This window comes from Ursus maritimus, unplaced genomic scaffold (assembly GCF_017311325.1).
Source record: "Ursus maritimus isolate PB19 unplaced genomic scaffold, ASM1731132v1 scaffold_33, whole genome shotgun sequence".
NCBI classification, from domain to species: Eukaryota; Metazoa; Chordata; class Mammalia; order Carnivora; family Ursidae; genus Ursus; species Ursus maritimus.
The window spans coordinates 8,948,256-9,019,256 of NW_024425897.1; the positions used below are offsets into that span (position 1 = coordinate 8,948,256).

The 71,001-nt window shown below is 44.6% G+C and overlaps 3 protein-coding genes and 1 non-coding gene across 5 annotated transcripts in view; 3 read left to right on the forward strand and 1 right to left on the reverse strand.

Moving 5' to 3' along the window:
- The window catches only part of HSCB (HscB mitochondrial iron-sulfur cluster cochaperone), a 34,138-nt gene extending 27,070 nt beyond the window's left edge, over positions 1–7,068 (forward strand). Inside the window, exon 6 of the mRNA XM_040619674.1 lies at positions 6,782–7,068. Within this exon, the coding sequence (XP_040475608.1) occupies positions 6,782–6,819 (38 nt within the window). The 3' untranslated portion in view covers positions 6,820–7,068. The remainder of the gene's footprint in view (positions 1–6,781) is intronic.
- Positions 7,069–15,281: 8,213 nt separating this feature from the next.
- Positions 15,282–27,838, forward strand: CCDC117 (coiled-coil domain containing 117). 2 transcript variants are annotated; one of them, XM_040619678.1, is made up of 5 exons: positions 15,282–15,463; positions 16,130–16,183; positions 21,785–22,009; positions 22,461–22,598; positions 24,863–27,838. In XM_040619678.1, the coding sequence occupies exons 1-5, from the start codon at positions 15,282–15,284 to the stop codon at positions 25,101–25,103; spliced, it is 840 nt and encodes a 279-aa protein (XP_040475612.1). In that variant the 3' UTR covers positions 25,104–27,838. The 2 variants fall into 2 exon arrangements, with proteins under 2 accessions (XP_040475612.1, XP_040475613.1); XM_040619679.1 differs by having other exon boundaries at positions 16,133–16,183.
- On the forward strand, positions 19,463–19,569 carry LOC121100063. The gene has a single exon (XR_005831796.1). It is a non-coding gene; the product is annotated as a U6 spliceosomal RNA (small nuclear RNA).
- A 2,919-nt stretch (positions 27,839–30,757) lies between the features above and the next one.
- XBP1 (X-box binding protein 1) lies at positions 30,758–35,936 on the reverse strand. The gene is given in 6 exon segments (XM_040619680.1): positions 30,758–31,903; positions 32,210–32,293; positions 32,296–32,355; positions 33,664–33,798; positions 34,639–34,735; positions 35,672–35,936. Coding segments are annotated over 6 exon segments (1,167 nt in total). The 5' UTR covers positions 35,905–35,936; the 3' UTR covers positions 30,758–31,345.
- Between the last annotated feature and the right edge of the window lie 35,065 nt (positions 35,937–71,001).

A 71,001-nucleotide genomic window follows, 5' to 3' on the forward strand; every position in this document is an offset into this window, starting at 1 on the left:
AGTCTCATAACCCAGAGATAATGACCTGTGCCCAAATCAAGAGTCCAGTGCTTAATCTACTGAGCCACCCAGGAACGCCCTCACTGTAGTTTTGATTTGCATTTCTGACTAATGATGTTAAGTATATAATCCCATATTTACTAGCCATTTATAAATCTTTTTGAAGTAATGCCTGTTCTCATCCTTTGCCCTTTTAAAAACTGGGTTGTCTTTTTACCATTGAGTTAATTTTTCACATATTGTGATACAATTCCCTTTTTGGATATATGATTTGCAAATATTTTCTCCTATTTTGTGAGTTATGTTTTCACCTTGTTGATGATGTCCTTTGAACCACAAAAGTGTTTAATGTTGATGAGGTCAACTGACCAGTCTTCTCTTTTGTTACTCATGCTTTTGGTGTTGCAGCTAAGAAACCGTTACCTAACCCAAGTTTACAAATACCTACCCCTGCAATTTCTTCTAAGAGTTTTATATTTTTAGCTCCTACATTTATGTCAATAATCCATTTTGAGTTCATTTTTGTACACGGTGTTAGGCAGGGACCTAACCTCATTCTTTTGCATGTGGCTATCCAATTATTCCAACATCATTATTGAAAAGTCTGTTCTTTCCCCCATTGAATTGTTTAGTCATCCTTGTTGAGAATCAGTTGATCATAAGTGTAAGGGTATATTTCTGAATTCTTAATTCTATTCCATTGATCTATACATCTATCCCCATGTCAGTATGACACTGTTTTGGAATCAGAAAGTGTGTTGAGAAGCTGGAGCCAGCGTATTGAATTAAGAATATGCAGATTGTGACCTGGTGAATGAGGGGACACAAGCCACCACAGAGGATCAGCAGGTAGCTTTCTCAACATCTGAGCTCCCACTTTGGGGAAGTGAAAACCACAGGGTTGTTGTGATTGAAGGTACAGTTTCAACACACACACACAAAGGAAGTAAAGTCACAGGATTTATTACTTACAGATCCCAGAAGTGGGGTGGCAGGTGAGAAGGGGATGGGATGTAGGAAGAGGTGGCCAACACAATGAGCTGGAGGAAGGGCAGGTTTTGTCCCAGGCCGTGAGTGAGCAGGAGATAGAGAACAGGGTAGCAAGCATCTATTACTTATAAGGTGGGTGACGTAGAGGTCACTGACTTTTCATGGGCTTAACTCTACATAGTTATTTTAAAAAGGTGCCCTGGGAAAAGCAAAGTCCTAAATTTGAATCCTTATTTAAAAGCCCAGACTCTGGATATGAGCAGGATTATCATGCTGTAAAATGCCTATGTGGCAACTCAGAAACTCATCACAGCAAGTTTGAGTCTATCAACTTCATTCTTCTTCCTCCTCCTCCTTCTCCTCCTCCTCCTCCTCCTCCTCCTCCTTCTTCTTCTTCTTCTTCTTTTGTTAAGCTGGTCATGGAGCCCAGTCTGGGGCTTGAACTCACAACAGTGCGATCAGGACCTGAGCCAAGGTCAAGAGTCAGACACTTAACCAACTGAGCACCCAGGTGCCCCTCATTCCTCTTTTTTAAGACTCTGTGGCTATTCTGGGTTGCTTGCTTTTCTGACACCAGTGTAATACTATAGCGTAATTCTGACACTAATCACCCACAGTTAGTGTGAGACTTTGTAGATTTAAAGGTGCAGGTTTAATTCCAACAAGATTGCCCTTATTTCAGATGTCAGCCTCAAGGGGGGGTCCTCAGGCCATCCATACTTACGACAGACAGGCTATGAATTCAAGAGGTTCCCATGACCCCTCTTAGAATCAGCAATTCACTAGAATGATTCATATAACTCAAAACAAAGTTATATTTGTGACTACAGTTGTAAGAAGGATACAAATGAAGGGACACATAGTGCAAGATCTGGCAAGGTCCTGAAGAGAGAGCGTCCGAGACCTCTCCCCATGGAATCAGGGCATGTCACCCTCCCAGGCACATCAGTGTGTTCACCAACCAGGAAGCTCTACTGAGCTTTGGTGTCCAGAGTTTTTATTGGGGTTTTATTATGTAAATATCATTGACTGAATATTGGCCATGTAGTTGAATTCCATCTTCAGCCTCCCTCCCATTGCTGGACGCTGAGCTGGCTCCAAGTCCCCATCTTCTAATCACATAGTTGGTCTCTCTAGTGACCAGCCCCCATCTGGAGTCATCTCATTCATTAACATAAACTCAGGAGTGACGAAAGATGCCCAGGAATAACAAGGACACACTTATTGTTCAGGAGATTTCCAAGGATTTAGAGTATCCCTCCAGGGGCACCTGGGTGGCTCTGTCCATTAAGCTTCTGATTTTGACTTGGGTCATGATTGCGCGGTCCTGGGATGGAGCCAGCCCTGCATCGGGAATCCCCACTCAGCAGGGAGTCTGCTTCTCCCTCTCCCTCTGCCCCTCCCCACCTTGTACGCGCTCTCTCTCTCTCTTTCTCAAATAAATAAATTAAATCTTTAAAAAATAAAATAGATTATCCCTCTAGGAACCAGAAACAAAGGCCAAATTATTATACAACACTTGCATCTCTGTATGAATTTTACAATCAGTTTGTCAATATATGCAAAAAGAAGTCAACTGGAATTTTCATAAGGATTGCATTGAGTTTGTAGATCAATGTGGGGAGTGTTCAGTATTTAAGCAACAGTGTTGGGGCGCCTGGGTGGCTCAGTCGGTTAAGCATCTGCCTTTGGCTCAGGTCATGATCCTGGAGTCGTGGGATCAAGCCCCACATCAGGCTCCCTACTCAGCAGGGAGTCTACTTCTCCCTCTGCCCCTCACTTCACTCTCGTGCTCTCTCTCACTCTCAAATAAAAAAATAAAATTTTTAAAAAGAAAAACAACTGTGTAAATCTTCTGACCCATGAACACAGGCTTTTTATTTATTTAGATCATCTTTAATTTCTTTCAACAGGATTTTGTAATTTCAGTGTAAAAGTCATGTGCTTATTTTATTATTTATTCCTAAGTATTTTATTCTTTGTTTTTTTTTTTAATTTTTTTTTTTAAAGATTTTGTTTTTAAGTAATCTCCACACCCAACATGGGGCTTGAACTCACAGCCCCAAGATCAAGAGTTGCATGCTCTACCAAGTGAGCCAGTCAGGGGGCCCTTATTCTTTCGATGCTCTTTTCTTTTTCTTTTTTAAAGATTTTATTTTTTTATTTGAGAGAGAAAGCGTGCACAAGCCGGGGGAGGGGCAGAGGGAAAGGGAGAAGCAGGCTCATCGCTGAGCAGGGAACCCAACGCGAGCTTGATGCCAGGACCCTGGGATCGTCCAGACTTGAGCCAAAGGCAGGCACTCAACAGAATGAGCCACCCAGGTGCCCCTATTGCTCTTACAAATGGAATTATTCTCTCTCTCTTTTCTTTAAGATTTTAGTTATTTATTTTGAGAGAGGGAGAGAAAGAGCACAAGCCAGGGAGAGGGGCAGAGGCAGAGGGAGAGAGAGAATCTCAAGCAGCCTCCATACTGGGCTTGGACTCTGAGGCAGAGCCTGATTGTGGGGCTCCCTCTTGGGACCGTGAGAGCATGACCTGAGCTGAAATCAAGAGTCTGACACTTAACTGACTGAGCCACCCAGGCACCCCAGTGGAATTATTTTCTTAATTTCATTTTCAGATTATTTATTGCTAGTTTACAGAAATACAACTGATTTTTTAATTTTTAAACTTAAATATTTTAATATTCTTAAAATATTGAATATGTGTCCTATAACCTCGCTGAACTCAATTATTAGTTATGATAGTTTTACAATTTCCTGGAACTTTCTGTTGTTGTTGTTGTTGTTGTTGTTGTTGTTGTTGTTGTTGTTGTTTTTAACAAGCTCTACACCCAACATGGGGCTTGAACTCACGACCCTGAGATCAAGAGTGGCGTACCCTACAGACTGAGCCAGCCAGGCACCCCTGTAGGAAGATTGTTAATTATTAATTCAATCTCATATTAAAGGTCTATTCAGAATTTCTATGTCTTCTCAAATCAGCTTTGTCAATTTGTGTCTTTCTGGGAATTTACCCATTTCATCTAAATTATCGAATTTGTTGGCATACGTTTGTTCATGGTATTCCTTTGTAATTACCACTCTTTTCCTTTTTTTTTTTTTTTCTTTTTCATTTAAGTAGGCTTCATGCCCAGCACTGAGCCCAACATGGGGCTTGAACTCACAACCCTGAGATCAAGACCTGAGCTGAAATCAAGAGCCATATACTCAACTGCCTGAGCCACCCAGGCCCCCTCTTTCATTCTTAATTTTAGTAGTTTGAGTCTGCTTCTTATTTTTTGGTCAGTCTAAGTGTTTATCAATTGTGTTGCTCTCTTCATAGAACCAACTTTCGGTTTCATCGATTTTTCTTTATTTTTTTCTACTATTTCATTAATTTCTGCTCTAATCTTTGTTATTTCCTTCCTTCTGCTTGCTTTGGATTTAGGTTGCTCTTCTTTTTCTAATTGCATAAGGTGGAAATGTAAGCTATTGATCTGAGATTTTTCTTCTTTTCTAAAATAGTTGTGTGTAGCTATAAATTTCCCTCTAGGCATTGCTCTTGCTGAATCCCATAAGCTTTGGTTTGTTGTATTTTCATTTTCATTCATCTCAAAGCATTTCCTAATTTCCCCAGTGATTTCTTCTTTCTTCCTCTAGTTCTACTAGGTTCTTAGGAAAGCAAGTTTCACACAAAATTCTGCCTCTGGTAAGGACATTTAGCAAGCAGGCATGAAACAGCCGTATGACTTATGGCAAGTGCAACCCACGCCCTGATCTGTTCCTCTTGGCTGTTCTAAAAACTCCTTGCACAAAAGCTTCATCTGAGGCAAAAGAAAAAAGTATTCCAGTGTCAGAATATAACTAAGAACCCTCCCCACCACTATGCGGCACAGGACCCTTTAAGAATCAAATCTGGGATGCTGGGTCACCTGGGTGACTCCATCATTAAGCATCTGTCTTCTGCTCAGGCCATGATCCGGGGGTCCTGGGATCGAGCCCTTCTCCCTCTCCCTCTGCCTGCTGCTACCCCTACTTGTGCTTGCTCTCTCTCTGTCAGATAAATAAATAAAATCTTTGAGGGAAAAAAAAAATCTGGGATGCTATCTTGAGTATGGAAGGGTGAAGTGCTCACTAGATTTTTATACTTTATTAATGCCAGGATGAAGACACTTCTAAACTAATTCTGGGTAATCCACACATTTTATTTTATTTTATTTTATTTTATTTTATTTTATTTATTTTTTTAATCCACACATTTTCTAATCCACACATTTTAAACACGACTCATCATTGAAAAACTCATTCTAATGTCAATTATGTTAATGAGCAGAAACCTCTAGGGTTCAGAAGAGTGAAAGATAGCTGAAGTACTTGTAGGAGCTGCCTTTTTTTTTTTTTTAAGTAGGCTCAACACCCAACATGGGGCTTGAACTCATGACCATGAGATCAAGATCACAAATCACATGGTCTACCCACAGAGCCAGCCAGGCACCCCAAGGAGTTGCCTTTGATGAAATCTCCTTGCTACCCCAGGAGTGGGTATTGTGGTTAGGGAGGAGCATACCGCCCGGGGGTGGACCAATGCCAACACACGCGTTCTCTCAAACTGTCTATGCAGAAATAATATAAGGAAAATTGTAGACCACATCACAGTGTTACGCAGGCAAAACATCTCTGGGCAAAACTTTATTAATAAACCCAAGGGTTTTTTGTTTTTTTAAGATTTATTTATTTATTTATTTGACAAAGGGAGAGAGAGCAGAAGTAGGCAGAGCAGCAGGCAGAGGGAGAGGGAGAAGCAGATTCCCTGCTGAGCAGGGAGCCTGATGCGGGGCTCGATTCCAGGACCCCGGGGTCATGACCCAAGCTGAAGGTAGATGCTTAACCAACTGAGCCACCCAGGCACCCCTGTTTGTTTTTAAACACATGTGAGAACTGTGAAAACTAAGTTTAATGACTAGCTAAGAATGTGTACAGGAGCCCCTCCCCTGTTCCTCAGGACAATGTGGAAACAAGGGAGGTGCTTCACTGCTCGGGCCAATTGCCCATTTCTTCTGCCCCACTCATGGGCACCAAGGAAATCAAAGAAATTTGTGGGTGTTCTCATTGACATTAACCCCGAAGAGCTGTGTGAAAATCCCTAATTTCATGTCTTCAAGCCTACTCTTGGCAGAATGCGTTCCATAAGGTACTGCAAGAGTTTGACATAAGAGCACTTGTCATTACCTCCCCTCTTCTGGCTCCAAAAGCACCACAAATATTTACTATACTAGAAACATATGTTTGGGTGCAAAAGATGGCAATTGTTACCAGAGAGAAGGACATATGTACACAAGAATTTGGAGGTGAGTGAGAGAGGCTGACAGAAATTCAATAGGAAACAGAAGAAAATCCAAACTGCTGGATGCAGACATCAGGTGGGGAGCTGGAAGAGATGAAGCAGGGAGGGAGGAAGGGGAGGGATCCCGAGGGAATTAGAGTCTGGTAAGGAGGCTAAACCTCCACCTAAGAGTAATAGGGAGTTATGGAAGGACTTAAAGCAGGGGAGGAACCCAACAGGATGGCATGTTGGACAAACATCTCTGTCTACACCATAGTTAACAGGCTGGAGGAGCAAGAGTTGAGTAGGGAGACTAGCTAGGAGATTCCAGCAAGCAAGAGATCACGGAGCCTACGGGGTCATAGTGATACTGATACCGCCAGTTTTCGGCCAAGTCCTACTTGCTTACGTGAGGAAGCTGCCACACACTGGGACTGTGCTTATCACACAGGTAGTATCTCCCATGTCCCTTGCCTTCTGCTGTAGGATCCCTTGTTGGTGTTGACCTGAGAAGCCACGTGTAGATGCCTCATCACCACTCTCCGTGATCACCGTGACCGTGCCAATGTCCAGAGGAACCAGTTAGTCAAGTAAAAATTAACAAGAGAAAAAGCAGACAGGGGACCGAGACTAAAGGAGACTCAAGAGACAAGAAAACCTAATGCACCATTGAATTATTATGATGCCATCAAACCAACTATAAAAAAACATTTAGGGACACTTGGGAAAATGTGATTACTGATTAGGTGATTTTAAAAAATTATTAATTTGGGGGACACCTGGGCAGCTTAGTGGTTAAGTATCTGCCTTCGGCTCAGGTCATGATCCCAGGGTCCTGGGATTGAGCCACGCATCGGGCTCCCTGCTCAGTGGGGAGTCTGCTTCTCCCTCTGCTTGCTGCTCCCCCTGCTTGTGCTCTCTCTCTTTCTCCCCCTCTGACAAATAAATAAATAAAATCTTTTAAAAACTTTTAAATTTTGTTAGGTGTGATAATAGCATTATGGTATAGGTTGTTTTTTTAAGTATTTGTTAGAGATAAACACTAAAACATTCACAGATAAAATATGACTCTGGGATTTGCTTTAAAATGATCGTGAAAGACTCCCATGACCTAACACAATATTTCCTATTTACATATTATAGCCCTTTATTTTTTTTTTAAAGATTTTATTTATTTATTCAACAGAGATAGAGATAGCCAGCGAGAGAGGGAACACAAGCAGGGGGAGTGGGAGAGGAAGAAGCAGGCTCATAGCGGAGGAGCCTGATGTGGGGCTCGATCCCACAACGCCGGGATCACGCCCTGAGCCGAAGGCAGACGCTTAACTGCTGTGCCACCCAGGCGCCCCTATTATAGCCCTTTATTATCTTCATACGCACAGTTTTTTCATACCTGTCGCCGAAATATCCCGATACTTATATGATATAAACATTTATGAACAAATGCTGCTTTTGAGAAGGTGCCACATGTTGGGATGTTAGTGGCAACATCTGACGTGCAGTTTTTACTCCACCCTTGATAAGAGAGGGCACCGCCATTTTTAAGTAGGAGCATTAATTCCTTAGGGATGGTGCTGGTTAATTTTATGTATCAACCGGATTAGGCTAAATGATGCCCAAATCTCTGGTAAAACATTGTTTCTGCATATGTCTGTGAAGGTGTTTCTAGGAGAGATTAGCATTTGAATAGGTGACCTGAGTAAAGCAGAGGGCCCTCCAAAGTGAGTGGGCATCAAGCAATCCATGGAGGACCCAAAGTGAACAAAAAGGCAGAGGAAGGGTGAATTGGCTCTTTCTCTCTGCTCCAGCTGTGACATCCATCTTCTTCTGCCCTTGAACAAAAAGGTGTGCCTGGTTCTCAGGCTTTCAGACTCAGCGGAGACTTAAACCATCAACCCCCTAATTCACAGCCTTCGGACCCTGCTGAGTTACATCACCAGCTTTCAGGGTTCTCCCGCTCACCACAGAAGTGGTTTGGGAGTTCTCAGCCTCCATAACCGTGTGACTCAGTTCCCATAATAGATTTCCTCTTATGTATATATCTTACTGGTTCTGTTTTTCCGGAGAGCCCTAATAGAGGGATCTTCCCTCGAATATGCACTCCGTTGGGTGCTCAGCTGCAAAGAATGTTTCCATTTGCTTGTGGAAAGCAGTGACTGTGATCCCGGCTTTGGAATCAGCCAAATCTAAAGCCATCAGTACTACCTTGGAGACCTTGAGACATTTTCCTCACCTCTCTGAATCTTAGCCTCTTATTCTGCAAAGTGGTGCTATTGACACCATAGTACAGAGTTGTGGTGAAGCTGACGAAAAGCACACTTAGCACAGTGTCTGATCCAGTAAGTGCTCACTAAACGCTTGCTGCTAGTGTTCATTGTTTCTCTTGGTCTTTTGTCTTCTTTAACCTTGTGTCTTAGTCTGGTCAGGCTTTATGTAACAAATACTTATAAATAACCAAAACTTGTTTCTCATGGTTCTGGAGACTGAGAAATCTGAGATTAAGGTGCCAGGAGATTCTGTGTCTGGTGACAACTTTCAAAATAAAAAGTGCCAAGTGCACCCCAAGTCCCTCTTTTCCTGTTGGGTCTACAGTTGACTGTGAATAGTAGGGCACGAGGGCTCTCCCTGCCCAAACCTCCCAACACCATTTTTTATGATTTCCCGTTACTGGTGTTCACAAACCCATTTCCTAGTTCAAAGATAGCCATCTTTTCGCAGGGTCCTCACTTGGTGTAAGGGGCAAGGCAGTTGTCTTGAGTCTTTCATAAAGGCATTAATCCCATTCATGACGGCTCCACCCTCCCATAGACCCTAATCCCTATCCCAGAGGCCCCACCTTCTAATACCATTACAATAGGGATTAGGATTTCAACATATGAATTCGGTGCGGGGTGGGGGTAGGGGGAATACCACAAATAGTCCTTTGCACTCATCATATTGAACATGTTTACTTCAAAAGCACTTATCTCGGGTACTTGGCTGCTCCATCAGTAAAGTGTACAACTCTTAAACTCAGGGTTGTGAGTTCAAACCTCACGCTGGGTGGAGAGATTACTTAAAAATAAAAAAAAAAAATCTTAGGAAAAAAACAAAAACAGGGGCACCTGGCTGGCTCAGTTGGAGGAGCCGCTGGCTCTTGATCTCAGGGTTGTGAGTTCAAGCCCCATGTTGGGTGGAGAGATTACTAAAACCATAAAACCTTTATTATTTTTTAAAAGATTGTATGTATGTATGTATGTATTTATTTATTTAAGAAAGAGAAAGCCGGAGCAGGGGGAGGAGCAGAGGGAGAGGAAGAGAGAGACTCCCCACTGAGCAGGGAGCCTGACATGGGGCTCCCAGGACCCCGGGACCATTACCTGAGAAGAAGGCAGATGCTTAACCAGCTGGGCCACCCAGGAGCCCCCCAAAATAAAATCTTTATTTTTCTTTTTAAAGATTTTATTCATCTATTTGGCAGAGAGAGAGACAGTGAGAGAAAGAACGCAAGCAGGGGGAGTGGGAGAGGGAGAAGCAGGCTCCTCACCAAGCAGGGAGCCTAATGCGGGGCTCGAACCCAGGACCCTGGTACCCTGACCTGAGCCGAAGGCAGACACTTAACGACTGAGCCACCCAGGTGCCCCTATAAGTTAACCATTTGTTTTTCCTTTCCCTTAGCTTTAGGGCAGCCAGGAGTGCCTGAGGAAGGTCGCACAGAGCCCACCTGGAGGTGGAAGGGGTTACAGGCTGTTAACCTGCGCTTTGTCCTCAGGTTGACTTCTGCTCGCTCATTATACACTAGCACACATCTGTGTGCGCACATGTTCCCCAGTGATCTGTCATGTCCACTAACTCAGAAAATGAACAGGTGGGCCTTGGTGCGCTGCCCAGCCAACTGCTCCATCCCGGGAAACCCCAGGGGGGCTGGGCAAATCAAAAGCATAGCTCCTGGCTGGGTTTGCCAACACTGTTGCTAAACAAACTCGGATGAACTCACAGCAAGTGAAGCCGATCACTCCAAAGACAAGGGTTGGGAACGGAGAGAGAAATTTATTTTGGGGGAGGTGGCCAATTCCAGCCTTCACAACTGACTTCTCCGCCTGCAAGATGGGTACCTAGAGTTTTATAAGGAGAGCTTCAGGCAGACAGGGAGTGATCGTGGCTGGGGTTTGGGGTGTCCAGCCCACCACCAAGGGCACAGAAGGGGATGTATGCGGTGTGGCCTTCTAGGCATTCAGGAGCTATCGGGGCTTTTCTGGACTGGCAATTGGAATGTTGTAATCGTTAATGCCTCAAGAAAGAGCAATGAGAAATAACTGTTGGGGTCTATAATTGCACAAGACAGCTTGCGTGCACCCACACATGCCCACACAAATAAGAAAAAAGACTAGAAGTGACGAGGGAGCAGAAGGCAATCTGAGAACAAAGCATAAGCCGACACCTCGAAGCTATCCCCCTGCCCCTCCTGGGTGGGATTTGTGTGATGTTCTCCGTGGAAACTCCCAACTATCTTAAGGTTAATGCTTTGCTCCAGAGAAAAACAACCCTACCTTGACAATAGCCAGGCCTTCAGTATCCCAAGGGTCTTCTTTAGCATACGAAAGTCCTTTTGGACACCTCCCTAAATCCTTACCACCACCACCCCACCCCCCACCCCCATCCGTGTATATAATCAGCCATTCCTCACAAGCCCATTGCGGTCGCTCTTTCTCACTTCCCATCTCGTTTTTGTGCTTTAGTAAGATCACCTTTTTTGTACCGAAGCGCTCTCAAGCATTCTTTCTTGGCCCTTGGCTCCAAACCTCACCAACATTCCGAACTACATTAAGAAGGATATTCATATAATGGAGCTTCCTGTGGGATGGTAGGAAGGCTTTTATTTTATTTTATTTTTTTGCTTCTGTGTTTTTATATCACCATCCAATCATTTTCTACTAGATAGTTTTATAGCCAGAAATTATTGTTGTTTATTGTTATTTTAAACGGATAAGATTAGCCACCAGGAAAAGAGTCAGGAGAGTGTTGTCTAAAGGTCTGTATGTCTGGGGGCACTTGGGTGGCTCGGTTAAGCGTCTGTCTTCAGCTCAGGTCACGATCCCAGGGTCCTGGGATGGAGCGACACATCTGGCTCTCTGCGCGCGCAGTGGGGAGCCTGCTTCTCCCTCTCCCTCTGTTTGTCGTTCCCCCCACTTGTGCTCTCTGTCAAATAAATAAAATCTTTAAAAATTAGTTTGTATGTCTGACCCAGCAATTGTCCGAGAGGTGAATTGGAAGTCACCTAGAGTCAGGTCTAGGCTGTTACTGAAAAGAGGAGATTCTCTCAGTGGCTACCATCAAATTCCGTACCTGCTCTTCTCAGGTTTCTGTAGGAGACAATGCACAACAGTCCTCAGTCTTCTGCTTCCAAGGTCGGAAGCCGAAAGGAGTCGGTCTCTCTCAGACCCACTCTAGTGAGGCTTTCCCCTACTCCTCCAAAGCACTTGCTGGCAGGAAATTCAACAGGATGGAGCAAAGCCTAGCGGTTTAGGACAGGGTCTAGGGTCTCAGACCTGGGATTGAACCCCTTCACTTATATAAGGGAATCGGGGACTAAAACTTGCCTCAGTTTTCTTAGGTGTAAAACGGGTACGAAAAGCATCCAATTGACGGCGTTATTGTGAGGAACACTTACTTTGGGTGAAGAGCACCTGCAAATGGGCAGTACTTAATAGATCATTAATTCTAGGGCACCTGGGTGACTTGGTTAAGTGTCTGCCTTTGGCTCAGGTCCTGATCCCAGGGTCCTGGAATAGAGCGCCCCATCGGGTTCCCTGCTCAGTAGGGAGCGTTCTTCTCCCTCTCCATCTGCCCCTCCCCCCTGTTCGTGCTTGCTCTCCCCCCGCCCCAAAATAAGATCTTTTAATAAATAAATAATTCTAATACATTGCCTGATAAGGGATATACAACCTAGTACAGGATTGTGAACTAAAGAATGAATTTGGATAGGCATTCAAGAAATACAATTAGGTCGAAAGGCGTTTCAGAATGGTGTAAAGGATGACAACCGTAAGGGCCGATGGCAGGCTGCCACAAGACAGGCCACTTTTGCATGAACGTTATTTTGAGTTAAAAACAAAACCCAGCAGATTCAAGAAAAGCTCTTTACCGTCCATCCCCTCAACTGCCTGCTTTACCAGGAACAGAGCCATTAACAGAGATTCCTTTTTACTTAAGAAACATTCATAATAAGGCAACCTTTGTTTTCCAAAAACATCTCTCACTTTCCTGCTAATGGTCTTCCTTTTTGTATTCTTGACCCCTGCCCCTCTCCTTAGCTCATGTAAACCTCTTGCTGATTATGTTTGGAATTTCTTTTGTCTATGTGGATTGCCTGTATGCAGAAAATTAAATTTGATTTTCTCTTGTTAATCTGTCTCATGTGAATTTGATTCTCAGTCCAGCTAGGAGGACTTGAAGAGCAGAGGAAAATTATTCCTCCCTGACACTCCCTTTTCATAAATATTTATTTAAATTTATATGTGTCATCTGGAAGGATTTTTTTTTTCCAGGGGAAGAATGAGGTGGTCATTTGTAGAAATGACCCAGGAGACTATCTCTTATACCCAGTTGAAGTAAGTAGGGTGTTACCCTCTGGAGGCAAAACTGGATTGTAAATGCCACTAAGAAAACCTAAATCTGATCCATTACATTACATTACATTACATTACATTAGGCAAAAGAGGTTCATTCATTTTTTTCTTACACCATAACGAGGGCAATGAAATAGGGAGAAAGATAAAGAGAATCTGGAAGTATTTCCCAAGTAAAGCCCATAGGATTTGCTGACTGGTTAAGTGGGGGGGGGGGGGGACAAAAAAGAGGCATCGATGATGCTTAGGTTTTTGGTTAGAAAGAGAAAATCATCTTCTGACAGCTAGCCTGCTACTAGCTATGAGACAGGCTTTGGTGTCTTCTTGTTAAACACTTTCACAGAGTATCAACATCCAACAAGGACTGAGACAGGGACTTCGAAGGATCAAGATAAAAACAAGACTACTTCATAATCATGTTTGAACACAGACAAAAATGTGAACATCGTGCAAACCACAAAATTGTCCAAACACCCCCCTGGCTAATATGAAGGACTTTGCTTCCTTACCAATTACAGGTTTAGCTTCCGTTCTTCCTACCTTCTAGAAAAGATTGACTAAGTTACCCATAGAATGATCCCTGCTTCCTGACAATATTAATTCCAAAACAAAGCCCTGCTTTTCTTGAACATTCCCCCAAATCACCTAAGATATCCCAAGTCCTATAAGAAGCTTTTTCTAACACCTTTTGCTGCGGCACCAACTCAGTGTAAGCAGTCAGTAAATCTTTGTTCAATTACAGGTGTGTTCTTGGTGGGTTTGGCTGAAGGGCGCTGACTTTGGTATAAGCACCCAGACTGGATGATAGTGTCATTCTCTGGGATGGGAAAAATGGTACGACCAGTGGTTGGTGATGTAGGAAAGTATTGGGGTTCGGAGCCAAAGGCCAAGAAAAAATTCTTCAGACATCTTTGGTTCTAAAAGGTGGTTTTATTAAAGCATGGGGACCTGACTCATGGGCAGAAAGAGCTGCACTGCGGTCATGAGGAGTGGCTGATTATATACTTTCAAGTTGGGAGGGGGTTAGGGATCCATAAGTCTCTAAGGAATTTTGGAAGCAAGTTTTCCAGGACCTTGACGGGGCAAGCTATTGCTAGGAAATGTCATTTACCACCCTCTAATAAAATCTTACTCAGAGATCCTCATGCTTGGAGGATGATAGCTAACATGTATCTTGGGGGGTAGAGATAAAAGGAAGTTTCCAAAGGAATTTTTATGTGTTAAAGTGGACTTACAGGATCCTGGAGGCCAGGCTAATGTCAAGCTAAGATTGCCTTTTGCCCTTAGCAAAGTATTAACATTAAGGCAGCTCTGAGTTCCTAGAGGAATGTCACTCTACCTGTTTTGTTTTGTTTTAAGATTTTATTTATTTTTTATGTCAGAGAGAGAGAGCACAGCAGGGGGAACAGCAGGCAGAGGGAGAAGCAGGCTCCCCCCTGAGCAAGGAGCCCCATGTAAGCCTGTCTCAGGACCCTGGAATCATGACCCTAGCTGAATGCATATGTTTAACCGACTGAGGCACCCAGGCGTCCCACCCTTCCTGTTTCAAGGACTTGTCACTGGACTGTAATTAGCAAGGAAATTTAATTTTTTCTTTTGCCTCTGTTTCTCACATCATTTGGGTTCCACCAACTCTGCTAGTCCCTCTAGCAAGACAGTCTCTGGAGCTAAACAGGCTGGAAGGCTTGCCAGTACCTCTCACAGAACTCTGAGGTTTTTACAGAGCCTCCAAGCCGTTCCCTCTAAGGCCACGCCAACTTCATTTATATTAAAACATGGAAAGAACTAATGGCTGATGTTTAATGAGTATGCTATGTGCCAAGCACTGTTCTAAGAGATCTAGTTTTTGTTTGTTTTCTAAAGTAGGATCTATGCCCAACGTGGGGCTTGAACTCATCCCCCCCTCAACTGCCCCCCAGATCAAGAGTCACAAGCTCTACCGAGCCAGCCAGGCAGCTCAGGATCCACATGTTTTAATTCATTTACTTCTCCCATCAACCCTAAGAAGATAGGTATTATTATCAGGTTTTACTGTTGAGAAAACTGAGGTACAGAGGTGTGAGGATTGGAATTTACTTTGCATTCAAACCTCGCCAAAGCCATCCTCCAGCTCCAGCCCGCGAAACCGAGGCAGCCATGTTAGTTGTAGTCCGCTCGGACTGCAACTCCCGGCATCCCTCGCGGTAGCAGCTCTCCACACACAACAAATCCCGGCGTGCCCCTGGGCGGCCCGGGGTGGAGGGTTCTAGAAGGCGTGACGTGGGGTCGAGAGCGGGCTCAGAGGCGGGCGCCTCTCAGCAGTCGCTGTGGCCGCAGCTGCCGGGCCTGGGGACGCGGGCGGCCGGGGCCGCGGGCGCAGCCTCCTCGTCTCCCCGGCCATGGCCGCGCTCGGCCGGCCCTTCAGTGGTCTCCCCCTGAGCGGCGGCCCGGACTTCCTGCAGCCGCCGCCGGCCTTCCCCGGCCGGGCCTTCCCGCCGGGAGCGGACGGCGCCGAGCTGGCTCCACGGCCGGGACCCCGCGCCGCCCCGAGCAGCCCCGCCGGGAGCGCGGCGCGCGGACGGTGAGGAGCCCGGCGGGCGCGGGGCGGGCGGGCGCGCAGCTCGGGCTCGTTAATCCTCCTCACGACCCTCCGTGGGGGGCTTCTGAGCCCGCAGATAGCAGACGAGAAACTGATCCCGGAGACGTTAACTGTAAGTCGCCCGGGGCCGCACAGCCCCGGAGTCCCGGTCGGACTTCGGCCGGTCTGCGCCTCCGAGAAGTGAGGAGACTTTGCCGAGCTTGCCCAGATCGGGCGGGATTGGAACCCGGGCCGACCGGAGCCTGGCCGTCCCCTCGGCGCGGCCGCCGGTGCTAACTTTTCAGTGCCTCGCGGACGCTCGGTTTCTCATCCGCAAAGTGGGACAGAAATGGGTCCTGCTGGTGAGATCGTGGAAGTAAAGTGCTTAGCACAGTGCCTGCCCCAGATAGGTTTTCCCTACGTCGCCCCCCCCCCCAAATTTATTTCCCACTCCCTTGACAAAGTAAGAAGTTGAGATTTCAACTTCTGTTTATGTCGGGACCACCCAACCTGAGCGACCTTGTGATCCGTATATCCAATCCCAGGCGGCAAGGAAGGGGACAGCTGGTACTCGTGGGATGGGCGAGATTTTGGGGGAAAGGGAGAGTGGATGCGTGGATGCCGAAAACAGGCTCAGTGAATTTCTCAATTGATCTTTGTTTGTTTCAGCAGTGTTTCAGTTCGCTGTAAAAAGAAACACAAGCGAGAGGAGGAGGATGATGAGTAAGTTTCAGGTGCCATTTATTCACTTTATTGGTCACTTAGTTTAACCTGTTTTATATGCTCAACTACTAATTTTAAGTGAAAAGGTGAAACATTAAGTTACCTCTGCAAGGAGGCACAAGGAACTGGTAACAGGGTTGCCTTTTAGGGAAAGTAACTGGGTAGCTGGCATGTCAGAGGGAAACTTTTCTCTCTGTAATCCTTAGTAACCTGTGGATTTTCATCCATGTGAATATTATTACATGCACAATGTAAAAGGATTTCAGGTGTGCAAGAGGATACACATTGTAAAGTCTTAGAGGACATACTCCCCTTTTCTCCATTACCTGTTTCCTATTTCTCCTTTGGAAGACAATCTAAAAACTCTTTTTATAACTGTGTATATCTCTGGTTTTCTATATTTGTAAGAAGGTAACTCTTCACATTGTGCAACACATTGATTTTTTTCATTTTACCCTCCTGTAGCTTTTTTACTTGTTTACTCTCCTATGTAGCGTATGGGCACATAGGGTTCTACCAAATTTCTTCTGCAACACTGAGTGGATTACTACTGTAAGGCCTGGGTATAGATCATTAACCAGTCTCCTGTTGATAGATGTCTAAGATGTCTAATTTTTGCTCTTACTGTAGATTAAATCTACCATGCCTGTTCTTTTAAAGTTCCTTGTACAGATTTGCAAGTAGGTTAATGGATTCCTAGATAATGAATTGCATGCATTTTAAATTTTGAAAAATACTTATTGCCAATTTATATTCCTTTTAACAGTAGAAATGCCTGTTTCTCCATCTTCTCACCGGAACTGTATTTTCAAACTTTTTCACTTCACTCATAGATTTAAAAATCACATAGACAGGGAGTCTAACAGAAAAATGAACGAAAGAATCCCTCAAAGAGGATGTCCAAATGACCCACAAATGAAAGGTGTTCGTTCGACCTTGTCAGTCTTCAGGGAAGTGCCTAGTAAAACCTCAAAGTTATGTTACTTTACCACCAGGTACTGGAGCACCAGTAACTCTGCAATACTATGGATGAGAATGTAAATCGGTACAAGCACTTTGGGAAATAGTTTGGCATTATCTAGTAAGTTAAAGACATATATACCCTGTTACCCAACAGTTCCCTCTAGCGTGTGTACACGCTCGCAACAGACACATACGAGAAAGTTCATAGCATCCTTGTTCATAATAGCTCAAAACTAGAAACAACCTGTATGTCCCTCAGTAGTAAAATGGATAAAATAAATTACAAATTCATACAGTGGAGTTCTGTTCAGAGAAAAAGGGGGAAAAAGAATGTATGACACCTGTCAATATGGATATGTGTCAAGCATAATACGAGCAAAGGAAACATCCTAAGAATATATACAGTACCATAACATAGTGTTTACCTGTAGGAAGGAGGAAATAGAGTACCATTTGGGGGTGTTGACAACAGTCGACATCTTGAATGTTACTTTAATGGATGTTTGTTTTCTAATTATTCATTGAATTGTATGAGCACAGGATTTTATAGTTAAAATTAGATCATTGTTGGGTTTTTTTTAAGACCACTATTTTAATTTATATTTTGTAAATTAAGGTTAATTTGAACATATTTTCATTTAATCCATTTGTGTTTGTGTGACTTGTTCCTGTTTCTGCACATTTTCTATTGGCTTATTGATTTTTTATTTTTTGACTTATTGATCTTTTTTATGTTCATCTATAAGAAATCTGTACTAAAGAAATCAGTAGTTTATTATGTGTGTTATGTTTCCCCAAATTTGTCATTTGTCTTTTAACTTTGTATGTGTTTTGCTTGTTTCTTTTTTGGCAAGCAGAAACTTTGGATTTCTAACCTTGCTGATGCATAGGCTAAACAGATTTGAAAGTTGCCTTGGTTTAAAAACCACCAGACCTGGGGCGCCTGGGTGGCTCAGTTGGTTAAGCATCTGCCTTCCACTCAGGTCATGATCCCAGGATCCTGGGACCGAGTCCCACATTGGGCTCCCTGCTCAGCGGGGAGCCTGCTTCTCCCTCTTCCGCTCCTCCTGCTTGTGCTCGCTTGCTTGCCCTCTCTCAAATAAATAAAATAAAATCTTTAAAAACAAACAAAACACCAGACCAGACAGTATTTATATTTTTTATTGCCTTGGGCTTGCTGCAGATACACAAGGATCTCTCTGCCTTTGTCTATTGGGGTACACTATAAGAGATAATTGAATAGGGATGCCTGGTTCTGGCTCAGGTCCTTATCTCAGGGTCATGAGATCGAGTTCAGCATCAGGCTCCACATACAGGGGGGAGTCAGCTTCACTCCCTCTGCCCCTCCCCCTGCTTGCTTGCTGTCTTTCAAAAATAAATAAATAAACCCCCCCCCCCAAAAAAAAGCGAAAGAGAGATAATTGAATAAAGAGTTCCAGTGTGAAAAGTTTGAAAGCATAAAATCTGTCGGCTTAAAAATTTAACCACCTTTGGGGACCCTAGCAGGCTCTGTCTGTAGATCATGGGATCCTTGCTATGGGGTGGGGGCGGTTGTGAATTCAAGCCCCACATTGGGTGTAGAGCTTACTTGAAGGAAGGAAGGAAAAAGAAAAGAAAAAAGAAAGAAAGAAATGGTTAGCTGTCTTTAAGTTACAGATGGAGAGATTGAGGCCCTGAGAATGAGGAAATTGACATTTGAATATCTAACGCCCAGAAGTGTGCTGCCCACCTGCCACTTCCATAGCTCTTACCTATATTTTGAAGCCTTTTATATCACATTTTCTTTGAAACTTAATGATCGTTGATCTCTAATTATTTGCAAAACGGTTACAGGCATGAAATAATATAGTCCAGGTCATGTTGGAGGTCAGAGATCAGAACCAGCTCTTACACTCAGTTGCATTTCATAGTTGAATTGTTGGATGTGCTAGGAAGTTACTTGTCCCCTCTAGGTTTTTTCTGCTTTTTCTTAGTTGGTTTTATGTGTATAGTTTTTCTCCTGCTTTCCAAAACACCACACCATAAAGCTATCCAAATATTACAGAAATATGTATAGCTAGACATTCTTAATTTTTTTTTAAGATTTTATTTATTCATTCGACAGAGATAGAGACAGCCAGCAAGAGAGGGAACACAGCAGGGGAGTGGGAGAGGAAGAAGCAGGCTCATAGCAGAGGAGCCCAATGTGGGGCTCGATCCCATAACGCCGGGATCACGCCCTGAGCCAAAGGCAGACGCCTAACCGCTGTGCCACCCAGGCGCCCCTCTTAATATTTTCTTACCAATTAAAACCAATTATAAACTAAACATATTCTTGTGCTTACTCTGGCAGCACAAAGACTAAAATTGGACCAGTACAGAGAAGATTAGCATGGGCCCTGTGCAAGGGCAATATGCAAATTTGTGAGGGGTTTCATATATTTAGATGGTAGCTACAGTTGCATAGCATAAGATACAGTGTTGTAGAGTCACTATGTTGTACACTGGAAACTAATGTAACTTTGCATGTCAACCATACTCAAAAAAGGGGTGCTTGGGGGCACCTGGGTGGCTCAGTTGTTAAGTGTTTGCCTTTGGCTCAGGGCGTGATCCTGGCATTATGGGATCGAGCCCCACATCAGGCTCCTCCACTGGGAGCCTGCTTCTTCCTCTCCTATTCCCCCTGCTTGTGCTCCCTCTCTCACTGGCGCTCTCTCTCTCTCTCTCTCTGTCAAATAAAATCTTTAAAAAAAAAGGGGGGGGTGCTTGGGTGGTTTAGTTGGTTAAGCATCTCTCTTCGGCTCACATTATGATCCCAGGGTCTTGGGATCAAGTCCTACATCAGGCTCCCTGCTCAGTGGGGAGTCTGCCTCTCCCTCTCCCTTTGTGTGCATTCTCTCTCTGTCTCTCTCAAGTAAAGAAATGAAATCTTTAAAAAACAACAACAACAAAAATAACCCACTATACTCAAGAAAGACCTCAAAAGGGATGCCTAGGTGGCTCAGTCGGTAAGCGGCTGCCTTCAGCGCAGGTCATGATCTCAGCATCCTGGGATCGAGCCCCACATCGGGATTCCTACTCAGCGGGTAGCCTGTTCTCTCTCCCCCTCTCTGCCTGCGGCTCTGCCTACTTGTGCTCCGTCTCTATCTCTCTGTCAAATAAATAAATAAAATCTTTAAAAAAAAAAAAAAAAAGACCTCAAAAAACTAAACATTTAAAAAAATTATTTGTTGATTCCAGTAAAAGTCTAGGTTCAAGAGACCACCATTATTTGTCAGATTTTATATTGCCAGAGACTTTAATGTTGATTTTTGTAGTCTTAATGTGAATAGAAATATCTGTTTGTAAAATACATACTACTTCCTTTGACCTTCAGTTTAGAGACTCGTAAGCTGTGGTAGCCATTCGTGAATTTTCTTTTTCTTTTTTTTTTTTTTTTTTAGTTGCAGAGCTGTGTTCTGTTTTTGAGGCTGCACTTGCTGATGCCCAAGTAATAAAGTACATCTGGTCTAAGTACTTAAATAGAATAGGACCGGTTGTCTGTTTAACCTTCTTCAGACAGTTTTCAGTTAAACTGGGCACATTGCAGTGTATGCAAATACTAGTTCATGGTAAGCGCTTGACTATTTGATCTTCCCCAGGGAGGCCCTAAGTTTCAGTGAAAATGGCCTGGAGCTCGGACTTTGGAGCTCTGGCTTCTGGTACCCAACATGCAGCTCTATCTTATGTGACACTTAGGAGGGGGCCCTTCAGCTTTATAGGTCTTAGTTTCCAAATCTGCAAAACAAAGAAATCGATGAATTCTGAGGGCTCTGTGTAATATAAATTTTTCTAGGAAGTGAAAATGCTTTATGTTACAAGGTGGGAGAAAAATATACACCATTATTAGTAAGGGGCTCAGAGCCAGATGACAGTCTCCTGACGTTTCGGAGAGGACCAAGAAATCAGCAGTATCCTCTGCAACCTGTAGTACTTGGAACAGACCCGAGGAAGCGTTTATCTTTTGCCCTACGGGAAGATAGGGTACCTGTCGACCACCCCCATATGGAGCAAGCAGAATTATGACAAAATACGGCTGGTGCTGAATTGCTGTTTGTGGTTTTGGTTTCTTTACTTCCCACTTCACCTGTCCAGAGCCAAATAAATAGGAGTGACTTTAAGTTCCCACAGTGAACACTACTCTGAAAAAACACAGTCTTGCAGGTGCAGCCTAATTTGGTAGAGAGCAGTAGAAGAAAACGTCCCAAGGAAGCTGTCAGAATGAAAAAAGAAAATGCATGATTTTCCATCTTAAAATCACACACTGTCAAAAATCAGAGGTTTTGGGGCGCCTGGGTAGTGCGGTCATTAAGGTGTCTGCCTTCGGCTCAGGGCGTGATCCTGGCGTGCCGGGATGGAGTCCCACATCGGGCTCCTCGGCTGGGAGCCTGCTTCTTCCTCTTCCACTCCCCCTGCTTGTGTTCCCTCTCTCGCTGGCTGTCTCTCTGTCACGTAAATAATAAAATCTTTAAAAAAAAAAAAAAATCAGAGGTTTTTGTTTTGGTTTGGTTTTTGTTGGGGTTCTTTGGGGTTTTTTTTTACGTAAGTTTGGTTAGAGAAAGGGACGATAAACATTTCATTTATATGACTCTGAATTTTCACTGCATTTTTTTTTTTCAGCTGTCCAGTAAGAAAGAAAAGGCTAACTGAAGCAGGGCTCTGTGCTGGTCCCAATGACTGGATTCGTTGTGCACGTCAGGATCTAGAGAGTCAAGGAGTAAATCCGTGCACTAGTGGCCTCTCTGCACCCGGCATGTTAGATGTTATTTGTGAAGAAATGGACCAGACAACCGGAGAACCGCAGTGTGAAGCTGCCCGAAGGAGGCTTCGAGAAATCGAGGACAGGTAAACGGGTAGTGTGTGTTGTTGGCCTGTTGGCGATCCCCATGTGATGTCTCTACTCTTAAGCTGGTCTAATTCATCATTTGGTGATAATGGTGATCTTCAGCTTCTCAGATTATGGAAAGTCTGAGAACTCGAAGTTGATGCGTTAAATGTCAAACTCTTCTCATAGAACTGTGCTAAATATTTTCACCTACTGTCTGTGAACATAAATTTTTTGGTTTATGGGAGTTTTCAGGGGCACATTCTTGACATGTGATTGCATCTGATGGAAAACTTCTAAGTGAAATGCTGAGTAACACTTCTGCATGTACTTTCTTCACTCAGAGCCTCATATTTTACTTGATCTTTTCTTGTAGCACCTGTTGCTTTTGTTTTTAAATTTCGTCCAATTACTGGAGTATATAATAGCTTGACTGATTTTTCTTTCTCTGCTTCTTTTGTCTTTATTTAGGATAATTGATGAAGATGAAGAAGTGGAAGCTGACAGAAATATTAACCATCTCCCCAGTCTTGTTCTTTCTGACACCATGAAAACAGGTTTGAAGAGGGAATTTGATGAAGTCTTTACAAAGAAAATGATTGAGTCCATGTAAGTGTTGGTTCCTGGTTTCCATTTATTTATTTTTAAAATTATTTCTTTTTTTAGAAGCAGCGTTGGGGGGAGGAGCAGAAGGAGATGGACAAGCAGACTCTGTGCTGAGCCCAGAGCCTGACTCGGGGCTCCTTCCGAGGACCCTGAGATCATGACCTGAGTTGAAATCAAGAGTTGGGTGATTAACCGGCTGAGAAGGCCAGTGTCTCCAGACACAGCCTGTCCTATGCTAGTCATCTCTCCATCCCCTGATCACCAGTGACATGAAAGCACAGTAGGTTTTGTGTTTAGTTTAGGTTGGATACAAACCTTTTACTTAGTTCACTGGGGTTGAGCAAAATGCTGTGCAGGAAGTTCGGAGTGTGCAGGAGTGGCTGCCTTAACTTCTTAACCCCCAAATCTTTTGAAGTCCTGAAAGGCACCATCGTCTAATACTTCGGGTTGGGAGGATTGGCAAAAGAGCCCTTCTCCCAAATTCTTGTCTTAGAATATAGGAACCACATTCCAAAAGCTCTTGTTTACCGGCCTCTCAGTTATCCAGGAACACTGCTGAGACTAAGAAAACAAACCAAAGGAAGTCTCCTAGTAGTCAAAATAGTTACCACAAGGCCACAATCCAAAGCTCCTGTTCTTATCTCAAAGTGGATAGCCCCTCAGGGCTTTAGCTCTAAGCCATTTTGCTCTTAAGTTAGCGGTAGTTTAATGAGCTCAGTTGTCTGGTTTCCTAGATCATCAGAGTAGAAACACAGGAACAGCAAGTGAGAACAAACTCATAGTAGTGAGTAGTGACAGTATAGTGTGAGGACAAGAGAGGAAACTAGAAAGCAAACATTAGAGCCTAAAAAATGAAGTTATCTGGGGCTATTAACGTAAGAACTAATGATAGCGCTGTAACTCTAACAGTCCTTGAGCTTACGTGGTCTGAAGCAGTCATCATCCTCGTGTAAAATAGTAGGTTATAAAGTGCGAGTTCGGTGTTGCCTGGAAAAGACTGTAGGTAGATTTGATACTCAGTGAGGGTAGGTGTCAGGTATCTGAGAAATTTTCAGAGAACACCAGCCCCAGTGATGCCAGGTAGGTGAAGAATTACTGCCTTTGGCCACAGTGGATTCAGCTGATGGTAGATCACAGAAGTTTTGCATTAGCCGCCTAGCTTGGGCTTATAATTAACTCCCCAGCTCTGAGGGTGGGTGAATAGTTTAGCCAGGAGTAAGCGGGCCGTGTTGTCCTACAGCCTAAGAAGTAGCGCTTTCTGCTCTTGGTAATTTTCCAGAAGCTAGCGTTTGTCGGTACTCTTCAGCATGGTTTATTTTGTCTTACTTGCCTTTGGGTCCCAGAAACTATCAAACCATCACTGGATGGAGGAGGACTGAGGGGGCAGGCAGGCGTTGGGGCCATAATCGTTTGGACTTAATGCAAAAAGCATTCTACTTTGTAGCTGTTTGGTCAGTATTTCATTTATAAAGATTAAGTACAAGCCATTAACCACAATTTAAGGAATTTATAAAATTAAATCAAAAGTCTCTCTTTTTTTTTTTTTACATTGGATGTTTATATTGCTTTTATTTTAAAGTTTTTTTTTTTAAGATTTTATTTATTTGACAGAGACACAGCGAGAGAGGGAACACAAGCAGGGGGAGTGGGAGAGGGAGAAGCAGGCTTCCCGCTGAACAGGGAGCCCGATGTGGGGCTCGATCCCAGGACCCTGGGATCATGACCTGAGCCGAAGGCAGACGCTTAACTACTGAGCCACCCAGGCACCCCTTTATTTTAAAGATCTTGAGTAATCTCTACACCCAACATGGGGCTCGAACTTACAACCCCAAGATCAAGAGTTTCATGCTCTACTGACTGAGCCAGTCAGGCACCCGTATGTTACTTTTAATCACGGCATCAGTACAGCTAGTTGGTTTGGCTAAAAATATGTGCAGAACAGGGGCACCTGGGTGGCTCAGTCTATTAAGCATCCAATTCTTGATTTCAGCTTAGGTCATGATCTCAGGGTCCTGGGATCGAGCCCTGTGGCCTGCTCCATGCTCAGCGGGGTCTGCTTGAGATTCTCTCTCTCCAAATAAATCTCTAAAATTGTGTATGTATTTGAGTGGCCTTTCTAAAGATCTGTTTAGATCATCAAAAATCTCCTATTTTGATGCCATCAGTTCTTAACTCTAGGTATTTGGTAGCAAACGTGAGCTTTTCAACATGTATCTTTTATTTCATATCCTAAAACTTTTGATAAAAATCTGTATTGTATGTCTTAGGAGCCGTCCTTCCATGGAACTTGTGCTCTGGAAACCTCTCCCTGAACTCCTTTCTGATAAGCCAAAGCCGTCATCTAATGCTAAGAACTACACAGGAGAGAGCCAAACTAAGCATGCAGCTGCTGGCACTGCCTTCCCTGGGAGAACTGAACTGTTCCTGGAACCTCAGCAAGCAGCAGGGATGCCTGTTTACAATAGTTTGGAGACAGCTGTTTGCACAGAAGAAGAGATGGAACTCTAGAAACCAGTTTCTATGCTAAAGTTGTCAAATTTTAGAAGGCTCATGTATTTAGTCGTGAGCCTACTTGTATTTGTATAGTATAGGGACTTGAAAGTTTTATGAAACGGGTGTAATAATATCTCCACCTGTGATTTGGGGTGGGACTCTCATTTTGGTAGCCATTTTGTGAATCCAACTTTTTGCCAAGGAAGCTTGTCTCAAGGGAAAACAGTTTTCCACAGGGCTTATTAAGGGAATGGAAATTGCAGCCTGCAAAGGCAAGTATAGAAGCTGTTGTGTCTTAAGGGTGACTTACGTCATCTGTCACGTTGTCTAAACCATTCAGATAGTTGGCAAATATTCAGACACTTGAATTTGAAACAATGCATTAAGAAAGAAGGATGCTCCTACTGTGTCCCTGACAGCCGAGTCACAGCTGCGTCTGGATCGGAGCTCCTTTACAGTGGTCACTCTCCATGATTGCGAAGAGGAGGGAGGAAAGCAGTAGCTTAGTCTATTGCTAAGAGATTTAACAGAGGCTCTGAAACTTGTATATTGTCAGTTCTGTGTAGCTACGGTGATTAAGTAGCTGGTAGCGTTGTGGCTCACTTCTTAGCCTCTGAACATGCAATGAAAATACAAGGAAAAGGTTTTTCCTTCGAGGCTTTTTTGCCTTGTGCTACTATTACTCCTTGGTTTCCCTTGCATATTTTATAAGCCCAGTTATTCAGGAATGTTTACAACGTAATTAACTTTGAGCGATCGTTAGAAAGTGATGGTGAGGTAACCCATGTGCGAATTGGCTATGGGAGAAGCCTCCCTTAAGGTCATCCCAGGGAACTGCCGTATCAGCGCAGCCCAGCATTGATAGGTACTTTTAAAAAGGTTGTAACTATATTAGCAAGTTGAGTATTTTTAGTGTTAATGTAGAAAACAATGACAATAATTAACTGAAAACATATGGGTAAGTGACATTGAGAGTTACTGAACTAGCCACTTTGCCTGGTGCTTCAGCTGTTGTGCAGTAAACCTCCGAGTTGGTAGAGAATAGCTTTCTGTTAGCAGGACATCTTCATCATAAGGAACTAAACCAGGCTCAAGGTACCCTTTGGGGATAACCAGGATTGAAGTTTTTTTATTTCTCAGGAAGGGCTCTTCTGTGTGGCAAGGACTCAGTAGTGCCGAGTAAAATAACACTTCCTAAAGTGCTACGGAATATCCACTATAACTTATTAAATGAGTGTAATAGTGTAATACTGGCCCTTATATCACACAACAGGAGACCACCCCAGTTCTTTTTGTTTTGTTTTCTGCGTTTCTTCCCCCTTTGTAGGAATCAGATACCTTGTGTAGAAAAAAAATGGCTCATGCCAAGTAGAGGTGACTTTTTAGAAACCAGCTCCCAGGCATTTTCGAAACCCGTGCTGAAATCCCTCCCCTTGTTACAGATGGCGTAGAAGTAACAAGTCTGTTAATTGGACTGTTTCTTCCCCTGCCTGTTGTTCCTGCTTTCTCTTTCTGTCTGGATAGTCAGGAAAAGATTTAATGTTTAATATTTAAACAATATTTAATGTCTACACAGTAAAATTATTCGAACTTCAAACCAGTATTAAAACCAGTTGGAAACCAGCTAATAGTTTCTTAATCTCAGATTTAGAGATGAATGTAAACTGTATTCTGTTGAAATGTGCAAGTGTTTGATTCATGCCGTTTGAAAAACTCCTGCCTTTAGGTCATTGTTTAATGGGACCAACTTAAAAAGTTTGTAGCCTTAAAGAAATCGCCGTGCTAAAAAAGTTTGTTCTGGTATAACTCAAAAACATGAAGTGAATGCCCAGAATTTGGAGTTAGTCCCAGTGTTAGGGCAGAAGGGGAGGTGACAACTTTCCGAAGAAGGACCCAAAACACACTAAGATGGTCTTCGGTAGGAATTGTGGGCCAGGCCTCTGATCAAAGGTCTGTATGATGAAAAGGAGGAAGAGCTCCAAAACAGGCTCTGATACCACTGGTAAAATATAGGAGAGAATGAAGAGTGTTAATTAAAATCCAAACAACTTGTTTCAGGAGTCAGATTATCTGACGCAATTAACTATTTCTGCAGGAAAATGGATGTTTAATTCTCCTTTTTAAACTTTATCCTTTTGCATATGTTTGTACAAAAGTTTTCTTCGTCCTTGTGGTGCTTATTCATCTGAGCCGTCTCCACAGTCTCCATGCCTCTGCTTTGTTTTTCTTCTGTAGTGTAAGGCTTTTGCTTTTGCCTTAAGGTTTCCCTAGGGAATCAACAGGTCTTTTCATTTTGTACAGCATTTGAAGCATGGATCAAACATTGGCTTACTATGCTAATGTGTGAAGAGAAAAATTATCTAAAGCAGGTGAGCTTTAATGAACAAATGTATATTTTCTCTGAGTTTGAGTAGGGTGTGTGTGGGTTTTTTTTTTTTTTTAATATAAAGTCCAGTTCTCACAAACATTAATCAGTCATAAAAAAAGCAGAAACAAAAAACCTGCCACTCATTTTGAAAAGGTGCAAATGTAAAATTTAGGAAAATAGGATAGGGGCTAGAACCATGAGAAAAATGCTTATTATAAGCAGGTTTGTTAATTATTTTGGATTTGAAACTTGGTTTTTCATTAATAGTGACCAGAATGGTGCAGTACTAGGAAAGTTCTGGAAGATGCTGTCAATTTTACTTTAAGGTGAGAATCTGGTGTTTCTGTATTTTATTGTTTAAAATAAAACTTAAGTGTTTTGACTTTTTGAGGTATTTGTATTCCTGACCTAAGTAAACAAAATCGGCTACCTCTGCTCCCCTGTAAATTGTGTTTGAAGCAGCATTCGTGGGCGCCTGGGTGGCTCAGTCGGTTGAGCATCTGCCTTTGGCTCAGGTCGTGATCCGGGAGTCCAGGGATCAAACCCTACATCAGGTTCCCTGCTCAGCGGGGAGTCTGCTTGTCCCTCTGCCCCTCTCTCTCCTCCCTCTTTCTCAAAAAAATTAAAAATCTTAAAGCATTCATATCAGTGAGGGACTTAAATTTATCTTGGGAAGATGATTATGTTGGGTTAAAGTTAAGCTGTGTAAATGAATCCACTGTTGCCAAACTAGGCAGACCGGTTTGCTGTTCTGAACCCACAGAATGCTCACCACTCTGCTTACCAATTCCCCGCTGTCAGCCAACAGCATCGATTGGCAGTGGTCATCGATGGCCAATGTTCAGGTGACAGTAGTGACAGTCTCCAAAAATGTTTAAATATAGAGTTGAAAATGGTATGTAAACTTCAGTTTTTTTTCTTAACAGGATTAGGACGTTTAAAAACGGAATAGGGAAATCCATAATGTTCAGTTATATGCTCTTTAAGAGTTGACAGGTCACTGGGTGGCAGTATTGCCTGCCTATCTATAACCTTGGCTTGATGATGTGGGTCCTTGATTTGTGGGTGGGCGGGGTTAAGTTTGGGTTTCAGTTACAGAAAATTCAGGATATTGTTTTTCACCAAAATTTGGAAATCAGCTAAAAGCTGTATTTTACAGATTTGGAAACTAAAGCCTAAGTAGATAGTGACAATTTCGTATTATAATCGAACTTAACCAGCTTCAGTGTTCTTCCTACTTGACCAGTGGTTTTACAGTGTTTTCATAGAATACCTTGAATGTTGTTTAGATTTCACTGAGATATAATCCACAACAAAGTGTGGTTCAGTCAGTGTAACATTACCTTGAGAAAATACAGTTTTGTGTATGTCCATTTGGTCTAAATATTGTCAGTGGCGTTTTAGAGATGAATTGCATGCATTTAGACTACAGCTCCAGCAAGACAAGGGTGTTGTCTTTCAACAACTGACGAGTGGGTAAACAAGCCAGTTTTCCTGTCCTTTAATTTGAGAAGTCACGAGGTAAAGATTTCATTCTTAGGATATTAGGATTTAACTGATACCATAAAGTACTCCTGGAGTAGACAGTGTTACCTTTTGCCTACAGTTCTGTCCTTACTTTGTGTCTGCTCAGTAGCATACCTAGTAGAAAAGCAAGGAAGCACACAGATTGGTGTTACAAGGCCCAGGGAAATGGTGTGCAGACATTTGTCACCTGATGTTTCACTTATGGACAATCCTCTGCATTTAATAGCATTCTTGCTTTGGTTTTCCAGGAAAAGATCTTGATTTTTATTTCTGACCAGTTTGTTTCAATAAGATGTCCTTAAATACCAGGTGTTTTCTCAAGGCTGAGCAGTGTTTAGTCATTTTCACCCATCTGTGCAGGAAATGAAAACCCCAATGACCGATACAGGTTATATGCGTCCTATGTTATCCCTGTTAGTACAGCTGCCTCTTTCATGTGATGTCACTGAATGTAAATTACTTGAGCCTCAATCTCCAGATGCTTCTGCTGTTGAGAGTGGCTAAAATGCCTCTGTAATTGCATTTGCTTAGACAATCCCTAAATAGATTCCCAGCACTTCAGTTTTCAGTTATAGAAAATCAGGTGATCAGATTTTTAATCATGGGGACAGCTGGAGGCTGTCTATACATTTACGATCTAGAAGCAGCCTAGGGGCACCTGGCCGGCTCAGTTGGAAGAGCTGGAAGAGCGTGAGACTTGATCTCAGGTTGTGAGTTTGAGACCCACGTTGGGTGGAGAGATTACTAAGAAAAAAACAAAAAAAAACCCTTAGCCTAAGTAAACTTGCATTGCCAAGAACTAGGATTGAGCTCTGGCTTTAGTGACCAGGGATTTTAGGCTGTCTTGTGGACATGCCTCCAGTCATACCAAACATACTCCCTTGTACTTGGCTGAAAGTACAGCCTGCTTTGTCTTGCAACTCGGGATTTTTTGAATCCTACCTTTTGTCTGTACTCATTCACTCCGACCTCTATGGTGGTCGTCTTAATACTGGCATAGGATCCTGGTATAAGTGCAATGTCTATAAATGAGGGAAGTCCAGTATCTTGTAAGAAGAGTCCCAAGGAAAAAATGCACATGGAGGATGATGAGGTTATCATTTCTGTAGTTTTGGGATAATATTGATGTGTCAGATTTTTTCTTGAATAGGTTCACTCTTCTGTGAAACAAGTTCTAGAGGATATATAATTCTGTAAGATTAATCTCTCTCCAAAGTGGATTAGGGGAAGAGCTAACTTCTGAGTGCTTGGGATGGTGCCTGGTAAGTGTCCATTTACCAAGAGCTTATAATGCATCATCTCTCTGAATCCTCTAGCAACCTTTAGAGAGAGGTTGACTATTCTCCCCCTTTAAAGGTGAGGAAGTGATATTACATGTCCAGGGTTACCTGACTAACCAGTTGGCAGAGTTAAACCCAGGGAGTTTTGAGTCTAGAAAATGTCCTTAATCCCTATAATAATGGCAAGAGAATCTTGATATTTAATGGTACGTCCTTGTCTTAACATAAGATGGTATAGCAAAATAATGGTTAGGCGTTCTAGCTCTGCCAGTTACTAGTCTGTGATATTGGCCAGTTAGGCTAAAGAAACTCTCAGAAATACACAACTGCTCAAAGAGTAGATTGTATCACTTAACAACAGCCAGAAACTGAAGCAGGCAGTAACTAAGGGGGAAAATCCTTTAAAAAGTGGCATGCTCACTGAAGTTGGATAAAGCACTCTCATGGCAAACAGTGAAACACCTAGAAAACAGACTTACCAAAGAACAAAGACACTGCATTGCACTTTTTAATTGCACAGGTAGTTTTAAATAAATGGAGAAAGCACCTTCCAAAAGTTACACTAGCAGGGAAAGATTCCATCAAGCATTTACATAGTAAATTTCCATAGTTTTACAAAAGATTCTTGATCTTCACTTGAACTGTACATGAGGGAAAGGAGCCCCCTCAGGTAGGTGTTCTCTGCTTGCAGAAGCAAACTAAAGGACCTAAAATTGGAGGCAAGCCTGGGATGCCAAGAAGGGGGAAAAGAAATGTTAAAGGGCCACTCATAAATTCCATGTCTAAGACGCTTGTCCAATGACCCTTACATAGAATTTTAGGGCAAACTACTGCCCTTAAGATAAGGGTACAACCTCAAAAGCTGTAATTCTGGATTATAGTAATATATCTGAGTACCTTGGACTGCTGGATGACAAAAGACAATATTGGGGTGACCTATACTGTTTGAACAAATACTTTAGAGGAATTCCCTAGGACTGTACACCCTCTACTTTGGCTTTTTTAAATGAAGCACAGGCTTCTCTGCTATCTTCCAGGCAGCATAATGGTCAAGGAGAAGGGTAACAGCACTGGATCATTCCTTAGACACTAATCAGCTGGGGAAAAAGTTCATTGGCAAAAGTGTCCTCCCAAGAATGGTCTACACCAAGCAGAGAGGACATGTCACTGAAGGGAGAAGGGGAGCCCTCATATTCACAGTCACTATAAGCATCCAGTAGACAGGAAGATGGCTTCAGGCAGTGGCTGGATGCAAGTAGATCTGAGGTGCCCAGCTCTGGAATGAAGTCATCTTCTACAAGTTCTTCCTTCACTGAGACAGTGAATTCAGGGTGATCTTTCTCTGAGGGGCTGAAAGGTGCTTCCTCAATTTTCACTACCACATTAGCTTGGCTCTCTGTCTCAGAGGGTATCTCTAAGACTAGGGGCTTGGTATATACGTGGTCAAAACGAATCAGTTCATTAATGGCTTCCAGCTTGGCTGATGACGTCCCCAGTGACGGAGAAGGGGAGGCCGGTAAGGAATTGGGTCCTTCTGGGTGGACTTCTGGGAGCTGCTCCAGGCTGGGAGACTCTGGGGAAGGACATCTGAAGAACATGACTGGATCCAAGTTGAACAGAATGCCCAACAGGATATCAGACTGCAAGAGGCAAAAAATTAAATGGAATCCAACCATCAGAATGCACTGAGAATTTTCCTGGAATACTTTACTCCTAGGGCCCACAATGTAAATTAATCACGGTAGGATGACCTCCAAAACCCACAGACCCATTTATCTATATACCTCACTCTATGTCCTAAAATTACCTGGAGATAGGAAGGCAGTCGATGCTCACCTGTAACCCAACCAAAACTAACTTCTGCGCTCCTCTGATTGGGAATGTCAGACATCAAACAGATGGAATTAACTAGTTATACAGCTCTTTACTAAATTCAAAAAACCTACCTCAGAGTCTGAAGAGTCAACACTGTCAGAATCCATGGGGAGAGGTTCTGAGGGGGTGACAACTGGGCCTGCACCTGCTGCAGAGGTGCACGTAGTCTGAGTGCTGCGGACTCAGCAGACCCGGCCACCGGCCTCGCTCCATTCCCCTGGGAAGAAAGACCAACGTCAATAAACAGCTCCAACTGCAGAGTCCTCAAGGAAATGCTCACCAGGCAGCTGTGACTCTCAACTTCCAAAAAAGCTGGAAACTATTCTTTAGAGCTGAAATCTTTCCTTTCCCTTATTTCCACTTTATTGAGTCCTCTTAAGAAGAGAGGAGAAAAGAGAGGCAAGACTAACTTCTGTCATTTTCTAAGCAATGAAACATCTTTACGCTAAGCAAAGATTCAGGAAGGACTGATATTCTTAAATAATATCTTCAATGATATTCTTCATAATGTTTCGTTTTGTTTAAGATTTTACTTTTAGGGGCACCTGGGTGGTTCAGTCGGTTAAGTGTCTGCCTTTAGCTCAGGTCATGATCTCGGTCCTGGGATCGAGCCCTACATTGGGCTCCCTGCTCAGCGGGGAGTCTGCTTCTCCCTCTCCCTCTGCCCCTCCTTCCCCCACTCATGCTCTCTCTTTAGTAAAATCTTAAAAAGAAAAAAATAAGATTTTACTGTAAGTAATCTCTACACCCAAAGTGGGGCCTAACTCACAACCCTGAGATCGAGAGTCTCATGCTCCAGCGACCGAGCTAGGTAGGCGCCCCTCCGTAATAATTTCCTCTTCTTTCCTTTTTCAAAGATTTTATTTATTTATTTGACAGAGAGTGAGAGAACACAAGCAGGGGGAACAGCAGAGGGAGAAGCAGACTCCCCACTGAACAGGGAGCCTGATGCAGGGCTCCATCCCAGGACCCTGAGACCATGACCTGAGCCAAAGACAAGACGCTTAATTGACTGAGCCACCCAAGTGCCCCCATAATAGTTTTCTTAAGTAATAAAGTTCCATAGTGAATTGTAGGCCCCAAGTCTTTTTGGACAGTAATTTTTTAAGTTTGTTCTGAACATTACCTTCACAGAGTAGAACTGCCCTACTGTCAACCACTTAAGTGCTATCAATAAATTTGCCATGTCTGTGCATTAAAGCCCATAATCACCTTCTGTCAGAGGGGTGTCACGAACACAGTAAATCCTTTCCCTACTCATTCATATTCATCAAAGAACTACTACAGTTTTAGTACCATTCAGTTAGATTTGACTGGCTCTCTTTTTCTGGTTCTTTTTAACACTGACATGGTACATCTTGTTGGCTATGATATTTGTTAGTACTTGCTCTTAGCTGTGTAACTTACTTTAATTATTAGGATTTAGTACTATTCACTACACAGTTGAAAAATCAGTGTCATTAAGGAGTCATGTCACTTAGAACCAATTCTCACATAGGGGGCATAGGCAAATGAACTGACTTACCTTGGTCTGGGTCTCCGCCTCCTCTTCAGTACCCAGGGCATCCATCCCCAAGCGCTGTCTTAGCTCCTGGTTCTCAATTACAAGGCCATGAGTTTTCTCTCGTAAAAGCTGATTTTCTAGCAAAAGTTTTTGGTTCTGGAAGTAAGTTCAAGAAGAAGCTATTAAAACATCCACTTCTTTCACTTAAGAATCCACCTCACGATGTTTCACTATGGTTGTTTTCCTTCCCTTCTCCTTGTCCTTTTGGAAAACTCTGCTTATACGGTTGGTTCACAGTAGGTATTCGAAGGAAAGGTCATAGTTATGAAAAACAAGTGCCATGTCGTGGGGTCACAAATAACAATGTTTCCAACTTACCAATACAGACCTCAGCAAAGTGTGACTTGTGGCTTTAATTTAGATATGATGGCAAAAAAAAAAAAAAAAAAAAAATTCCTATCTTGAATTAGGTTGTAACAGAAGGGGTAATGATGGACCATAAAATCAAAATATGTTTAAAAAGTGTGTGTGTGTGTATGGAATCCTTATGTATTCAAGATGTGTAGCTGGCAACAATTTAAGATTAGGTAATAAGTGGGCCCTAGAAGGGAAAGGGAACCGTTAGTGGACTTTTGGCCAAGCCAGGAAGGGTCTCAGGTTTAAGCAACGGTTTTCTATCTGCTTTTACGAATTTCTTAGTACTAACTTGATAAACGTTGTAATGTTGTAATTCACCAGCTCTGAGATAGATCTAGCACCAAATGCCAGAGGGTCAACCACTTCTGCTCTCATCAAGTTTCAACACTTAATCACTTAATTACCTATTTACCTTAACTTAGATTCGTTTAATTTTTTTTTAGTTTAATTTTTAATTAACTGTTCGATTGTATTCTAAAGAGACAGAAACAACTTGGCATGGGCAGCAAACATCAGGACATTCACCAAGGAAGAATATACAAGAAATAAAGCTAAGAGTTTGACCTTAAGTATTTTTACCTCTTCCTCCAAATCTACCACTTGCTGTTCCAGCTCACTCATCCGAGCTTTCTTTCGGTCTCTGGCAGTCTGGGCTGCTACTCTGTTTTTCAGTTTCCTGAGAACAAAAGGGACAGACCACACTAAGTCATCTCAAACCTTATGTATATCTTTGAGAACTTGGCCAGCTGGTACTTTCATTTTCATTTACAATATCAGGTACACTGAGGTAAAATACACTCCAGGCTCCTCCCCTCAATAAAACAAAACAAAACAAAACAAAAAAATAGAGCCTTTCGTGGATCTGGCTTGAAGAACTGCTTCATTCTCCCCCATACTGCGTCATCCACACCCCCGTCGCATCCCGGCCACAGCAAGGACGCTGGACACAAATACTACTCACGTTGCATCATAAGAGATTTCCTCCACCCACTTTTACTCCCCGTATAACTCAAATAAAGGAGAGGACAATAAAGGCTGACATCCTGGGCAGTCTCGGGCGGCTGGGCCCGGTGTCTGCTCGAGGAGGCACTTAAATCACAAAAGGCACTGTGATCACAAAAGTACATTTACCGAGAACTGCCTACTCGGCATTTCTCACTCAATCTTTCCAACGACCTCATGAATAGATACCATTTTTAAGGGCGCGGGGACTAAGTTTGACCAGTGAGCCTCACAGAGCTCACAGCCCTTTCGACAACTGTCATTTCGGCTCCGTGCCCCTCCAAAAAAGTAGGTCAATCGAGTCCATGCCACTGCCCAAATGCAGAAAAGCTGAATGACGGGTTTGTGGCCACCTAACAAGAGGTCCTGGAACCCAAGTGCGCGAACACCCAGCTCTACGCATCTCTAATGAGACAGAAAAGAAGGGGGGATAACAAAGGCCTGGGCAGCCCGGGACTCCCGACTTCCTGCCCCGCCCCGCGCCACGCTGGCACCCCACCGGCCAGGCCGCGGGCGCCCGAGCGCGGCAGGCGGTCAGCGCCCGGCTTCGGATCCGGGTCCCAGCCCCTCGCCCGTCGCCCTCAGGGTCCGCGCCCCGACCCTCGCCCACCTCCGCAGCGCCTTCTCCTCGGGGCTCAGGTGCGTGAGGCGCTGTCGCTTGCGCGCCTGGGGCGGCCCCCCGCTCGCCGCCTCCGGGCTGGCCCCTCGCTGGCCCGGCACCATGAGTGGTAGAGCCCGGCCGGCCGGGGCTCCGGTGGCGGCGGCGGCGGCGGCCTTGCCGGACAGAAGCAGCACTTTGGGGGCCCCGGCGGCCGGGCTCTGCGCGGGTGCCACCACCACCATGGCCCGTGTGTGTCTACGCCAGTGCGCGCCGCCGCGGTCCGCCGGGCCGGCCCCGCCGCACCCCGGCTTTCTACGGTCGTGGCCCTCGGCGATTGGCCAGTGCCGCGTGACGCGTGGCGGCTCTCGGCGCCCATTGGTCCGGCGGGCCCTGAGGGGGTGGGGCCGGGGCGTCCAGCCTGGCGGCCGCGGGCCGGGGCAGGAGGGGCCGTGGGGGGAGACCGGCAGGATCCGGGGTTGGGGACCCTGGAGAGCCTGGGGACTGCGCGGCTCCTCAGGAAGGGTTCGGAGCCCGGCGGAGTTTCCTCCTCGGACGGATTTTACCCCCTAGGCTGACGCCTTTCCACCCGGAACGACTGAGTCTAATGCCAGACGGAGAGATTTCCAGACTGATGACTTTATACCGAGATTGACAGATGGTTGTCACCGCTGCCCGACCACATTTTATCTCGAGCGCCACATCGGGCTTCGAGCGGAGCGGGTAGTCGAGAGAGAGAGCGCGCGCGAGAGCGCCAGTCGGGCCTTGGATGAGAAAAAAGCTTGCAAAGAAATTCCGGGAAATAAGAGTCTTTACGAAGTGAAATCGCGCGTTTTAAAAACTAGGCATGGCTCTTAGTGAGGATTTCGTAAACCGAGGTGTTGTGATCTCCGAGTGGTAGGAACACATGTAATGTAATTTTAATTTGCATTTCTAAATTGTCCACTACGAGCATACTTTTTTCATTTCACGTTAAAACGAGGGTCCTGGGGTCCACCCTCCGCCCCCTGGCACGCGGGGAAGTTCGAGGCTCCAGCCCTGGCAGCTAGGGAGCAATTTAGGTCCAAGGATATCAGAATGGAGCAATCCGATGAGCCCTCGCCCCGCCACCACCCCCCCCCCCGCCCTGTTCACTTATTTTGAAGCAAATTACAAAATGTGAAATTCCCTAGAATTACAAAGTGATACTTTCTTTAACAAGTAGTTACTGCTTCCTCTGGGCTTAGCACTGTACTAGGTTCCAGGGACGCAAAGATTAGTACAACTCCTATCTGGTGGTTGGAAATAGACAAAAAGTGAAAAGACAGAATGGTTCTAGGTAATTTTTCAGTGTCATTAAGTCAGATTTGCTCTTCAATTATATTTTGGTGGGGAGGAAACAGGATGGGAAGAGGGAGCTAAATCAACTCCGTCTCCTGAAACACAGGCCCTTTAAAGGGGCACAATTTCTGTTATTCCCAGAATTGGGCCATGAGTCTGCCGCCGGTACTTTCTTCCTCCAAGCTGACAGAGCTAAACCAGTGACTATCGAAAACTGAGGGCGTCCTGAGCGCACGCTGCTTCAGCGGACTGGATAAGAGGTGGGGTGGTCAGAGACACCAAAGGACATGAAGACTGCTTCCTTTCTAAGTCTCATCAGCCTGGAGCTCTCCAGGTCCTAATGTGCCTCCCGGGATGGGAGACTCCTGGCCTCTGAGAACTTTGGAAGAAGTCTTTGGAGTGCCTTCTGGTTGAGACCTACATCTTTATAGAAAGCTGTAAGAGGTTCTGAGAAAAGTCACATTACTGTCACGCAAACTTTTATTAAGTTACCATTTGTGAACACCAAGAGAATGTCTGGCGCTCTGTAAGAAGTCCTAGAGAAGCTAAAATTTAAATCCTGTAGGCATAAAAAGAAAATGCCATGAGGCCCATTAGTGCAGCAGCGTGTACGTGAGTAACCATGTGGAGAAGGCACAAGGAGCTGGGGCGGAGGAGAAAATGTAGTTGGATTGCGTTTTGGTCTTGGTTAGTGGGGTAGAAATGGAATGTTGAAATTGACTCCCCCAGCTTTGTTTTCATGGCTTTTATCTTTTTGATAAACATTAAAAATCGTGATCAAAAACAGTAATTTGATCTAATGCAGGTTACTATCCATGAAGTCTCAAACGCTCAACTCCAAACCTTTGAACAGTTTCATATCCTCTTTGTTAAGAGTAATCTGATAATTCTTGCATCAGGTGCCATTAATATTTTAAAACATTTACTAGGCACTTGTGATAAGAGTTACATAAAACACAAAGTTCTTAGACTTTGTGAAATGCAAGAAACAGTGATGAGAAGCCGTAGGTCATTAAATCAAAGTAAATGTCAATGTAAAACAAAACAAAACCCAGTTATATAATCTGAAACTAAAATTCAAAACCTGCTCTAATGTGGTAGCTGCTAACCACATGTGGCTATTGAGCACCTGAAATGTGGCTAGGCTGAACTAGAATGTGCTTCAAGCGTGAAATACACACTCGGTTTGAAGACTTCGTATGAAAACAAGGGAATGTAAAATATCTTGTTGATCCTTTTTTATATTGATTATATGTTGAAGTGATAGTACGTTTGCTATTTTGAGTTAAACTACTTTTTTTTTTTAATTTAAATTTTATTTTATTTTTTAAAGATTTTTATTTATTTATTTTGACAGAGACAGACAGCCAGCGAGAGAGAACACAAGCAGGGGGAGTGGGAGAGGAAGAAGCAGGCTACCAGCAGAGGAGCCTGATGTGGGGCTCGATCCCGGAACGCCAGGATCATGCCCTGAGCCAAAGGCAGACGCTTAACGACTGCGCTACCCAGGCGCCCTAAAGTTTTATTTTATTTTTAAGTAGGTTCCATGCCCTGCATGGAGCCCAGCATGGGGCTTGAACTATGACCCAGAGATCAAGACCTGAACTGAGATCAAGAGTCAGATGCTTAACCGACTGAGCCACCTAGGCACCACTAAACAGCTTTTTAGAAATTGGTTTTGCCTGTTTTTTTTAATTGGCTACTAGAAAACTTTACATCATACAAGTGGGGGCGTCTGGGTGGCTCAGTCGTTAAGCTTGTCTGCCTTCGGCTCAGGGCGTGATCCCAGGGTCCTGGGATCGAGCCCCGCATCGGGCTCCCAGCTCTGCTGGAAGCCTGCTTCTTCTTCTGCCACTCCCCCGGCTTGTGTTCCCTCTCTCACTGGCTGTCTCTGTCAAATAAAATAAAATCTTTAAAAGAAATCATACAAGTGGCTTGCATTCTGTTTCTGTTGGATAGCACTGGTCTATACGATATCAGTGTGGGAGACGGCGCAGGTGAAGAGAAGGAAGGGAATAAAAGTGCGCTATGGTGGGGGTGGGGGGAGGAGCACCTGGCGGGCTCAGTCAGAAGAGCATGTGACTCTTGATCTCAGGGTTGTGAGTTTGAGCCTCACGTTGGGTGTAGAAACTACTTAAAAATAAAATCTTTTTTTTTGAAAGATAGAGGAAAAGAAAAATCTCTGGGCATGCAAACAAATAGGCCAGTCTAGCTATTAGTGATGGTATTGAGAAAGGAAGTGACCCTCATCAGTGAATATCCAATCCCTTTCCAACTGAATTGGTTCTAATTCTTTGTTTTCAGTAAAACTGATGGAAGACACAATTGAATTATCAGCTGAGAGTTCAATAGAATTTTTTTTTAAGATTTTTATTTATTTATTTGACAGAGACAGCCAGCGAGAGAGGGAACACAAGCAGGGGGAGTGGGAGAGAAAGAAGCAGGCTCATAGCCGAGGAGCCTGATGTGGGGCTCGATCCCGTAACGCCGGGATCATGCCCTGAGCCAAAGGCAGACGCTTAACGACTGCACCACCCAGGTGCCCCACAATAGAATTATTTTTGATGATAGATCACTGTGTGACTTGGCTTCTAACTTGAAAGATGTACAGACAATTGAAGGACATTATTATAACAAAACACTTTCCCTCCCCATCCACTTAGTTATGTGAACATTGTTTTGGGGCACTGATATCTTTTTTAGAAATGACAAAATTAAAAAAGGAATAAAATTAATGCCAAAACCTGTCTGTCCCATTCTCGTAGTAAGTACTATTAATCCATTGATACATGAATCCAAAGATACATTTCCAAAATCACTTTACTCTCTCTGTTTAACAATTATATACCAAAACTTGGAATGTATATTGTTTTGAAAAATTTTATAAAATTTGTACTAGTTTTAATTGTTATCAGAGCTCCTTTCATTGGGAACAGTTTCCTGGTCTTCTTGTCTTTTCTGACCTTGACATTTTTGAAATGCACTAGTCAATCGCAGTTGTAGAATGTCCCCCACTTTGGGTTTTCTGATGTTACCTCATGATTTATGCATGTTGCTGTGTTCTTCCTAGTGCATCATATCAGGAGGCACATGATGTCAGTTTGTCCCATAACTAGTGATATTAACTTTTATCAATTGGTTTAAATGGTGTCTGCTAAGTTTCTCCACTGCGAAATTATTAAGTATTGTACTTATTAATAATAAGTATTTTGTAGGGGCGCCTGGGTGGCTCAGTTGTTAAATGTCTCCCTTCAGCTCAGGTCATGATCTCGGGGTCCTGGAATCCAGCCCTGCATTGGGCTTCCCGCTTAGGGGGAGTCTGCTTCTCCCTCTCCCTCTGCCTCCTCCCCCCTGCTCATGCTCTGTCTCTCTGTCTTAAATAAATAAAGAATATCTTTTAAAAAATATATAAGTATTTTGTAGAAAGATATTTTTTTTAATTTTTTAAAAAAGATTTAATTTATTTATTCAACAGAGATAGAGACAGCCATAGAGAGAGGGAACACAAGCAGGGGGAGTGGGAGAGGAAGAAGCAGGCTCCTAGCGGAAGAGCCTGATGTGGGGCTCGATCCCATAACGCCGGGATCACGCCCTGAGCCGAAGGCAGACGCTCAACTGCTGTGCCATCCAGGCGCCCCCTGTAGAAAGATATTTTAAGATATCTACCTATCCTGTTTCTCATTAGACTTTCACCTACCAGTTTTAAGATCCATTGATGATTCTTGCCTAAATTAATTGTTACTATAATGATTAGCAAATAGTGATTTCCTAATTCCATCATTACTTCTGCATTTATTACTTGGAATTTTACTGTGAAGTAGAACTTTCCCTTATTTATTTATTTATTTATTTATTTATTCATATAATTATCAACTCATAAAGTCCCGTTTTACTTTAAAAATTATTAAAAGTTAAAAAAGTCTATGACTTAATTATTTTGATTCTCGAACTGTCTCAGACTTGGCCAATGAAAGCCTCCCCTTTAAAAGATTTTATTTAGGGGCACCTGGGTGGCTCAGTCATTAAGCGTCTGCCTTCAGCTCAGGGCGTGATCCCGGCGTTCTGGCATCGAGCCCCGCATCAGGCTCCTCTGCTGGGAGCCTGCTTCTTCCTCTCCCACTCCCCCTGCTTGTCTCTCTCTCACTGGGTGTCTCTGTGTCAAATAAATAAATAAAATCTTTTTAAAAAATTTTTTAAAAATTAAAAAAATGAAAGATTTTATTTATTTATTTACTTGAGAGAGAAAGAAAGAGAGTGGGGGGAAGGGCAGAGGGGGAGGGAGAGGGACAAGCAGACTCTGTGCCGAGCGTGGAGCTTGACGCAGGGCTTGGTTCCGGGCTTGATCCCACAACCCTGAGATCATGACCTGAGCCAAAACTTCGAGTCAGACGTTTAACTGACTGAGACACCCAAGTGCCCCAAGAACCCCTCCTTTTAAATTGTGGTAAAATGTACAGTACATAAAATCTACCATCGTAACCACTTTTAGGCATAGAATTCAGTGTCCTTAAGTACCTCCACATTGTCAGAAAGCCATCACCACCTTCCATCTCTAGAACTCTTTCATCATCCCAAGCAGAAACTCTGTGTCCATGAAGCAATAACTCTCCATTCCCGCATCCTCCCAGCCCCTAGTTACCTCTATTCTGTATTCTCTGTTTTCTGTCTCTATGAATTTGCCTATCCTAGATAGCTCATATAAGTGGAATTACACAATATTTGTCCTTTGTGTCTGATTGGTTTCGTATAGTATAATGTCTTCAAGACTATGTTGTAGCATGTATGGGAGCCTCTTTTTGACATGTGTCCTCTCTGACGTGTCCCAATCACTTTTTGATCACGTTTTTATTTTTTGGTAGAAAGAGAAATTCCAGACTCATTCTTTCCCAGGTCCAGCCTTAGAACTGGCCATTTCTCCAATGAGCACTGACTCCTTGTAGTGGAGAATGATATGTAGTGACAAAGATATGGGTACTAGGTGCTCGTTGCTCTGGGGTATCATTGTTTCTGGGTTGTCTCAGTGGATAGAACTAGGAAATATATTTATGTGCATGTATATGCCAGTCCACATATATAGAGAGATATAGAAAGAGATAGACTTGTGTACATTTAAACCTATTTTTATATCAATCTGTCTATATTAAAAGCTCATGAGTACACACCAATAACCCTAACCAATTCAACACCAAAGAGTTTATTCTAACCTTCCCTCTTTTCATAATTTTAACTCAGTTCATTGAGAATAAGAAAACAGGCTCCCACTAACCTCAACATGGTTACTTATCGCTAAGTTCTCAGGTATGCAAATATTTGTAACCACTCCATTAGCAATGGCTAGTTGAATCCTCAGACCTGGAACATACCAACCCTCCACTCCAGCCAGCCATTCTTTTTTTTTTTTTTTTTTTAAGATTTTTATTTATTTATTCGACAGAGATAGAGACAGCCAGTGAGAGAGGGAACACAAGCAGGGGGAGTGGGAGAGGAAGAAGCAGGCTCATAGCGGAGGAGCCTGATATGGGGCTCGATCCCAGAACGCCGGGATCACGCCCTGAGCCGAAGGCAGATGCTTAACCGCTGTGCCACCCAGGTGCCCCCAGCCAGCCATTCTTGATAAAATCCTCAGCTCATATTTTATTTTATTTTTTTCTCAGCTCATATTTTAAAATGGGTGATGATGATTGGCAAATAACTATGGTATTCAGATTCCATTGAACACATTTAAAAGAATGATACAAAGTTTTATTTTAGAATGTCACTATTCCCAGGTGCCATAGAAATTCCATCCTTTGAAACTGTTTCAGCTTATGATGAGGAATTTTAGATGTCAAATTTAAAATGTATGTGGGGTACATAGTTTTACTAAATTATTTTAGGGACCACGTGAACAAAAAATTTTAAGACCCTGGTAGAAGAACTAAAACATTAGGGAAGACAAAGACAGGACAGGAGTGAGAACAAGTGAGACAGACAAAGAGCAAGAAACAATCATTCCAGAAATTACAAGGAAAAGGGAGAACACAAGAAACATGGCAAGTACAAAACATGAAATAGTATGGTAGGAATGAGGCCCATTATATAAACAATAAAAAATAAATATGAATGGATTATATTACCTTTGTAAAAGAGAAAGGCTCTTTTGAGTGAAAAAAATCCAAGATCTAGCTATATGCTGTTTCCAGTTCATACACACAAAAGCGAGCAGCCTAAGAATGGAGAAGGGCTTACCAGGCAAAGAAAGAAAGACTCTGAGGCAATATTAGTATCAGACAAAGTAGTGTTTAAGGCGAAGGCATTAAAAAGGACAAAGAAGGGTATTTCATGTTAATTAAAGGCAGAAGATACCATAGATCTTTTTAAATAGGGTAACATCATTGTGGTCTTTTTTGTTTTGGATACCATTTTTATTATAAAAGAGAGACATGAAAATTATTTACATGATGAAAGATTTCACAACTTCACTGGAATGGGCCTCTTCACTTGATGCCATTTCTTTTTCTTTTCCTTTTTAAGATTGTATTTATTTATTTGAGAGAGAGAGAGCACAAGCAGGGGGAGGGGCAGAGAGAGAGAGAAGCAGACACCCCGCTGAGCAGGTAGCCCGAGGTGGGACTTGATCCCAGTACAGTAGGATCATGACCTGAGCCGAAGGCACATGCTTAACCAACTGAGCCACCCAGGGGCCCCGACTTTATGCCATTTCTTTCTTCCTTTCTTTCTTTCTTCCTTTCTTTCTTTCTTTCTTTCTTTCTTTCTTTCTTTCTTTCTTTCTTTTTAATTTATTTGACAGAAAGAGCACAAGCAGGGGGAGCAGCAGAGGGAGAAGCAGACTCCCTGCTGAGCTGGGAGCCCAACACGGGGCTCAATCCCAGGCCTCTGGGATCATGACCTGAGCCGAAGGTAGACACTTAACACACTGAGCCACCCACACGCCCCTTCATGCCATTTCAATAATGCCTTCAGTCTACATACTTTTTTTTTTTTTTTTTTTTTTTTAAAGAAAGGCAGACTGCCACGTACAGCGCCTCATTTGGATGTGTCTGGAGTCTTGGAAGCTTGACTACCCTACGTTCTCCTACAAATGGACCTTGAGAGCTTGTTTGGAGGTTCTAGCAGGGGAGCGCAGCTACTCGTATACCCTTGACCGAAGAACGGTCCTCCTCTATCGGGGAAGGTCGTCCTCTTCACCGAGCGCGCAGCTTCAGGAGGGACGCACATGGAGCGGTGAGGGAGGAAGGGGACACCCGCCTAGCCAGCCAGATCAGCCGAATCAACCCTGGCGATCAATGGGGTGACAGATGTCCCAGCCGGATCGCCCTCACATCCTACATACTTTCTGAGAATGTCATCATCTCTAGATAAGAAATAATCCTTGTCATCTAGAACTATTTTGGTGGCTCCATATTCTGGGAGAACTGTATCTCTAACTTTCTCCACTAACTGGTTGAATCTCTCCACCCTTTATTTTTTATTTTATTTTTTTCCCACCTTTTCCTTTAAAGCCTGATCGAACAAGCTACTACTGTTGCTTGCAACACTTCTTGAGATTTTTCTGGAAGCCTAATGCCTCCTGTGGCTATAGTTTCAGCTGCACTCCTTTCAACTAAAACTGGGTCAAAGAGGGGAAGAAACTTTCTACACGCCTGTCCTGCCATGACTCTGGCCAGCGCGGTTCATGCTCTGCCCCAGGGCTGTCAGAGGCACACTGAGACCCACTCCGTGGGTACATCATTTTGAAACGTACAAAACAGAGCCTGAAAATTAATGGTGAAAACGACAGAGCCACAGTCACGACAGGAGACAAGCACACCTCTCCCGGAAACCACAGCTGGCGTAGACAGACAGGGTGTGACTAGCGCAAGTAACAGGCTTGATCTAATGGAGAACTTTCTTCCCGTTAAAAGATAAATATTAAAAATTTTGAGGGGTGCCTGGGTGGCACAGCGGTTAAGCGTCTGCTTTCGGCTCAGGGCGTGATCCCGACGTTCTGGGATCGAGCCCCACATCAGGCTCCTCTGCTAGGAGCCTGCTTCTTCCTCTCCCACTCCCGCTGCTGTGTTCCCTCTCTCGCTGGCTGTCTCTATCTCTGTCGAATAAATAAATAAAATCTTTAAAAAAAAATTTTTTTTGAGTTTGAGCAAAAATCGAATGGGGCGGTGCCAAACCGGAAGTGGTTAGGAGCACACCACCCACAGGAGCTGGGGAAGACTTCTCTAGAGAAGAGGTAGAAGCAAAGCGAGGGCTCATTTGATTGGCTATAATTTAAAAGGGTTGCCTTTATTGGGAAGGCCTAGTAGGCTGTTTGTGATTTGTTGTCCTTAGATTTTGATTTCTTAACCTCCAGGCGTGACAGGCTTAGGTTTTACTTTGTTTACATAGGCTACTAATGCCTTAAAGTCACCCCAGTCTAATGGCTCCCTTGTTTAACGAGTCTAACACTCTCAACTGAGAACAGTTATTTTTAAAGATTTTATTTATTTGAGAGAGAGAGTGAGAGAGATCACAACCAGGGGGGAAGCTGACTCCCCGCTGAGCAGGGAGCCTGATGTGGGGCTCGATCCCAGGACCCTGGGATCACGACCTGAGCCGAAGCCGAAGGCAGACACTTAACCGACTGAGCCACCCAGGCGCCCTAAGGACATGTTTTTATTCAAATTAGAAATATTCCCAAAATTTGATCTCGTTTTACTCTTTCTTTTTTTAAGTGTAATTGACACCCCATGTTATGTTAGTTTTAGGTGTACAACATAGCGATTGACAATTCTGTACGTGTGCCGTGCTCCCCACGAGTGTAGCCACCGTCTGTCACCATACAGCCCTATCACAATACCGCCGACTCTATTCCCCATGCTGTGCCGTTCATCCCCATGACTGATCCCATTTTACTCTTGTGTTACAAGTTTAGAAATGGAATTGTTTCCAAGTTTTGACTTGTGTGAATAAAGCTGCTGTGAACTTTGGGCACAAATCTTTTTGTGAAAGAAATCTTTGTATTTTCATTTCTCTTGGCGAAATACCTAGGAGTGAAATTGTGAGATCCTGTGGGAGGCGTAGGTTTAACTTTTTTAGAAACCGCCAGTTTTCCATACTGGTTTTACCATTTTACATCCCCACTGGCAATGTACTGTTTTCTTGTGTTGCTATTTCAGATAGTTGTTTAACTCTTTCTGGTCACCCAGCTTTTCATTTGTTCCTGTGGATGCTTTTTCCAACTGGACTTCAGCGTGCTCGTTGGAAGCAGAAGCCATATGTTAATCTCCTTTGGTCATCTGTGTTTCATATAGTCCTGAGCATGTAGTAGGCATTCAATACATATTTTTTGAATGATTATTCAACTGTTAGGTTGTCTGCAATATGCTTTATTTTTTTTAAGATTTTATTTATTCGAGAGACAGAGAGAGAGAGCACGAGTGGGAGTGGTGGGGCAGAAGGAGAGGGAGAAACAGGGCTGGATCCCAGGACCCCAAGATCATGACCTAAGCCTGAAAGCAGATGCTTAACTGACTGAGCCATCCAGGCACCCTCAACATACCATTTTTTTAAAAGCAGAATTCAGGGGCACCTGGGTGGCACAGTGGTTAAGCATCTGCCTTCGGCTCAGGGCGTGATCCCGGCGTTATGGGATCGAGCCCCACATCAGGCTCCTCCACTATGAGCCTGCTTCTTCCTCTCCCACTCGCCCTGCTTGTGTTCCCTCTCTCGCTGGCTGTCTCTATCTCTGTCAAATAAATAAATAAAATCTTTAAAAATAAATAAAAGCAGAATTCAGCATAAGGTTGGAATGTGCTCATTACAAAAGCCTGGAATGTGCTCATTTTAAGACACTAAGGCAGTATTTCTAATTATCTCCTCAACATCCTTTCTATTTTTCTTCATTATTAAGAAAAACAATGTGGGGCGCCTGGGTAGCTCAGTCGGTTAAGCGTCTTCCTTCGGCTCAGGTCATGACCTCAGGGTCCTGGGATCGAGTCCTACATCTGGCTTCTTGCTCAGAGGGGAGCCTGCTTCTCGCTCTCCCTCTCCCTCTCCCTCTCCCCCTCCCTCTCCCTCTCCCTCTGCCTGCTGCTCCCCCTGCTTGTGCTCTTTCTGTGTCAAATAAGTAAATAATACCTTAAAAAAGAAGAAGAAGAAAGAAAAGAAAGAAAAATGTGTTCAAACACTCAGCTTCCAGATCCCCTTGAAGCTATGGATAGCCACATAATGCCATTCAGGCTAGTGGATAAGTACAAGTTCCAGGCAGAGAAGATTCCAGGAAATTTATTAAATGGAGACTCAACTGGGATGCCTTCTGCATTTTGCGTGTTGACCTTTTCCTCCTAACCCCTTCCTCTTGCCCAGAATGCTGATAAAAGGGCAAAAGACGGAAAAGGCAGTAGCCATTTTGCAACATGAGGAAGGAAGCCACATGGTAAGGATATCAGAGGAAAGACAGAAGGAGTCTGGGTTCTGATGACATCATGCAGTGGACCTTAAGCCCCAGCCTAGCTCTAGATTACCCACTTCGCAATCCCAAATTGTGTGGAAATAGAAATACCGTGGCTATGCTCTTGTTACACACCACACAGCACAACCCTCAGTACAGGCACTTTACCTACCATGTTGCCCAAGTGACATTCCCCAAACACTGTCCTTGTTTTTCTTTCCTTTTTTTAAAGTTTTTTTTTATTTGAGAAAGAGAGTGAGAGAGAGAGAGAGATCAAGAGCAGGGGGGAAGGGTAGAGGGAGAAGCAGACGCCCCACTGAGCAGGGAACCCAACATGGGGCTCGATCCCAGGACTCTGGGATCATGACCTGAGCCGAAGAAAGGTGCTTAACCGACTGAGCCACCCAGGCGCCCTGTCCTTGTTTTTCTTGTGAATGTGTTACTAGCCCAGTTGAGGAACAAGTACGCTTGAGCAGGGCAGCTGGAAGTAGGTGGGTCCCAGGGACGTAATTTTTATCAGTGGCACTTTCTTCTGATACCAGGAAAAGAGATGAGTCATTTGCCATTATAGCATCGCTATTTTGTGGCCGGGAAAATTGAGGTTCAAAAGAACAAAACAGTCAGCTTAAGGCTGTAGATTACTTTCCCAGTTTATCTGTCCCTCCCACACTCCAGTCCTACAATTTTTCCTGGAATGTGCTCCCCCCTCCCAGTGTGCTAATCAAATGCATGTTTCCCTCTGTGTTGAAACCATTGTTTCTCAACCTTGGCATTGTTGACATTTGGGGCCCAACAGGTTTTTTGCTGTGGGGGGCTGTCTTGGGCACGGTAGGATTTTAGCAGCATCTCAGGCCTCCACTCACTAGATGCCAGAAACACACACACACCCTCCCCGTTATGACAACCAAAATTGTCTCCAGGCATTACCAATGGCTGCTGAGAGCTAAGATCTATTCCCCGCCCATTGAGAACCACGGCTCTAAACTCGTGCCAAACATCAGCCCACTGTGCACCTGCTTTGTTCCCATGCGGTCAGTCCTCCCAGCAAAACACCTGTGACACTTGGCCATTGACATTTACCTGCCTGGATCTCCATATTAGACCACAAGCTCCTTGAAGACAAGGACTACATCTGGCTCATCTTTATAATCCCGTTTATTGACTAAATAGATTTAAAAATGGTTCAGGAGAAGAATGAGAATAAAACTCAGGAGTTCTGGCTTTCTGATGCCATGATTTTGACGCTCCTTATTAAAGACTCATGTGTCCCCTTGCTCTGCTTGGTGTCATATCTTATAGATTCTAGCAAAAAAAAGTGTACTAATTATTCTTGTTCTAACACCATCTACACTGGAAAGGGAAAGCAAATGTTCTAAGACAACTTTTTATGATATGGGAAAGAGTGAAGAGCAAAGTTCTATATAATATTTTTGTTTCTTTAACGAAATCAAAGTTGTATCTCAGTCTTGCAGAGCGAGCTGTGTCCACCCCTTCCCCACTTCCAGTTTCCTCTGCCGTTGTCCTTTTACACGATCCAGGTACATCTGTTACAACTGAGAAACCAATCCCGGATGCACAGGGCTGGCTTCCCTACCCTCCAGAAATGAAGTCCTTTGGTTTGCCAGGACTAGTGATCTTAGTGCTTTTAATTTTATGGATATGTTTTTAAAGCAGGACGTTTACAAACCGTTTAAGTAATATTGAGACACGGAGCATGTGGACAGGAAATCCTCCTGGTCACGTTGACGAATGTTTCCTTCAATCCTGCGGCGGCCCACCCCTTTCTGGAGAAGAGTTGCAACACTTCCTGACTTTCAGTTGTGTGTATTAAGGTTCTAAGAAACTCAATACTCCTTTGGCTTCTGCAAAACGCTACAGTTCATTTGCCCAGTAAATTCAATGGGGCTAAAGGACACAACAACAAAAGGAAAAGATTTATTTGAAAAGTGCAAAGATATCACATGCCTCTCTTTTTCACTTGGCACTGATCCAGAGCAGTAAATGGCTCTACATTTGGTTTTGTGTCTCTAAAGAAAGCACAAACACTCTATTGTCGGTAACTTTATCAACACCAAGGTTCAAAGGCAGCAAGAGAAGCAAGTTTTATCTGACTCAAAAGGAGTTTAAGTGCTGCAGGCCCCCTTCATTAGTACTAGGAGAATAAGCATCAACTCACTAGTTTCACAAAATTTTAAATAAACTTTTTGGGGGCGCCTGGGTGGCTCAGTCTGCCTTCGGCTCAGGTCATGATCCCAGGGTCCTGGGGTCAAGCCCTACATCAGGCTGCTTCTCCCGCTCCTTCTGCCCCCCCTTCACCATCCCCCTCGTGCTCTCTCTCTCAAATAAATGAATAAAATCTTTTTAAAAAAAATAAATAACCTTTTTGTTTTGGCATGATTTTAGATTTACAGAAAAGATGCAAAGCCAGTACAGAGAATTGCCATCCACCCCCCTGCGTCCCCAGTGCCAGTTCCCCTAACATTCTCAGTCTCCATTACCAATAGCACGTTTGTCAAAGCTAAGAAACCGCCAACGACACCTTGCCATTAACTAAACTCTAGACTCTATTTGGGTTTCAACGCTTTTTCCCTTAATGTCCGCTTCCTGTTTCAGGATCCTGCCCTGTTTTTGGATTCCTTCGCTTCTGTGTGGGGTATCTATTTTTGCAAAATGTTTCATGACTAATTTCAGCAAATGACATTGATCTGAGGAGCTGAATCGACTCGAGTTCAACCTTCCCAGACACATACATATCCTGACTTTGCTTTGACTCCGAAGCAATAGTGATGGAATCCCTCCCCCTTCCATGAGGTGGCCTCGACCGTTAGGTGATGCTGTGAGCTTTTGCGTGACCCAGCTCAGAGGAGACTGGATTTGCTGAGAATGGCCTAGGGAAAGAAAGAAGAGAAGAGAAAGGAAAGGAAAAGAAAAGAAGAAAAGAAAGAAGAAAAGAAAAAAGAAAAGAAAAGAAAAGAAAAGAAAAGAAAAGAAAAGAAAAGAAAAAGAAAAATGGGGCACCTGCCGGGGCGGCTCAGTTGCTTAAGCGTCTGACACTTGGGCTCAGCTCAGGACTTGATCTCAGGGTTGTGAGTTCAACAACCGCCCCAAGATCATCTTTAGGCACTTTATTTCAAACCTTAGGTTCTTTAAGTTGTCTTTGGATTCAGACTTCAATTCCTCTTTTTTATTTATAGCTGACTTTATACATTTAATATTCATGTGGGAAAAGACAGCAAACTGTATCATTTCTGTTCTCTTATAAACTTTTTTTTTCTTTTTCATGAAAACAGCCAAGATTTATGTGGTTCCAAGAGCCAGCTGGGTAAAATATAGAAGAAACTCTGGTTTGGTGAATAAAGGGAATATGAGAAGAGAAAAGCTTTAAAAGAGGAGGAAGAAATAGAATTGTGTTTGCTTCAAAGAACTTCAGGGCAGAGGCCGTCCATCTTCCGTTTGTAGACTCTGTAAGAATGGTCATTCCAGCCTGGGGGACGGCGGGGGGGAATAGGGGCCTTGGCTTATGAAATGGAGGTTTTCAGCTCTCACACATACTCGTTAGATAACCTTGGACAAGGTGCTTAACCCTTCTGGGCCTCAGTTTCCTTGTCAGTAAAACGAGAATGAAGTGTTGACCAAGATAATGTGTTGAACACCGTGCCTGACGCGGAGCGAGCGTATGATATGTGTGTGAGGTGTTATAGTTACGGCGGGCCGGCCCCCCAGCCCCACCTGGCATTCCCATATTCTCTCTAGCCTACCGTTAATCTCACCCTTCCTTCCATCTTTTTTTTTTTTTTTAAGATTTTATTTATTTATTCGACAGAGATAGAGACAGCCAGCGAGAGAGGGAACACAAGCAGGGGGAATGGGAGAGGAAGAAGCAGGCTCCCAGCAGAAGAGCCTGACGTGGGGCTCGATCCCAGAACGCTGGGATCACTCCCTGAGCCGAAGGCAGACGCTCAACCACTGTGCCACCCAGGCGCCCCATTCCTTCCATCTTTTGGTATTTGGTAACCAAGAAGTTTGACAGGTCCCAGAAGGCTAAGCAGAACAACTAAGAGTCCAAGTCTTTAAAATCTATGTTGAAGTATAAAATTCAGTCACTAGTCTTAAGCAGGGAGAGAGTCCACAAAGCAGGAAAAATGTCACAGCAATGAACACCAGGTGAGTTTTCCCCACTTACTCCCTCCCCAACCCTGAGAACAAAATGCCCCCTTGACCCCTGGGTGGGCCAGACCCAAACAGGCTGCCCATGATCTGCCCTGTTAGTGTGACCTGGGATAACATTTCCAGCAGAGGGCTGCCAACATTTGCTGAGCACACAGACCCGTGACCCATGGTGAGGTTGGGGGTTGAGTTTGGCTTACGCCATAGCTGGGGGTTGGTGGCTTGTGAGGCTGTTCTGCACAGAACAGGTGAGCGAGGCTGTGTGGTCTGGGGAAAAGGAAGGGTTTTTTTGTTTTTGTTTTTAAAGATTTTTATTGGGGTGCCTGGGTGGCTCAGTTGATTGAGCGTGGCCCTTTGGATTGGGTCATGATCCCAGGGTCCTGGGATCGAGTCCCGCATTGGGATCCGTGCTCAGCGGGAAGCCTGCTTCTCCCTCTCCCTCTGCCTGCTGCTCCCCCTGCTTGTGCTCTCTCTCTGTTAAATAAATAAACAAAATCTTTAAAAAAAAAGGTTTTCACTTATTTGAGAGAGAGAGCGAGAGAGCAAGAGGAGGGGCAGGGGAGAGGGAGAAGCAGACTCCATGCTGAGCAGGGAGCCCAACGCGGGGCTGGACAGGACTGGGAGAGCATGACCTCAGCCAACGGCCGACGCTCAACCAATTGAGCCACCCAGGTGCCCCGAAGAAGAAATTTAAAATGGGACCCTGTGCTTTTGTACAAGACACAATCATGTTCTGTACTTTCCAGCATACAGTTCCAGAACTATGCAGTTGATCATAGTCTTTAAGACCTACAGTGTTTTCCTCCAAATACTTCTTGTCGTCTGTACCTGTGGCAATCTGCAGCCTCTTGGGGAGCTGAGCAGTAGGGGACCCACCACTGCACTAGAGAGCTGGGGAGGCTGGTGGTTAGCGCTTGGCACTGCTGGGTGACCCAGAATAAGCCAGGAAGCTCTTCAAAAGCTTCCTTTTGTTGTCGTTGTGGTTTGTTTTTACCAGAAGAGGCAGGAACGTGCAGGAAAGCAACCTAGCGGGGTACCCAGAAGCCTGGAAGGAGCTTCTCTCATTTAGCTCCAGGCTCCAGAGCAATGCAGACCACGTGGCCTGAGCCCCTCTGATTTCACTTGAGGAAGTGCAGCCTTGATATCTAAAGGAACAAACGGCTGCTGGTGAGCTCGCCCTCGCTGGCACGCGGGGAAGGCTGGGTAGGTGACCAGAGCACACACTGATCAGTCTCTGAGCCCGCCCAGGGGCAGCTCTGTACGGAGACAGGTGCAGCCCCTGAAGGAATGAACTCTAATCCCCACAGATACATACTAGGGGGCAGGGGGCCTTTTGTTATTTTTTATTTTTATTTTTTAAAAATTTTATTTATTTGAAAGAGAGAGCAAGAGAGCACAGGCGGGGGGAGTGGCAGGGGGAGAGGGAGAAGCAGCCCCACTTGGGGCTCGATCCCAGGACCCCAAGACCACAACCCCAGCAGAAGGCAGATGCCCAACCAACTGAGCCACCCGGGTGCCCCAAGGGCGTTTTCAGATTCACCTTCCAGGGGACCAGATGACTTTGCAGCTCAAAGGGTCTGTGAGTCTGACTTTTTCTTATCTTCTGGAACAGATAAAGGAGTAAAGAAGATAGCTGTCCTGGGTTCAGCTCTGGATGGCAATGACGTTTCTCAGTTGAAGTGTTCCATCCCGGTCTAGAAAGATCAGAATTGCTCGGGCTTGCAGGAAGTGGATTGTCTGAGTCTAAGTTTTACTTGAAATTTTTTTGGGAAAAAATTGACAACAAAGTTTTCTAAGAGAACTCCCTCATCTTGATCAACCAAGTGTACTCCCCCCTCCAGTTTCCAGCAAGAAGAAAGAGAACAATTTGCCTTTGTATCGACTTGAGGTTCTCCTGAAAATCTCCACCCTACACTGTGTTCAACAATTTGCATTCAATGATTTTTACTTGGTTGCTGGGAGCAATATACTGTTATTTCCAACATCGTGACCAGATCCACTGCCAGAAAACCCCGGGGACTCTGGGCTACCTTTGCCTTGCTCTCAAGGGAGCAGAACCTGGGAAAGCAAAGGGATAAGTAATTCCAATGCAGCGTAACTGCATTCAGCCCTGTGGCGGGACTGAGGAGCAAGGGCCATAAGCAAAGGCTTCATAAAGGAGATGTTTGCATGGGCTTTGAAGGATGAGTAGGAGTTTGCCCAAGATTTAGCTTTTCTTTTACCCTGGACCCTTCTCCCTGCTGGAGAAGCTAAATGTCACCTGGCCCCTGAGAAAGAAAAGCGGTAATAGTTCATCTGATGCTGAAGAAGATCTGAAACTAACACAAAACAGATATTCAACCTGTAACATCTGCTAACATGCTCAGAGCTAAGGGTATGGAAAGATCCTTCTGAATTTCTGTACACTTATTTTAACTCTCCCAGGACACCCCTTGCTCCTCCCCTCCCCTTATCCTCAGCACTCCTGAGATGTCCTTAATATTTCTCATTTAACCAATAGCTTTTCTTTTAAACTGGAGGCAGGACTCTTCTCTCCTGCCATCCTCTCAGGTCACAGGGTCACAGTAACGCTTCCCCCGACGCGCTCCAGCCTCCCAGCTAGCTCTCACTTGTGGTCCACAATTCCAGGTCTCTGAGCTCTGACTTCAGCTACGACCCTCGCCAAAAGGAAAAAAAAAGAAAAGAAAAAAAAGGAAACAGCTAGTCAGAATGTCCTCTCCTTCCTGAATTTCTTTTCTTTCTTTCTTTCTTTCTTTCTTTCTTTCTTTCTTTCTTTCTTTCTTTCTTTCTTTCTTCTTTTGATTGAGGGCCATCTTTATTGGAAGGAAATACTTTATGTATGATTTCCTTCCTCTCTTCTCCTCCCTCCCCTCACCACTGCTGCCCTTCCTCTCTTCTTTTCCCTTCTCTCCTCTTCTCTTCTCTTTTCTTTCTCCCTTCCCTAATTTCTGATTCTACTCCTGCAGTGGGTGTGAAAGGCATCCTACCCCCAGGGTGTTAAAATATGTATATTTTTAAACCTAAAAACAAAACAAAACAACCCCCCCAAAAAAAACTGGAGGCAGGAATATGAGAGAGAGAACATGGGGGAGCATTTCTCGCCACCCCCACCCCCATCCTACCCTTGTTCGGCCTTAAATTCTGCAGTCACTCCCTCTCCCTGTTCCTGCTCTGCCTCTTTCTCTAAAGCAGCCAGAGGGGACTTGGGGGTGACTTGCGTCACTCTCCCTTTGAGTCCCAGGGAGAGGCTAGCTCTGGGGGCCAGGAGTTGGCACAGGAGCTCAGGGCTCCCTCGACCGAGCCTGCCTCCTGGCTTTGCACAGGGAGGTAGCTGACCTTTTCTATTTCACCCTGCTTTTTTCTCTGCGCCCCCACTTGGCTTGGCAACCATAAATCAGCAGTTTCCTCCTTGGCATTTCTTAAATGTGGCCCGCTTAAGTGAAAAGGTCAAGAGCAAGAGGCCCCGTGGACTTTGAAACGTTCCGGCTTGCCTTCTGGCCTCGGCCACTGGCTTGACAGGTCCCGCGGGCTCTCCTGGGAGAGAGCACAGCTGATGAAATCCGCGATCCCAGGAGGCCCTGAGCCCTCCCTCCCTCCTCCCTTCCCGAAAGTGCCCTTGTTTGCGTATCCGGGTTCCAGAACAGGAACGTCCTGTTGGAAATCGATCAGGGAGGTAACGTTACTGATTGAGAGGATTTGCTTGGAGCTGAAGGCAGCCGCCTCCCTGAGAAAGACAGAACCTGTTTTTACTGATTAAATCTCCCCTGTTTGTTCACTTTCTACTTCTTAAAGTTTTTAGAACCTTTTTCCAGGATGAAGCCAGGTGATAGGAAACCAGAGTAGCTACGGACATCAAGCCTTGTTTTTGTCCTTCTTACACTAAAGCTCCTTATATTGTCAAGGAAACAAGCTCGAGGATGTGCGGAATAAGCCAACAGTAGGAGTGACAGCCGATGAGAATGGGGTGCTGCGCCCGGCAGTGGCACATCCCTTCTCTCTTTCCTGTAGGGTAGGAACTGGCTCCATCTCTCCGAGGAGGAGGAGAGGTGAGGCCCAAGGTCACGTCATTAGTCAGTGGGTGAACTGGGATTTGAACCAAGATCAAATCAGGTACTGCCCGATTCCTGGAGGTTGCACAGGCAGAAGAAGGACCCAGGCCTGGCTCACTGCTTGGAGGCCGTGAGGCTTCCGAGGCGACCCCTGCTTTCAGTGATTTGCATTTTATTAGATAGAAACTGAAAACTGAAGTCAAGGTGTCTGAAACCAGCAAAAGAACGTTCCTTTCAGTCTCTGTGGCCATTCCTTGGTTGGGGAGTAGCCTGGTGGGGCCGAGGTAACATTTACTGTGCAAACAACAGCCTGGGAGCCAGGCAGGGCCCACACCTAGAGGAGTAAATAGCCCCGGGAGGCCCAGGCAGGGCATGCAAGGGCCCCAGGGAGGCCTTGCTAGGAGAGACAGCTAGGAGAATGTGCCCAGGGGCCAGAAGCCAGGAGCCCAGAGCCCTGGTCCTGGTGCTGCCATTATTATTATTTTTATTTTTTAAAGACTTTATTTGTCAGAGAGAGACACTACAAGCAGGGGGAGTGGCAGGCAGAGCAGGCAGCAGGAGAAGCAGTCTCTGCACCGAGCAAGGAGCCCGATGCGGGACTCGATCCCACAACCCTGGGATCATGACCTGAGCTGAAGACAGACACTTCACCGACTGAACCACCCAGGCGCCCCATGGTGTTGCCATTATTCACACACGTGCTTCTCTGTTCCTCATCTTGAGGCAGAAGAACTTGGCTTGATGAGGTCATGGTCCAGTCTGGCCACAGGGGGCAGTTTGACTGGGGCTGTGTGGCCTAGCGGTTGGGCAGGGGAGGGTAGAGTCCAGTTACAAACTCTGTGACTCTAGACAAGTCCTTAACTTTTCAGAGACTGATTTCCTATCATGCATCTAAGAATCATAGTAGAACCCACCCCATAGGGTTGTCAAGACATTAAGTTAGAATGCCCAGCAGAATTCTAGAATATAGTGGCATGACCACAAGGAGCAAAGGGTCCTTTCCTTTGACTTTGTTTTGGTGGGGAAATTGAAATTCAATTAAAGCAAAAGTTAACACTAGAAGAAGGAGGAGGAGGTGGTGGTGGAAGTAGAGGGGGAAGAGAAGGAGGAAGAGAAGAAGTTAGAAGTTATAGTTGATATCTAGGGGGCATCTGGGTGGCTCAACTGGTGAAGCGTCTGCCTTCGGCTCAGGTCATGATCTCGGGGTCCTGGGATCGAGCCCCTTGTCGGGCTCCCTGCTCAGTGGGGAGTCTGCTTCTTCCTCTCCCTCTGCTCCTCCGCTCTGCTCATGCTCTCTCTCTCTCTCTAATACATTTTTTAAAATATCTTAGAAGTTACAGTTAACATCTTCCAGTGAAAGCTTAGTTCCGTTCTCCTACCTAGGAAACACCACGTTGGGAATTATTAGCGAGTCTCTAATTCCGCAAATATTCACTGAATGCTTGGCAGCTGTGGGGCTTTTCACTAGTTCTGTGGATCATAAGAAGATATTTACACATGACCCTTTTCCCAAAGAACCCCCCCGTCCAGGAGGAGACACCCACACAAATAACTATGAACGAGAAGTAACAGTGTCGTGCGGGGATCAGGGCTGTGCTCTGATGTTTCAGGAGGTTCCCCAGAGGCCCAGACACAGCAAGACTCCCGGGAGAACGTGGACTTTGGGGGCCACGTAGAGGATATTTTCAATCCCAACCTTGACACCAATCTTGGACAATTGACATCACTTCTCTGAGCGATTTCCTCCTCTCGTGATGATTAATTTAATGAGTCAATTTAGCTAAGCTGTAATAGCCAGGTAATCTATTAAACAGTAATCCAGGTGTTTCTCCGGAGGTGTTTTGTACACGCAGTTAACATCTACGAAAGGAGAGCCTCTCAGTGGGCCTCACCCAATCAGTGAAAGGCCTTAAGGGCGAAAGTAAGGTTTCTCTAAAGAAGAAGAAATTTCACCTATGGATTGGGGCGTTGGCTCCTGCCCTAAGTTTCCAGCCTGCCAGTCTGTGCCAAAAATTTCAAACATGCCAGCCCCACAATCATATAAGCCAATTCCCTGAGATAAAGCACGTGTATGTAGATCATAGAACATATGTATAGTGGGTACATACGACATGGGATTATGTCGTATACATACACATATGCTGTATGATCTATGCATCCTGTATCACATGTCTGTCATGTATGTAAAGCTGTCCTCCTGGTTCTGTTTCTCTGATAGTGAGCAAGCAGAACTGCTACTTCTCTTTCCCTTCCTTGACTGTCCCCGGCATTATCTATCCCCTGTTCCTCTCAGTTCCCCGACACCTCGTCATGACGGCACAGAACTTGGAGCCGGCAGTACCTCTAGGGGCTGTGTAATTCACCCTCCTCTATGTAGAGATGAAGATAATCAGATGGAGAAGCCAAGCGATTTGTCCCGGATGTCAAAGACCATATGGAAGGTATGGGGCTAACATTCAGGGCTGCCTTGCAAGGCTGGTATAGAGTGAGGCAAGAGAGGCACTTGCCTTGGGTGCAAAATGTAAGGGGTGTCCCAAAAGTCAGTAATCAAGATGAAAAATTTTGATGCGATATTTTTTAAAAATCTAAATTAATGCAAAAAATCTGTGATGCACAAAGTATCACATTTTTTAAAGCTTTTAAAAAAGATTTTATTTAGGGGCACCTGGGTGGCTCAGTTAGTTAAGCGTCTGCCTTCGGCTCAGGTCATGATCCCAGGGTCCTGGGATGGAGGCCCACATCGGGCTCCCTGCTCAGCAGGAAGCCTGCTTCTCCCTCTCCCTCTCCCACTCCCCCTGTTTGTGTTCCCTCTCTCGCTGTGTCTCTCTCTGTCAAATAAATAAAATCTAAAAAAAAAAAGATTTTATTTATTTGAGAGACAGCAGGCAGGAGCAGGGGGAGAGGAGCAAGGGAGAGGGAGAAGCAGACTCCCCGTTGAGCAGGGAGCCTGATGTGGGACTTGATCCCAGGACGCTGGGATCATGACCTGAGCCAAAAGGCAGATGCTTAACCGACTGAGCCACCCAGGCGCCCTCACATTTTTTTTTTTAATTTTTATTTATTTATTTATTTATTTTTAATTTATTTATTCGACAGAGATAGAGACAGCCAGCGAGAGAGGGAACACAAGCAGGGGGAGTGGGAGAGGAAGAAGCAGGCTCCTAGCAGAGGAGCCTGATGTGGGGCTCGATCCCATAACGCTGAGATCACGCCCTGAGCCGAAGGCAGACGCTTAACCGCTGTGCCACCCAGGCGCCCCCCTCACATTTTTTTTAAAGCTCCATGCCCAACATGGGGCTTGAACTCATGACTCTGAGATTAAGAGTCACATGTTCTACCAAGTGAGCCAGCCAGGTGCCCCACAAATATCATATTTTTAAATAAAGAAGGATCATTATTGTTGGGTTTTCCTTTTGCCGCAGGCGCTGACGTGGTCAGCACGGTGCGGTTGGTGTCTGGTGGCGTCTCTGCATTAGACGTGGCATCGCATGCCACCCACGGTGTTCGTTATAACTGTGCGTGTGGTTTCCTCTGCCCGTCAAAGCCTCTCATAGGTGGCCAACTGCCCCCGTGTGTCCAGGACTGAGTGGTTTCCCAGAACTCAGGACATTTGGCGGGATACACTGAGATCATCCCAGCAAACCAGGACGGTTGGTTGTCCTATCACAGAAGGAAGCAGGGACCAGATCGTAGGCACATTTGTACCCCTGGGCCACTTGGTTACACTGAGTAATGATTATCGATCAAATTTGCCTTTCTGGCGGAGTACTTGGCAGGCACTCAGTGCATCCCTCATCAGTGGCTTATCTGAGGCACAGAAAGGCTCCCAGTGACTTGGCCAGGACCCACTGGCAAATCCCGGCGCTCCAGCCCCAAGCCTGTTGGCCTCCCCAGTGTCCTGCCTACTGCTGCTAGTCCAGAACCATCCTCTGAGATTCCTGAGATACGAATCCATCTTGTGTAACCAGTGAAGGCTTATTTGCCTAAAATCTGCCCAGGAAGCTGCATCTCGCCCCGCCTTTTTTTTTTTTTTTTTTTTTTTAACAAGCAGATACTCTGCCTTTCGAAACTTTCTGTGCCTTAGACACAAATGGGCATTTTGTTTCAAGGATCATTATATCATGCCTTCAGCTAAGGACAGACATAGGAATGTTCTAGGCAGGCTGCTTAACAAGGCTAGCTCTGTCACCTGGATCAAGACCCCTGACTGCTTTGGCTCTGAGTGTCCTCAATGACCAAATGAAAGGCTTGGACTCATTGCTCTGGGACATAGCAGGGTGCCTCTGTGACCATTAGTATCGTCATCTATGAAGTTGGCATCCTACCTTTTAAGGTATTTGTGAGGATTAAACAAGGTAATGTATAGAAACCACTTTTCACAGTTCTGTGTGGGAGGTCTTTTATTTGTTTCCCTTCTCTCTAGTTCTCCTCTGAGTCTAAAATGCAGTAATTTTATGATTCCACTTTTACAGTCGGTAGGACAGATAATTCACTCATTTATTCATTCCTTTATTCCAAAATGTCTTATTGTTCACCTGCGGCGTGCCAAGCATAGACCCAAGGTGCTGAGGATATGGCGGTGAGCAAGGACCCTGTTACAAAACATCAGAAATTATCTAAAAAACTCCCTGCAATCCAAGAAAAGATCTACCCCCAAAACTCACAAAACCCCAATGATAAAGTGCACCCACAAGTCAGAAACCATCCCTATTGACTGTTTCAAATGAGTTCTGAGTAGGTGCTCGTTAACAGGTGGTCACAGTTCTCCCCAGTGGCTGCTAGTCTTGTATTTAAAACACCTGCTGCTGTTTGCAGGTTCCTAACATTTACTTTGGTCTTTATGTCAATGCCATTTGAAGCAGGAGCCAGCTGTGGGGCCTTTCTCTTTCAACATTGCCACTGAATTGTGCTTTGTCCACAGGAAAATAAACACCGCTTGCATAGATAGATAGCGCCTCGGCAACCTTCAAGACGGATTTGAGCAGGGACCTTCTGCTCAGGACGGAAACGTAGGCTTCGTCTTGATGGCGTAAGAAATGCTGTCCTTCGTGGCTTCATCATTTGGCTTAATTTTACTTTACCTAGTGTTGTTTTCGTCTTCCTCCCTTTCTTTGCAGCCCTTTTTTGTAATTCCTCTTTACTTGTGGGATTTCACCAGACAGTTGAGAACTGATGAACCGTAGATAGGAAAGGTTAGACGGAAAGCAGATTACTGGTTGCCAAGTGCTGGGGGTGGGGACGAAGCCAGAGAGTGACTACCGAATGGCGATGGCGTCTTCTCTCAGGGAAGTGATGCAAATGTTTTGGAACTAGATGGAGGCGGTGGTTTCACAACACCGTCAATGTACTAAATGCCACTGAATTGTATACTTTAGGCTATGTGAATTTCACCTAAATAAAAAACAAAACATTGTGATAAGTGAAAGAAGCCAGATTCAACAGAGTGTAATCTGTATGAATCTGTTTATAGGAAGTTCAAGAACAGGCTAAACTAATCTATGGTGATAGAAATCAGAAAAACGGTTGCCATGGGGGTGGGGAGGAAAAAAGCCCGAGAGAACTTTCTGGGGTGATGGAAATATTCTACATCTTGTTTTGGGCAATGGTTACAGAGTATATACAATTGTCCTAAAGTGTCAAATTGTATGTTAAGATCTGTGCATTTTTTTAAAAGATTTTATGTAGGTATGTACTTATTTATTTAGAGCATGAGAGAGCAGGGGGAGGGGGAGAAGGGGAGGGAGAGAGAATCTCAAGCCGACTCCCTGCTGAGCGCGGAGCCTGACACAGGGCTCGATCTTACGACCCTGAGATCATAACCTGAGCTGAAATCAAGAGTCGGACTTAACGGACTTACTTAACGGACTGAGCCACCCCGGCACCCCAAGATCTGTGCATTTTGATATTGATATTAATTCTACCTCATTTAAAAAATAAAAATGGAAAAATTTTTAAGTTGAAAAAGCAAAGGAAAAATGAATATCCTAGGGGGAAAAAAAAGGCAAAGGATCTGGCAGCGTCCAGTTCAGGTGTCCCTGGAGCCTTGATGTGTTACTCTGAGGAACTATCTTCTGGTATTTCATTGTTTTACGAACATAGTTTTTGGAGGGGAGGAGGTCGCACTATTACTCGCGGGCTTCTGGCTTTTGTACATTTTATTTCTGGTAACTTCCCATACTTTGGGCTAAAGGAGCCTGGTCTCAAGCCATGACCATGTGTTGTCGTGCCTCGGTTTGGCGGTCAGGTGTTCTGGATTTGCTTCCTACCTGGTTCGACTCTTGCCTCATCTATTTGCCTTGGGCTCTTGGTAGTTGTGTGACTTTGGGCAAGTCGCTTAACCTCTCAAGGCATGACTTCCGCCTGGGGTAAAAGCAGGGGTGCAAACTCCCTAGCAGTGCTGTCGTGAGGGCTGACCGAGCCAATGCCTGGGGCCTGGACAGGGCAGAGAGAGCGTGGCTGGGTGAGTGGGATTGCCAAACACAGGATGTCCAGTTACATTTGAATTTCAAATAAACAACAAATAATTTTTAGTATACGATGGCTATGAATTGAATGTTTGAGTCCCGTGAACCCTCCAAATTCATACATTGAAGCCTAACCCTCAGTGTGGCTGTATTTGGAGGAAGTGATTAAGGTGAAATGACACCTAAGGGTGAGGCCCTGATCCAACAGAATTCGTCTTCAGAGGAAGAGACTCCAGAGAGTATTCACTTGTTCCCCCTGCGCCCCCCGCCACCCCGCACAAAGAGGTCATACGAACACATAATGAGAAAGTAGCTTCACGCAAACCAGGAGGAGAGCCCTCATCAGAAACCGAATTGACTAGAGCCTTGATCTTGGACTTCCCAGCCTCCAGAACTTTGAGACCCAGCCAAACCCACTAATCAAGTGTCAGGATGGAATAAAGAATTTCTTCAAACATTCGAGGACTCACAGAATGGGAGAGAAAATGTGCAAATCTGTATCTGATAAGGGACTTGTATATAGAATATATAAACAATTATAATTCAATAATAAAAAGACAAATGACTCAATTAAAAATAGGTAAAGGATCTGAGTCAATGTTTCTCCAAAGAAGACATACAAATGGTCAAAAAGCACAGGAAAAGATGCTCGACACCATTAGTCATTAGGGAAATCAAATCAAAAGCACCACGAGATACCACTTCACACCCACTAGGCTATAATAAAAAAGACATAATAACAAGTGTGGCTGAGATAGAAATTGGAACCAACCCTCACGACAGTGCTACTAGGTGCCGCATTTAAAATGGTGCAGCTGCTTTGGAAAACAGCCTGTCAGTCTCTCAAAACAAGAAACACAGAGTTACCCTATGACCTAGCAGTTCTACTCCCAGGTACACCCAAGAGAAATGAAAACACGTCTGCACAAAAACTTGTACATAAATTTTCTTTCTTTCTTTTTTTCTTTTTAAAGATTCTATTTTAGGGACATCTCGGTGGCTCAGTTGGGTAAACATCTGCTTTCAGCTCAGGTCATGATCCCAGAGTCTTGGGATCAAGTCCCTGTTGAGTTCNNNNAGGAAACCTGCTTCTCCCTCTGCCTGCCGCTCCCCCTGCTTAAGCTCTCTCCCCCTCTCTCTCTGGCAAATAAAAATAAAAATTAAATCTTAAAAAATAAATAAATAAAAGGGGCGCCTGGGTGGCTCAGTCATTAAGCGTCTGCCTTCGGCTCAGGGCGTGTTCCTGGCGTTCTGGGATCGAGCCCCGTATCAGGCTTCTCCGCTAGGAGCCTGCTTCTTCCTCTCCCACTCCCCCTGCTTGTGTTCCCTCTCTCGCTGGCTGTCTCTCTCTGCCAAATAAATAAATAAAATCTTTTAAAAAAATAATAAAACACTAAAGATTCTATTTTATTTTAGGTAAAAATTTTTATTTATTTATTTGACACAGAGAGAGAGCACACAAGCAGGGGCAGTGGCAGGCAGAGGGAGAGGGAGAAGCAGTGGGAGCCTGATGCGGGGCTTGATCCCAGGACCCTGGGACCATGACCTGAGCTGAAGGCAGACACTTAACCAACTGAGCCACCCAGGTGCCTCTGAAGATTTTATTTATTTATTTATTTATTTTTTAAAGATTTTACTTATTCATTTGTGAGAAAGAGAGGCAGGGAGAGCACAAGCAGGGGCAGAGGCAGAGGGAGAAGGAGAAGCAGATTCCCTGCCGAGCTGGAGCCTGACATGGGGCTCGATTCCAGGACTCTGGGATCGTGACCTGAGCCAAAGGCAGACACAATCATCCGAGCCACCCAGGAGCACCTATTTTATTTTATTTTTTTAAAGATTTACTTGTTTATTTGAGAGAGAGAGAGAGAGAGCAGTGGGGAGGGAGAGAGGGAGCAGGAGAGAATTGTAAACAAACTCCAAGCTGGGCGCAGAGCCTGACTCGGGGCTCGATCTCCGGACCCTGAGATCAGGACCTGAGCTGAAACCAAGAGTCAGACGCTCCACCAACTGAGCCACCCAGGCCCCCCTAAGGATTTTATTTTTAAGTCATCTCTACAGCCAATGTGGGGCTTGAACCCACGACCCCAAGATCAAAGGAGCATGCTCTACCGACTGAGCCAGCCAGGTGCCCCTGCACACAGATTTTCATAGCGGCATTATTCATGATAGCCAAAAAGTAGAGACAACCCAACCTCCGTTAAATAAGGAATGGATGAATAAATTTGGCATATCCGTATAATGGAATACTATTTGGCAATAAAAAGAATTGAAAGCAAGGACTCGAGATATTTGTACATGTATGTTCACAGCAGCATTATTCACAAATAGCCGAAAGGTGGAAGCAACCCAAGTGTCGGTCAAAGGATGAATGGCTAAGTAAAAGGTGGCATCTACATACGATGGAATATTGTTCAGCCGTTAGAACGAAGGATAATCTGATACAACAAGAATGAACCTTGAGGACATCGTGCTAAGTGAAATAAGCCAGAGTATGATTCCACTGATAGGAGGTACCTAGAGGAGCCAAGTTCACAGACGCAGAGAGTAAAACGATGATTGCCAGGGCCTCAGGGGAGGGAGCATAGGGAGCTGTTTGAGGAGTACAGAGTTTCAGTTTTACAAAATGAAAAGAGCCCTAGAGGTGGATGGTGGTGATGTTTGCACAATGATGTGAATGTACTTAACATTGCTAAACTACACACTTAAAAATGTTTAAGATGGTAAATCTTATGTTATGTGCATTTCACCGTGATTATGGATGAATGAATGAAGTACTGATACACGCTACAGCACGGGTGACTCTTGCACACTTTATGCTGCGTGAAGGAGGCTTGTCACAAAGGGCCACATATTCTGTGATTCCATTTATATGAAATGTCTGTGACAGGCAAGTTTATAGAGACAGAAAAGTGGTTGCCAGGGGCTGAGGTGTTGGTACGGTGGGAGGCTTTAGGAGGGTAATTTTATATGTCAAGCCAGTTAATTGTATGGAATGTGATTATATTGAAATTAAGCTGTTAATAATGTATGTTGAATACGTTTTTAAAAGTAAAGGCCGGACGTACTTCATGAGAATAAGGAAATATTCCGAGAAGGGAAGGAATGGGATCCAGGAAACGGGTTCCCACATAGGATGGGATTGGTTTAAACGGAATCTGAGGAGAAAGGTGGTGTCACAGGCCAAGAGAGCAAACAGTCTGCATTGGGGCAGGAGGGCTCTAGATAGGAATCTAAAAAAAGATCTACTAAATGTTTGGTAAAAAACAAAAAACAAACAAACACACACAAAAAAACAATAGATACGCAGAAAAGTAAGGCAATGAAAAAGCAAGGCGCTATTAATTACAGGAAAAACAAAAAGTTGTAAAAGAAAAAGTTTAATTATCATATACTATGCATCTCAGCTGTGAATAATGACATCATTATAACAGAGCACACCATTAATAAAAATGGTGACATAAAATATATTGGGAGAATGAGGGGAAGTGGAAGTGGTTGTGAAAAGAGAATTCCTCATGTGGAAGTCAACTAATGGAGTCAAAGATTGATAACTGAGATAGAGCAATGTAAGGTTATTATTTAGAAAAATGGAGACGACGTGGGGCACCTGGCCGGCTCAGTCGGTGGAGCACGAGATACTTGATCTTGAGGTTGTGAGTTCGAGCCTCATATTGGGTAGAGATTATTTAAAAATAAAATCTTTTAAAAAAAAGAAAAAAGAAAAATGGAGATGACATAACAGGAAGGTAATAGCAAAGAAGTTTGCTGAGGAGTCACTGAGGAGTGAGATTGGGGAGACGGGAGGGGGAGAATAGGCAACCTGCATTTTGTTGTAAGCGTTTTAATAATTTCATTCATTCATTCATTCATTCATTTAATTATTTAAGAAAGAGTACACGTGTGCATGTGCCAGCAGGAGGAGGGGCAGAAGGAAAGGGAGAGAGAATTCCAAGCAGACTCCAGGCTGAGCACGGAGCCTGACGTGCAGGTCAACTCAGGGCTCAATCTCACAACGCTGAAATCATAAACTGAACTGAAATCCGAGTGGGTCACCTAACCGACTGAGCCACCAAAGTGCTCCTGTTGTAAGCCTTTTAAATCTGCCTTGACTAAAAACAAAACAAGCTATATGCACACCTTTTTAAGTATATTTGAACTAATCTCTACATCCAACGTGGAACTCGAATTCACAACTCCGAGATCAAGAGTCGTGTGCTCTAGGGAGCCAACCAAGTGCCCCTTCAATATATTGTAAAAACTGGAAACCTAGAACCTATGGAACTCTTTTGCATGCCCATTTCCTATTCGGGAAACACAGGTTTAAATTTAGAGCTCAGAGCACCTAGAAGGAGGAGACAAATGGGACAACTGGAAGAGTTGTCAGCAGAGGATATTTTCCTCCACCTTCCCATCTGTGTCTAATGCCTGGGGCCTCCTACAGGAACCAGGCCACCAGGCCTCTTTTCTTGCCACCCTTCACCCTCTAAGGTTATGGATTCCAGTGGTAACCCCCAGAACGCTCTTGCCCTCCAACCCCTCTATTTCTGGGAATCTTTACAGCACTGCTTCCCAAACTTGTTGGCCCATCTTGCTCGCTCTCAGGTACCCAGCCTTGGCTTCCCATCAGATTCTTGCCCAACACCTACTTTCCTGAACTTGACACTTGGGACTTTCCCTGGTTTTCCTTACTCGGGCTCAGGCTCTAGTTCCTCTGACACTCCACACCCCACAGCTGCAGGCCACCCCACCCTCAGCCCAACCCTTGGAACCCTGGCCTGGAAAAAACCCAGGATCCACCTGCACAACCAGGAGGAAACGTCACGCCAAGGGAATTGCCACATGCGTTCCTAGGCTCAGGCTCCCCACTGTGACTGGGGAGAAATTATTCCTATTGCGAAGGTTCAAGCAGTAAGAACCGTGACTGGCACAGGGTAGCCTGGAGGAAATTATTAGGTAAAGAAACACTGAAATAGAATTTCGAGCAATGCCAAGAAACAGCAGCAGATAGCTGGCTTGGTGTGGGTGAGGGCAGCAGAAGTGAGTGAAGGTTTCTAGAAGCAAAAGCCAAGCAGAAAGTTTTAGATTTCAACAGTTCTGAAGGAAAAAACACAACAAAACAAAACACAGCTGTGTCTATAACTGGATGGTCTTCAGCGCCCATCTCTGGGGCCACAGCCAGAGACACAGACACTCACCATCTTTAAGGGCGAAAAGAAGGACTATATTCATCCAGGATTCCTCTTCGTCTTTGCTCTCCCTTGCCTTTCAGAACGTCCCCAGTCCCCTGGGGCAGGTCTGAGCTTTCTGGTGAACCCCTCAATCGTGCCTTGACCTTCAGTGGGCTACAAGACGTTTGCTTTACTTTCTCTAGAACCGAATTCCCATATGTTTGTACCGTCCCGACGGTCCAACTATTTAGGAATTAATGTCACTATTTCGCTGGGGAAATTCCGACTGACTCTGAGCTTCCTTGATTTCACGACTCTTTTATCAACATCTTTTCATTTCATTATTAATTAAAAAAAAAAAAAGAGCTTCTAAATGTAACGCGCATGACTGTGTTTAACTTCTGCAGGCACTTTAGCTTGTTTATGTCCAGAAACGCCGCTTGGGGGGCTGGGAATCTTTAAACCACATTTAGATATTTGACTTGGATCCATTTTTCATGGGAAGCTGGTACTCTACTGATTCCAGACTTTCAGAATTCACAGTTCAGTAAGATTTTTTTTAAAGGTGGTGGTAGGGGGAGGTAACCACGATTGGAACAATCGTCTGTTACCATCCAAAAGAGTAGGAGGACACACTCTCGGAATGTAGAATGGCCTTTTACATTTAGTACATTAATTTTTTTTTTTTTTTATGCTCTACGTTGTGCTTTTTCTCATTTCTCTGCTCTCCTGTGGTTTGGCCACGAGGAGCAAACCAGCTGAGGCGGGTGGAGATGGCACCCCAAAGAGCTGCAGGGCCATCTAGTGGCCAGATGTCCACACTGCACACACAAGTGATGCCGTTCCTGCCAATAGTCCCCCCAAATGATGAACTCACACCTAGAGTTTTTGGCATAAGGATCAATCCTTGCTACTTTATGGAATTTTTGAAATTCATTTTCTAAATGTTCCTACAGCCTTGGACTTCAAAGAATTGCCTTGCCGTAAATCTGAAGACTGAGTTTCCAGCCATTGAATGTTGGTTCTGAGCCGTGTTTCCTGAGTCAGGCAGGCCTGGGTTAGAATTTGCTGTCTGGGTGACTTTGGGCAGGGTACTTAAGCTCTCTGACCCTCAGTTTCCTCTTGTACAGTGGAGATAGTAACAGTGAGCTGGCTCGTTCTGAAGATAATGGGAAGCGTGCGTGTCATGTATTTTTGGCTGTTCCTGACAAGTAAACATGGCAATTGATTTGTCCAGTGCATATGGAAAGATGGTGTAGCCCAGGGAAGGGACGGAAACTCACCCAACCAAATACACCTGAGTAACAGGCTTAATATGAGACACCTGAGTGGTGTCTCAAAAATCCTTCACTCCTCAGTTGCCTGGGTGGCTCAGTTGGTTAAGTCTCTGCCTTTGACTTGGATCATGATCCCAAGGTCCTGGGATCGAGTCCTACAACGGGTTCCCTGCTTGGCGGGGAGTCTGCTTCTCCTTCTACCCCCCACCCCCGCTTGTGTTCTCATGCGCTCTCTCTCTCTCTTTTTTTTTTTTAAGATTTTATTTATTTATTCGACAGAAACAGCCAGCGAGAGAGGGAACACAAGCAGGGGGAGTGGGAGAGGAAGGAGCAGGCTCATAGCAGAGGAGCCTGATGTGGGGCTCGATCCCAGAGCGCCGGGATCACGCCCTGAGCTGAAGGCAGACGCTTAACCGCTGTGCCACCCAGGTGCCCCCCCTCATGCGCTCTCTTAAATAAAGTCTTTTAAAAAATCCTTCACTTTTCCTCAATTTTTATGGGTTTGTTGCGGTTTTTTGTTGTTGTTTGTATAGAGTTCATGCACATCTTTTTTTTTTTTTTAAAGATTTTATATTTAAGTAATCTCTACACCCAGTGTGGGGCTCGAACTCACAATCCTGAGATCAAGAGTCACACCCTCTACCACTGAGCCAGTCAGGTACCCCATGCACAACTTTTTTTATATTGATTTCTAGATATTTTGTTTTTTGATGCCAATGTGCAAGTGCTTTTTTACGTTTCATTTTATAGCTGGTGCTGTGTGTAGAAGTCTGTTTTTATATTGACCTGTGTCTAGCCAACTTGCTAAAGTAACTTATTTATTCTGATACTTTATTTTTAGATTCATCTGGGCTTTCTCTGTGCACGATCATGTCACTATTGAATAATAGCAGCTTTACTTCTTTCTGTCCAAACTTTTTTTAAAAAAGATTTTATTTATTTATTGGACAGAGAGACACAGCAAGAGAGGGAACACCAGCAGGGGGAGTGGGAGAGGGAGAAGCAGGCTTCCCGCGGAGCAGGGAGCCCGATGTGGGGCTCCATCCCAGGACCCTGGGATCATGACCTGAGCCGAAGGCAGACGCTTAATGACTGAGCTACCCAGGCGCGCCTGTCCAGACTTTTCTTAATGGTCTCCATCTCGCATGGCCCAGGGCCCTTAGGACATTGGTGAGGATTTGTGATGCAAGCAGGCAGCCTGTCTCCTTCCCGGTCTCAGAAAGGGAGCTTTCAAACTTACCATTAACTATATTTGCTAAGGGTTCTTAGTGGACCGTGTTTAAAGGTTCTAGAGCTTTAAAAGAAGGATTTCTATAGCTAATACTGGAGGTAAGGTATTCCCAGCTCTTAGCAGTGGTTATCAGGCAGCACCTGGCTGGCTCAGTCAGTAGAGCATGGGACTTTTGATCTCAGGATTGTAAGTTCAAGCCCCACGTTGGGTGTAGAGATTACTTAAAAAAATAAAATCTTAGGGGTGCCTGGGTGCCTCAGTCAGTGAAGCGCCTGACTCTTGATTTCAGCTCACGTCATGTTCTCAGGGTTGTGTGGGGCTCTGTGCTGGGTGTGGACTCTGCTTAGGATTCTCTCTCACTCCCCCTGCCCCTGCCCCACCCCTCTCCCTCTCTTAAGAAAAAAATCTTTAAAAAACAGGGGTTATATCAGGATGGGGGTGTGAGGAGAGGTTGTACGACATTATGGGGAAGTTTCACTTTTTAAAAGATAAGTTACTTTAGCATCTGAATAAGTTACAGTGAGCATAGATTTCTTCTGTCATCAGTGAAAAAAGAAAGCCGAAGGATAATTCAATTAATCCAGTAAAAGGTAACGAGCATCCCATAGTAAAATAGATGAATCCCAGATACAGCTTTGTGACGATCTGTCCAAGTACATATTTTCCACTCATTTTTTCTCATCGTCACGTCCTCGGTCACCGCTTGGACTATTGCTTCCCACTTCGCACTGAATTGCAGCATATGCTGAGATGTGGTCTCTGCGGCGGATGCTCTTGGAGCCCTGCCCGGTGCTCTTCGTAGGCCAGTGCACCTACGTTCCAGCTGCTCTGGGTGTCGGCGGCTAAAAGCTCATGGCTCCGTCCTTCTTTGGAGGGTCCTCTTAGCTAATGGGAGCTGCCCGGCCAGGAGATGCCTGGGAGGTGACGCACACAGCCAGCCCGGCCGCTGGCCAAGGACTGACTAACGGGGTGGGGTATAAAGCAGGACACACTCGGCAGTGTAATAAATACCCCAGAGCTCCCCGTGGGATCAGGCTGCGGCGAGACCTCTCCTGCAAGCTGCTATTTGCTTGGCTCCTTCCCCGGCGCTGTCCAGCCGCCCTCACTTCTTCACAGGTTTCTCCCTAGGGCCCTCCCTCCGTCAATCCCTTGCAGGAGAGTCCCCGCCCGCCGCAGTCCCTGCTTCTGGGGAGCCCACATTTAGGTCTCCAAGAGTGGGCTCCCTCTGTCCAGGGCCCACCTG

Bases quoted from the DNA above. Each gene is read 5' to 3' on its own strand.
- CCDC117 (XM_040619678.1), top strand. From the start codon at position 15,282: ATGGCCGCGCTCGGCCGGCCCTTCAGTGGTCTCCCCCTGAGCGGCGGC. The intron at 16,184-21,784 runs GTAAGTTTCAGG...TTTTTTTTTCAG, and splicing joins CGAGAGGAGGAGGATGATGA to CTGTCCAGTAAGAAAGAAAA. The intron at 22,010-22,460 runs GTAAACGGGTAG...GTCTTTATTTAG, and splicing joins CTTCGAGAAATCGAGGACAG to GATAATTGATGAAGATGAAG.